The sequence below is a fragment of the Gallinula chloropus genome (assembly GCF_964237585.1).
Source record: "Gallinula chloropus genome assembly, chromosome: 1".
Classification (NCBI taxonomy): domain Eukaryota; kingdom Metazoa; phylum Chordata; class Aves; order Gruiformes; family Rallidae; genus Gallinula; species Gallinula chloropus.
In genome coordinates, this window is record NC_140085.1 from 184879777 (window position 1) to 184950312 (window position 70536).

At 43.8% G+C, this 70536-nt stretch overlaps 1 protein-coding gene across 1 annotated transcript; it reads right to left on the reverse strand.

Moving 5' to 3' along the window:
* Positions 1 to 27016: 27016 nt before the first annotated feature.
* Positions 27017 to 56766, reverse strand: ATP7B (ATPase copper transporting beta; the record flags this gene model as incomplete). The annotated part of the gene is made up of 21 exons (XM_084272592.1): positions 27017 to 27442; positions 28797 to 28899; positions 29664 to 29781; positions 29885 to 30088; positions 31602 to 31744; positions 33016 to 33162; positions 34485 to 34683; positions 36175 to 36357; positions 37983 to 38177; positions 38898 to 39032; positions 39243 to 39397; positions 40048 to 40175; positions 40314 to 40405; positions 40588 to 40821; positions 41369 to 41543; positions 41909 to 41985; positions 43323 to 43484; positions 44352 to 44515; positions 45710 to 45946; positions 47493 to 48720; positions 56518 to 56766. 21 exons carry the CDS (start codon positions 56764 to 56766, stop codon positions 27178 to 27180), a joined length of 4593 nt encoding a protein of 1530 aa, XP_084128718.1. The 3' UTR covers positions 27017 to 27177.
* Positions 56767 to 70536: the final 13770 nt, after the last annotated feature.

Here is a 70536-nt window from a genome sequence, read left to right on the forward strand (position 1 = left end):
TCCCAGCAGCAGAAGCTCATCAAGAAGCTGCAGACTGCAAAAGCCTTTTGGGAGGAGATTCTGAGTTTTCAGGAGGCAACAAAGAGTTTTTCTGAGAAGATCAACAGCTTTCACAAAAACATCAGAGATTTTAAGATGGCCATCCAAGCCTTCCAGGAGGAGGAAGCTGCCTTTTGTGAGGAAGAAAACGCTATTCAGGAGGAAGCAGAAGCCTTCTGGAGGATGTATCATGACTTCTGGAAGGACTATGATGCTTTCTGGAGGAAGGATAAAGATTTCTGGAAAGATCAGCTCCTCTGAGAAAAAGTCCTTCTGGCAGAAGAGGAAGCTTTATGGGCAGATGAAACATCTCTCCAGGAAGAGGAGAGAGCTCTCTAGTAAGATGAGGAGGCCTTCCGGGAAGGTGAAAATCCCTCAAGGAGTATGAAATGTTGATCTGTGAGGAGGCCTTTGTTTCTGAGAGAAACACTATCTCCAAGGATGCCACTGTCCGTAGGGAAAAAGCATAAATTCTTCTTCCCAGCTCAGAATCATGTGGAAAGGCATGTATACTGATAAGGATGCTTTATTTAAGCAGTGTTGTGCTTCAACTAGCATCTCTCATTATAGGAGTAAATCAGAGTAGTTTTTGTTGGGTTTTATTTAATGCAACTTGCTTCAAAGCCATTGTGCTTATGTCTTCAGAACATTATTATTTTGAGGTCCTGTAGCCTGACGTATGGGGTAAACCTCTGGTTTCCTGGCCTGTCACAAGGTTGAGGGATGTGGGTGGGTAAAGCCACAAGAATCTGAGGGCTCAATAGCTGAGATCATCTCCTGAAGCTCACAATGTCTCACTCGACTGAGTGTGATTTACATCAACTGAGTCAGTGCCAAAATAAGGCACTGATAAATGGTAACCCTCAGATCCCCCATATTTAAGAGTCACAGCTAACAGTGACACAGTACTCTGTCAAGAGTGTTAGTGAGACAACATGCCCTGTTCCACCAGGTTTAGCTTTGAATTCCCATTTAACTTCCCGCTGCTCTTGGGGGTGTAATGGGAACATTTACCTGCCTGGGTGATCACCGGGTGATCCACTGTCTGGCTGAAAGCATCTTTGGCATCAGCCTTACTGACACAGGCAGAGGATAGGGAGAGAGGTGGGAGGGATTACAGGAGTCCACAGCATGTGGGAAAAGAGGCAAGCTGGAGGGAAAACTGACAGCAGGTCCCTCAGCAAGGGGAGATAAGTTTAGCAGCACGAGTATGTATGTGTTTGTCTAAGAGCAGGAGAGGCTGCTCATGAAGACTGGGATTATTGTTTACCTCTGAGTTCCTGTTGCCAGCACAGGTACAGAAAATCCTCGATGACCACAGTGCAGCACGTGGTCTGTACTTTGCATTGTCTTTCTGTGATGTGTCTACAGAGCCAGCGGCTTCTGCTGGGCTGCGGCACAGGAATTGCAGGTTCTCCTTCCTCTTGAGGAACTGAACTCGGATGCTTCATGTTTTTGAAGGCTGAGCTGTAAAGGCTGGCCTGTAGACACCAAAAATGCTGGTTTGTAGATGCAAATCTACATTCGACCCTCTGTACATCCAAGGGTGTGTCAGACAAGAGCAACAGCAAAAAGTATCATCTGAGTCAAACCAGGCACTGAGTTTTTCTCTGGTATGGTAGCATTAGTAACTCATTCTCCTTCAATACAGGATTTTTAACACTGAAAAGGCTCAAGAACACAATGTAAGAAGCCTTTACAATTGCTGTTGAAGAATCTGATGACTTCTGCAATTGTCAGGTATACTTAGGCTGTCACTCAGTCTGTCACTCAAATTCAGTCCTTTGTGATCTGCTGTAGGATAAGGCTTCCTGCCCTGTCTAATTGTGCTCTAGACAAATTATGCACTATATCTTTCTTGAAAAAACCCATGAATATTTATTGCTTGGTGAATAACCAGCCCATAAAGAGAAAGCCAGCTGATTCAGCCAGGGTAGGAATGTTTTGCAACCATTGTTGTCATTATTCTATTATTACCATGTAAGCCAGAAAATGACCTATTAGACCATTCAGTGCAACTTCCTGCAAATTCAGGCCTCTTACGCATTAGGGCTTTATCACTAGATCCTTTAGAGAGAAAGAACCTTTCAGAAAATAACAGTATTTAAAAAGCACTTGTCACTTAATATATTTTAATGTCAAAAAGCCAAGAATTTATCTCAGCTATTCAAATCCACACGTCAAATTAACATCCATTTAAACTAAAATTAGGTACGTGTTCTCTTGCAAAGAGCTTGAAGCACGTGAAACGCTCTTACGACAGCTCCCAGTCACTTCATCTTTCACAAGAGAGCAGAAAAACGTTTCTTTGGTGAGAGGGCTGTCTGTATAATACAGCAGCTGTGAAATCACAGAATCATAGAATGACAGGGGTCAGAAGGGACCTCTGGAGATCATCTAGTCCAACCTCCCTGCCAGAGCAGGATCACCTAGAGCAGGATGCACAGGACAGCATCCAGGCAGGGTTTGAATGACTCCAGAGAAGGAGACCCCACAACCTTTCTAGGCAGATGTTCCAATTCTCTGCCACCCTCATGGGAAGGAGGTTTAGGTGGAACTTCCTATATTCAAGTTTATGCCCATTGCCTCTTCTCCTGTCACCGGGCACCAGTGATAAAAGACTGAGCACAGCCTTCCTGACATCCACCCCTCAAGTATTTATAAGCATTGATAAGATCTCCCTCAGTCTTTTCTAGGCTAAGAAGTCCCAAATCCCTCAGCCTCGCCTCATAAGAGAGATGTTCCAGTCCCCTCATCATCTTCGTAGCCTTAAATTTAAGGCATTACACAATGCACAGAAGAGCCAGAAGTTTGGCAGAGGAAAGCATGTATCCATATGGTTTTAGACTACTAGTATCTTCCCTGAAAATATTCCATCCACCTGGTAGCTTAGGAATGGCACTTGGGTGGCATTGATGGAGGGAGAAAGCATGTGCAAAAGGCTTACCAGGGCTGGGTATTTGAAGTGGGAAGTTAGAGGGAACCTGTTCTGTATCCTGCAGCTCTGAGGATGAATTTCAGTCCCAAAGCCGATTCCTGCTAACTCTCTGGGGAGGTAAAGTAACGAGTGGAATAAATAAAGTAACTACAATAAGGAAAAGCTTGGTTACGTTTATCACCTCTACAACATGTACATGGAGGCTTGCAAGACATGAAATTCAGAGCCAAAAAAAGTGCATAAATACGCCTCTCTTGGCAAAGCAAGTCTGCTCATCTGGCAGAGGTTGGCTGTGGGGATGAGGAAAGAATTGGGTGAGCTGAAGAACAGAAGACTTTTGAAGCATAGGCTCACCTAAATTCAAGTGGAAGGACCTAAAGAAGTTGCCAAGCTCATGTGTGCTCTAAAAGCAGCCAGACCTGTAATGCTCTGTGCAAACACTTCTCAAAGATGTTTGGCTTGTTCAACTTCCAGCACTAGCGTTGCACCACTTTCTCTAGGGCTTTACTTATATTAATTTTTTCGTGATGTCTGAGGTCAATCTCTCTAATTGCAGTTTTGACTTTTTTATCTGTAGTTCCATCCACAGTGGACACAGGGAACAGCCCTTCCATTTGCCTTCTGTTTATCTGTCTGAAGCCCACTGTTGTCTTCTCTACCCAAGTCTCCCTAGACTAACCCACTCCATCTTCTTCTGACTTCCTTCACTGACCAAGTGCTTTAGGTATCTGGAAGGCTTCTGTCCTCCCCTCTGGCACTCCCTCTGAAAGACTGAAAAATTAGAGATAATTTGCAGCATCCAGATACAATCCATTATGATGTCATAAGTCCCAGTCACAGTGTTTGTTTTGCAGAAGGGATTTTTCCCAGAGTGATGCATGTGAGCCCTTAGGACATCAAACATGGGTGCCAGTAGGGCCTTCTGCAGAGCAATGCCACCATGACAAGCCCTGTCCTGCACCCTGAGGTGTCTCAGAAGGTGTCTCGGCCCTGTGTGAATGGAGAGCAAACCTAGGACTGACTCAGTGGCACGGTGTCAGGCAGAACAGGCGCTGTCGTAACTCTAGGCCATAATCAGACTTCCTGTGGTTGCTGGTCAAATAAAGAGGCATTAAAGATAAAAGCAGAACAATCAGTGTAATTTCAGAATAAGCAGAGGGATAAAAGCCAAATACAGGGGAACACAATGAACCCGAACGAGCTTTATATGTTGGCAGTGCAATTAATTTAAAGCCAATGAGCCGTGTGCACTCAGGAAAGCTTTGAAGGCTTCACGAGGCCTGCACAGAGCGATCTGACAATGGGATGCGGAAATGTGACAGGCTGGCTGAGCTGCAGGCCCAGAGATCACCTGCTTTCTGGTGCAGGAGATGCACTTCTTGCTTTTCTTCCCTGGGCAGAAACACAGGGAAAACCGCAGAAAATACATGTTAGGGCAGAAGGGCTCCATTTAACTCACACTGAAAGGCATACTTGGACTCAGTCAGGAGCCAGCGATGATGCCAATAAACCTGAAATTTCTATTTCTAGTTGGTACTTCAGGGTTTTTTTCCTCTCAAAGTTTCTGCTCAAGTGATTCACAGCAGGTTGTTTTCTGCACAACATCACAACAGCAGTTGGAAGCTATGGACTGCAGTTTTGCACCCCTAAAAGTGCCAAACAACCCAAAGCCCAAAGTGTCTTTTCAGAGGGATGACGATGACTCTGGGGCAGGGAAATAAAGAGATTGAGTCATCAGTGCCAAATCAGCGTAAGTATTTGAATGGGAGAAAGAGAGATCTCCTGAGCTCACCTACACATTTTTAAAATGCAGCACTGTCACCAGAAAGCGTTCCTGACGCAGACATGGAGCTAAGTCATGGGAGAGGCGGGACATGGGAAAGGGTGAAGAGTCATTTAAGTCAACTGGCACGTCTATATGTGTCATGAACTGGAATGGTGGGGGTGACAGAAGATTACATTTATGTATGTGAGTATGTATGTGTGTGGATATATATAGAGCCATAATTTCCAACTCTGCATGTCATTCATTACATAGGAGGGATATAAAAAAAAGCTGGGAGGCAGGCCTGGGACTCATGAGAAATTGAATTTCAGGAGAGCATCCAGCCACAGATATAAATCCTGCTGCCGTTCCTCCAGGGAGTCCAGCTGAACTGTTGCAAAATCAGCACAGAGGGTGCCCTGGAAATTGAAGGAGGAGATAGAATGCTGTGGCTGAAAATATCAGATGGGGGGAAAAAATTCCACACTTTCACCCTGCAGAATTTAACATTGAATGTGGGTTAATGAAGAGAGGAACCACGAAGAAACTGTATTTTAAAGCAATTATATAATGCTGAAAATCTCCTGGTTTCTCCCTTTGTCTCATCCCCCCGTCTTTCTTTTTTAATCTTTTATTTATTGACTGAACCAGAAACACGATCTCTAGAGAGGGAAGGAATTCCAGGTTCTTGACATTTGGGGATCTTCAGGAAGGTTTTGGTCCTGATCCAGCAATTCACACAGTTTATGTGATCCCTCAGAGCAGGTGAAATGTTCCAAAGTCCCATTTGAATCAATGTTTAGAGTTAAAACTGGGATGCTGCTATTGCTGGCTCTCAGATGGTGGGGAAACAGGCAAGGAGAGTGCTTACAGGTGCTGGTGAGTTTGAGCACAAGCACACATGCTTAGGTGAGGTGGGATTTTATCACAATAAAAGAGAATTCAGGTCTGTACCTGAGACCTTCAGAAATGGTGGGGGCAGCTCTGGAGTTGATGCCATTGTTAGCACCCCGTGCCTTGCCATGTTGCTCAGGAATGATGAGTAAAAACAAATTAAGGATGGTATTTCTCTGGCCCAAATGGAAACACAACTGTCCACCCTCTGCATTTTTAATGTTATAATGTCATGGTTTTGTTATCCCACAGTGCAGCTTTCCGAGCACTTTGGCGTAGGAGCGTTTCAAGCAGAATTACTATTATTATTCCTACTATTCATGTGAAATGCCGCAGTACCAGAGCACTGCTTAGCCAGCCTGAGAACACTGAAATAGGAATTGGGTTGAAAAGCTGCTATTTGGCTACTCATCCTGCCAGAGAACTGCCAATTCACGTATGGGTTTTCTTCCCTGTTCGTCAAGATAGCCCGGCGCATCTGCATCCCAACTGCCATCCTGCAGGCGGGAGGAACGGGGTGTCAACCAAAATAAAGTCTTGCTGGGAGGGACACGGGTGCTTCTTTTGTGAACACGCTCTCTCCCTGCTGACTCATTGCAAAAAAAGGCAGCTTTCCCTGCAGACTACAGAACACATGAAGTCCCATCAAAGAGAAAGCTGTACATCACCTGGTTGCTTCGTGCCTGTCATCTATGCAATCAATTTTTAAAGTGACCAACAATGGCTTTACATCGTACCAAGATACAGGGTATTTTCTTCTTCTCTCTGGCACTCAGTTCTGCTCCTGTGTAATTAGTTTGAAAAGGCAGCCCAAAGCAGCCGCGTGATGGAAAGTCATTAATGCTGTGAGATAATTGAGAGATGAAAAAAGGCTTCTGTGACCTGGCCTTTTACACTGATCATCCAAGGAGTGGCACTTAGCCTTGAGAAGAGGAGGCTGAGGGGAGACCTTATCACTGCCTACAATTACCTGAAAGGAGGTTGTAGAGAGGTGGGCGATGGTCTCTTCACCCAGGTGATAGGAGATGGGACAAGGGGAAATGGCACAAAGCTGCACCAGGGCAGGTTCAGATTGGATATTAGAAAAAATTTTCACTGAAAGAGTTGTCAGGGCCTGGAACAGTCTGCCTGGGGAGGTGGTTGAGTCACCTTCCCTGGATGTGTTTAAAAAAAAGGGTAGATCAGGTAGATCCCTAAACTTAGGAGTACAGTTTAGCAGAGCACAGGAATGGTTGGACTTGATGATCTCAAAGGTCTTTTCCAACCTTGTGATTCTGTGATTCTGTGACTGCAGAACCACATGCAGGGGGGTACATATTCCCTTAGGCTTCTCTCTGCATCTCCTCTCTCACGTACACTTGTAATTCAGCTCCCTTCACAAGAACTTCTATGAGTGAACATCTGACATCCTACAGCAGTTTTATCCTACAGCCTTTCCACATGGTGAGGACACGTACATTGATATTACTGTGTCAGTGTAACAGGCTGGAACCACAGGCACAGAGTCTGTGCTGCCAGTATGCATGGCTTGGATGTGTCCTAATGCTGTACTGGAGCATCCTAATGCCATAGGGGAAGCCTGGGGCACACCAGTGTCCTTGTCCAGCACTCCGGTTTACACAGGAAGGAAACAGAGGCACATGTGAAAGATACAGATGGGTTGGGATGTCAGGGGTAGGACTGCAATCATCTAGACTGCAATCTAAGGTCTGGGTTAAGGTCTGGAGCTTTAAAGGTTGATATTCAGGAACCAAATGTGATTAATGTCACTGTGCATGAAAGTCCTGTGTGACCCCAAGGGTTTGGGCTGGGGTGGCCTGTCTAATGGCACTGTCTAATAACTGTTGGGGGGGGCGGGGGGGGTGAAGGGGAATTTCACATAGTGCACAGACCACAGCCACCTTCTCCTCTGCTTGGCTGCAGCCAGAGTGGAGGCCCCAGAAACAGCATTAAGAACAAGTTGTGCTGTACAAAACTCCTGAACGAGACAGGGTGATTTCCAGTCTCCCTTTTGACAAAGTGATGAGATGACCCTGACCTCCCATCCTTATCTATTTAACCATACACTTAACGCCTCTGTAGCTTTTTCACACGTTACATGCTCACAGTCCTACTGCCAGCAACTGGGCCAATGTCACTTGTGACAACTGTAACAAGAGGGATGCTAATTTTAACTCAATTACTGCTGATTGCATATCGCAGGTGTTATGGGAAACCTGTGGGCTAGATTTCCTGAAGAACAGCTCAGTCATCAGAGAGAGAGACGTGCTCCTGGTTGCAGGCAATGTCACCCTGTGGTGGGTCAGCACCAGGCAGTGGCTGAGCACCACACGCCGCCTGCTCTCCCCCACAGGAGAGACAGACAGAGCCTCCATGGGTTGGGATAAGGACAGTTTACTGATAAAAATCACCATGAATGTCGAACAGTAACGGCCAGTTACACTCACACCCAGTGCTAACACAGAGCACCTTACTGACCTGACGATTACAGAGTGCTGCCCGACAGCAAGGACGCACCAACCGACCAACCAACCCCATGCCCTGGCCACACTCAGACTGTCCTGGAGGCAACAAGCCCATACCCTTCCCCAGCTGCTTTTAGGAGGAAGTGGTGTCAGGTGATGTGGAAAACAGCCCAGGCTAACTCAGCTCACCAGGCTAACTTAACTCTGGCCAGGCCAGAACCAGGACACACCCTCACCTCTCTGAGATCCACCTTGGCAGCAGGAGCCAACAATTTCACCCTCCAGGACCCCCTGCTACACTTCATCTCCCACCTCTGCCCCAACTCCTGCTCGTTGCTGGAGGACCCCAGTCCAGCTCAACCCCAACCCTTCCTCCTCCATGCAGGATTTCTTGGTGCATGGTTGCCTTCCTTGAGGGAAGTGGCAGGTTATCGTATAACCTACAGCTAAAGGCTTTGAGAAACAGAGAAAAAACCCACCCCACAAAATAAAGTGGGCAGAAGAGCTGCCTGGAAAGAGGGGCTATAACCAGGAACACCCAAAACGGTGGCAGCTACAGCCGGCACGACCCTCCTCGTGATGCGCCTGTTTCCCACTGACCAGCCATCAGTGGCAAATACACGTGAAGTTCCATGGCTGGAATGCTTTGTGCTGCAGATAGAGATGCTGGGCTCCTCGGTGTAACGCTGGTGTGTGAAGTCACCGGTTCGCAGCCTCCGACCCGGAGACAATCGCTGGTGCAGCGCGCATTGTCAGTGCCGCCTATTTTTAGGCTGCCGTAGGCATTCGCAGCCATCTCGAAGTGCCTTGGTGACTTCTCACACATTTTTCCAGCAGGAATGAAGATTTCTTCCTGACCTGGGGTATAATGAATGGTGTGGAAAAGAAAAACTGACCAGGTCAGGACAGATTTTGGGAGACAAGAGCAATTCTGGGGCTGTTGGCCATTCTTTCTGCTTTCTGAAGGGCGTTGTGATGTTGGCCTGAAACATTTTACCATGGGACGTGCTCCTTGGGTGTTGGAGGAAGATTTCACTCACAGATGTCTCAGCAGGGGCTGATTTTCTCTCTTTTGTGCTCCCTGAAGGCAGCCTGTCCTTGGGACGACGCCAATTAAACCCAGATGCTTAATTTCATTATAAAAGAAAACTTGTGAAAATTTGACTTTAGTGGGTGGCAGGATCCCAGTTCCTACACGATCGGTGTGGGGTGGTTCAGGAAATAATGTTGCTTTTCTGCAGGACTCTGGCAGGGCTGAGCTGAGCCCTGCAGGGACCTGGGACCAAGGAGCAGTGGGAGAGCTGGAGGACAGCACTCAGCTCCTTGCAACTCACCCATTGCAAGGATGCTCACATCCAACAGCTTTCTTGGGACTGGGAGTAGGTTTATAAGATTATACTCAGACTATAGTTCATCTCTGATCAAATCAGGATGTTTCAGATTTGCATGGTAAGGTTTTGGTAGCGGTGGTGGGGCTACAGGGGTGGCTTCTGTGAGCAGTTGCTTAGATGCTTTCCCCATGTCCGACAGAGCCAATACCATATGGGTCCAAGATGGACCCGCCACTGGCCAAGGCTGAGCCCCTCAGCAACAATGGTAGAACCCCTGGGATAACATAGTTAAGAAGGGAAGGAAAACAAAAAAAGAGTAGCAGGTTCTCTCAACCAGAGGGAGGAGTGAGAAGATGTAAGAAACTCTGCAGACACCAAAGTCAGTGAAGGAGAGGGAGGAGGTATCTGCCATCCCTGGAGGTATTTAATAGATGTGTAAGTGTTGTGCTTGGGGACATGGCCTAGAGGTGGACTAGGCAGGGTGAGGCTGTGGTTGGACTCAGGCTGTGGTTGGACTCGGTGATCTTAAAGGCCTTTTCCAACCCAAGTGATTCTATGATTCTAAGAGGAGGATGAGGGCAGTAGGCAGTGAACACAGGGGTGACCAGGGCACAGAGAGGGATTGGGGTGGAAGGTGAGGCTGAGGAGGGGTAGGAAAGCCCCTGTCAAGGTAATGGAGGGGGATCGCAGGCGGGCAGAGCAGGAGTGCTCTTACCATCCAGATCCACGCATGGAAGCCCTTCCCCACACTGCACTACTGGAGAAAGATACTGGTCCTTCCTCCTTCTCCCCTGCCCTGGGGGTCTGCACTGACTTCTCTGGCCAGGAGTGTGACTGGTGGGCTGTGATACATGGAGCAATTCAAACATCAAAGTAGCAATCGAAGGGGACTGAAGGAGCAAAGCAAATGTTGGGAATTAACTGGGAAGAAACAGAACAGAACAGAAAATCTAACTGTGCCATGCTGGAAGTCAGTTGTGTGTCACCTTTTGAACAGTGTGTGCCTGAGTCTGGCATCTCCAGAAGGAGAAAGGATGCAGTGATGGGAATCTGGGAAGCAGGAAGTGTGGGGACAGGTCCTGTACTGCTCAGCTCAGGCAAGAGGTGAGTGGAGGCAGAATCATTTCTACAAAGTCCTGAGGAGCACAGGTGAAGCTCCTGGTCTCCACTACTACAAAATTCAGAAGGCATCAGAAGAGACCAGCTGTGCTGGCATGAGCAGTATTCCCTGTTTTAACTGCTCAACATTTTCTGGTTTCCAGAAATGTAGCTTTAATTGCTAGCTCTTTCGAAGTCTTCAGAGATTTGAAGGACATGACCCAAAACATAACGTACCAGAGAGAACCTTAATTCCTCTTTAACCAAGTTCTGCTGAATGCCAATCACCCAGATATTTCCAAGGAACTGTAAGTCTTTCAGCACCTGGAAATTCATCAGAGAGGTCCTGATGGACCATATTTATGTCACCATACTGTGAAAATCCTCCTACAATGAAGGAGGACCACAAAGACGGTTAAGGGCCTGGAGCATCTCCCCTGTGAGGAAAGGCTGGAAGAACTGGGGCTGTTCAGCCTTGAGAAAAGAAGACTGGGAGGGGATTTGATTAATGTTTATAAGTATCTTAAGCGTGTAATACAGGGGGACATGGCCAGCCTCTTTTCAACTGCCTGTGGGGCCAGGACAAGGGGCGATGGCCACAAGTTGGAGCACAGGAAGTTCTGCACCAACATGCGGAAGAACTTTTTCACGGTGAGGGTGACAGAGCCCTGGGACAGGCTGCCCAGGGAGGTGGTGGAGTCTCCTTCTCTGGAGATATTCAAGACCCATCTGGACACTTCCCTGTGCAATATGTCGTAGGGACCCTGCTTAGGCAGGGGGGGGTGGACTCGATGATCTCTGGAGGTCCCTTCCAACCCCTACAACTCTATGATTCTGTGATAAGGTCTGTAACCACGAGGGACATCAAACACCATGACCAGCTCTACTGCATGTCCACTGGAAGGAAAGCTACAACAAAGCAGGTGAAGAAGGGAGCATCCATGCAGCACCACACCGCTGCTGTGCAGTACCGTGTCCCTCTCGGAGCCCTCAGGAGCAGGGACATGGTACTGCACAGCAGCCACATCATTGCTAGAGCTGGCACTGGGCACAGCCATGCAGGGACAGAGAACACAAGAAACACAAGAAACTCCTTGGCAGCAGCAGCAGCTTGTGGGTATCTGTCCTGGGGGCTTGCTGGGCAGACCAGAAACACTCCCAGTCTCTCACCTCTGCACTGCTAGATAAGTTTTCATTAGTTTGGTAGGGGTTTAGGTAAACCCATTTCTTATTTTTATTACAGTTTCAGAAAAAGCATTCCTGGTCTCAGCAATATCAGGAAAGTTTTATGGGCTCATATGGAACAGACATACCCTGGCATCAGTAAATTCTCTTCATTTGGTTTATTATATGTCCTGAGGAACCTCTCTGGAGTCAGCGTTTCTTGGGTTAGATGTTGTCAGTAATTTCGTCCCCCTCATTCATCAATTAATGTCTGTAACAAAAATCTACCCAGTCAGCTTATCTCACCAAGTGACTCTGCTGTGTTTGTCATCACAGTACCTGCATGTCCAGTACTGAGATTGCAATCAAAGGGAGAGATCACCCATGGTATGATTGTTTTCTCTCTTTCCCCAGAGCTGACAGAAGAAAACAGAAATGAGAGACAAAATAACCCTCTTGCTGCTTTCAAACATCAGCCACATCCTCCAAAGAGCTGGAGAAATGGAGAAATGGACCCCTTATTAAACTGTAATTCCTGGTGCCATATGTAAAGGATTATGTTGGGTTGTTTACATTTCCCTACATCAGATCAGCATTAAATTGTTTGGGGTTTTTTAACCCATTTTGAGAAAAGAGCTGGATCCTGACTGCTCATGTCAGTTACACTCTTCAGGCATGAGAAGCATGCCCAACCAGTTGTACCCAACTGTCTTTCTGTGTTAAGGAAGAGCAGCAGAGGTCGGAATCCCTTCCCTACCCCAAAGCACTTGCAGGGAGCCAGGCTGGAAGCTGGTTATGTACTCTAGCAGATACCAGTAGCTTCTGCAGTTGTTAAAGAGCTCATGGATGTTTCTCATTATTATTTTCATTCTTAAAAAGGACTGTAAAAGGACATCAGGAGCAGTGAAGTGTTATCAACATGTGCACCTTCTGCCTGGGGAGGACACCCTGAAGGCCTCAGGTGTGCATCCCACAGGTCTGGCCATGCCATTTGGAGATGATGCTGCCCCAGAGTTGTGCCAATGGGAAAGACCAGGGCAGAGCTCATTCAAAAAGAGAATAGCTGTGTAAGCACTTTCTACAGCAGAGTGTGTGGTCACCTGTAAAAGCATGTCTTTGCTGTGCCAGTGAGAGTTAAAGACAACCTGCAGTGCTCATCATGGCAGTGTCACCTCATGCAAACCCCAAGTCCTTCTGTGCTGCAGCTGGACTCCAAAACATGACTGCAACCTGGTGATGTGGCAGAGAGTGAGCTGAACCACACCATTTAAAGGCAAAACAGCATATTCAGAGAGTTCTCAAATGAAGATATGCCTGGGAGTTCAAGAGAAGCCTAGGAGGCTTGTGGACCTCTTGGTGGGAGTAGCACAGCTAAACTCCAGGATCACCAAGTTTTCAGGAAGCAGGTGTCTCTGCTAGAAGGGGGAGATCTGCCAGTGTGTTGGAAAGAGCAGAGACGAGCAATCCCATATCACTGAACTGCCACTGCAAAGGGTTAATCTGGATGTTGGGGCAGAGCACACCCTCAGCAAGTTTGCTGAATACACTTAACTGGCAGGAGTGGCTGATACAGCAGAGGTCTGTGCTGCCATCCAGAGGGACCTTGACTGGCTGGAGAAATGGACTGACAGGAACTTCATTAAGTTCAATAAGAAGTGCAAAGTCCTGTACCTGGGGAGGAGCCATCCCAGGCACCAGTACAAGCTGGGGTCACCCAGTTTTGCAGAAAAGGACCTGGGGGGGGGTCTGGTGGTCACCAAGGTGACCATGAGCCAGCAATATGACGTTATGACAAAGAAGGTGAATGGTATCCTGAGCTGCATTAGACAAAGTATTGCCAGCAGGTTAATCCTTCCCTTCTGCTCAGCACTGGTGAGGCCACTCCTGGAGTGCTGTGTTCAGTCCTGGGCTTCCCAGTACAAGAGAGAGAGGGAAATACTGGAAAGAGTCCAACAAAGGGCCACAAAGTTGATGAAGGGACTGGAACATCTCTCTGTGAGGAAAGATTGATAGACCTGGGACTATTCAGCCTGGCCAAGAGAAGGCTTAAGGGGATCTCATCAGTGTATATGAAGAGGTGAAGGGAGGATGCAAAGAGAATGCAGCCAGGCTCTTCCCAGTGGTGCCCAGTGACAGGACCAGACCACTGGGTACAAACTGAAACACAGCAGCTTCCCTCTGAACATCACTTTTCCTCTGTAGGACTGATCAAGCAGTGGCCCAGGTTACCCAGGTTGCAGAGTCTCCATTGCTGGAGATATGGAAGCTGTCTAGACATGGTGCTAGCCAGCATGTTTTAAGTGACCCTGCTTGTGCAGGGGGTTGGACCAGATAACCTCCCAACATCAACCATTCTGTGAATCTAATTGGCCCCACAAGCATATGGTCTCAGCACATTATTCTTTCACATTAAACCATAGCACTGAAATGACATGGAGAAAAACTGGCAAAGGTTCACTGATGTTCATCACCTCTTTCCAGTCTTCACCTTGTAGAAGCAGGGACAAGCAGCACATTCCTGCACAGCAAGAGGAGTGCCTCTGGAAAATGTGTGCTCCCAACACGGTGCCATGTGACCCTCACTCTGCACAGGACCAGCATTGGTGGGGACAGCACATCTGATGTGGACAGCAAGAGGAGGTCCACATGGGCTTTTGTGGCTGAAACGCCTTCCCCAGCTTTCTGAGGCCATGGGAAATGCTGGTTGCTGGCTCTTCCTGTAGGCAAGCCAATCTTTTTGAGTAGGAAAGCTATCTCCCAGTCCCTTGGTAACTGCATCTGTGGTAAATACCACTGGGGCTGAATTACACTAATAAGGAAATATTTTCTGCTGTTAATTATTTTCCAAAGGAACTGGGCTTCAGCCAAACACTAATGAAGTCAGAGGGAAATGGGACCTGGGCCATTCATGAAGCAATGAAAAAGCTTTACCAGCAGTTCAAGAGCTGTGCTGTTTTCTGCACAAAGCCAGATGAACACATCTTTCCACAGCCTTGTGCAGTCACTTTCCACACTTGAGCTTTCTGTTCGCTCCACAAAGGGTATCACTTCAATCCTGCACTAGTGAGTCAAGAGAAACGAGTATAAGATGAAAGACTGGTGGAGACTGGTAGCCCGGGCCAGACCTTGACAATATGAATAGAGGGAATAAGAAGTAGCTCCTTTAGCCTGAAATAATTTGCCTGGAGCAGAAAATAGGATGGGGAGAAAGGTAAAATGGAAAGAAACCTGCACAAAATGACTGCCAGGTGTTTTTTAAGCAGCAGGGAGACAAAGGGATGCAGGGACGCAGGGGCTTGCAGGACTGTAAGCTGTGCTGTTATAACTGATCTTAGGATAAATAAGTGAGAAGGTCTGGTGGTTTTGACACTGTGCCCACCTGTGAGAGCAGGAGTGAGCCAAGGCTGTGAGAACTGCTTGCTCATGCAGAGCTTCCAGGGAATGGGTACCATGGGGAGCAGTAGACAAAATCCTTGTGCTGACACACTGCCAGTGACTGGGATGACTGGCAGTCTCTATGCTGAAAACCAGACCATGTGGATTGTTGACTCTTTTTTTTCCCAAAACCAAAAGGTTTTCAGCCCTGTTTTGGATTCACAGCCAAAGCATATGGCTCGTCCAGCACATGGGCATTTGCTACCTGGCAGGCCAGGTTGCTTTTGCGGTACAGAAATAAGACCACCTTGTCTTTATGATCCCAATGACTTTATGCACCTTCTGTTAGGCATGAGTAACATCTCCTCATTGAAATGCAAATAAATACCACAGTGGTCTTGCCAGTGTCTCCTCCGTATTTCAGCTCAGCCATCTTCCTCTTTTCAAAATCATCCGGCCTCTATTAGAAACACCTTTTGTTTTTAAATCAGTTGTGGGGAATTGCTGAGTTTCTGAATCCAGGAGAGGGTAAGTCAGACAAGCTTGCTGGGGACAAACAGATGAGAGCTGTAAAGACCAGGAAAGAGAAATGTATAATGACCCCAATAAAAACCATTCTTACAATTGCTACTAAGTTATTGAGGAAAAAAAATAGTCACCTTCATGCCTCTTGACAGTGGGCTGCTATTAGCCAGAATGATAAAATTACTCAAACTGGGCAGTTTGCAGGTCCTTCCATTTCCCCTGCTCCACAGCCACAGCTACCTCTCTTCTCAAAATTTCCATGTCCGGAATATGTTAGAAGATGCCGAGCAAATGTGCACAAGGTTTGACACAGTATGAATGTGGGGGACTTCCTGGACATATCAGATCATTTCACCTGCAGATGGACCATGGTCATTTGCCAAGGACACGCAGGTGTCTCATATCTGGCTCAGAATTACTTTGCCTATCCAGAGGTCCTGGGCAAATGCTCCATCTTCTGATGCCACCCAAAGTTTCCAGGCAGAAAAAAACACACCACATGTGGAAAATACCCAGACATTTGTCAGACTGTTATATGTTTGGCAATAATAAACCTGAGTCCTGTCCTTCTGACAAAGGTATAGTAGTCCACTTCAACCTTAGTGGGGTTGAGAAAGGCGAGATGGACCTGAAGTCAGTGCATGCAAGAGCCCAGGACAACAGGGTCAACATCACTCTAGTCTGTGCATCACATGGCATTGAAAAAATAAAGATGCCACTGGGAGCTGCTAAAAATGCACACCATCCTCTGGTGATGGTGGAAACCATCTTCAGAGCCAGCTAGGAGGCTTTTTCTCTCAGTAAAACAGGAAAGTTGGTATATGACCCTGGCAGCTCAGGCTTGGTTTTTCCAGACTCTGCCCTTGAGCTACTCTGCGTGTGGGGCCTCTGTGGTGTTTCTGCACACAATCCTGAAGCATGTTACTCGTGGTCACCAGGTAAACCTATTGGAGAAGGTGAGAAACAGAGAAGTAAAGTATTGTCACAAGTGTCAAATTTAACTGACTCTTGTGCATCTTCTTGCCTGGCCAGTGACTTAAGCTTGGGGTTGCCTTATTAAGTAAACAGGTAATTTTCTTTCTGAGGCAACAGGAGACCCTCAGCAGAGAAGAAACCTTGGTCATCAAAGTACCTAACTGTAAACAGGAACCTTGGGATCAATAGAGAGCCAAGAAGAAAAGGAAAAAACAAACCCAGAAGTGGACTGATGTCTCAAAATAGCAGAATAAAGTGGGACAGCAGCTGATGCAGGTGAAGCAGCCCTCGGGGAGATGCGCTAGCACTTTCTAGTTATTGCTTTGGTACTGCCTTGGATGCAGTGCCCCGCGTGCACATGGCGGTGTTAAGAGCTGGAACTGCTCCGAGTATCACTGCTGGCCCCACACCCCAGTCAGTCCCTGTCTGAACAACTCCCCAGAATGAAGAGAACATGCCATTTACTGCAGTTCACCATTTTTTTCTCTGCTATCTTTGGTTCTTGGGTGTTAAAAGAGGGGTTTGTTGCTGAAGCCCATCTATGCCCTGCAAAACTGCTGCAGCCACTTGCAGCACCAGGCAGGCACATACACCGCACAGTAAATTAAATGGGGAGGGTGTTAATACTGCTATAGGTGCAGCCATTTTCAATACAGCTGCTGCCATTGCTAAACATGTGCTTTAATTAATAAAGAAGTGGAAGAACAGCATCCAGAGGAAGCACTGTCCCTAGCACAGATGGGTAGACGTGATGCACAGATATTACACGCACCTCACCAGAGCTTGTAATCTGCTCATTTCATTACTATTCAGGTCTCTGATTACAAGCTTTTCCAAGACATCTCTTTCCTGACTTACTCATTCAAGACATTGAAAATTATAGAAGAGATGGTATGAGGGTAAAGAGAGGGAAGAAGTTGGGGAAACAATCATACATGTCTGAATCAGAGACTGATAACTTAAAATCAGAGAGTCACCTGGGTTGGAAAGACCCTTAAGATCATTAAAGCCAACCATAGCCTAACCCTGACTAGTCTACCACTAGATCATGTCCTTAAACACTTAAATACCTCCAAGGATGACGACTCCACCACCTCCCTGGGCAGCCTGTTCCAATGCCTGACAACCCTTTCAGTAAAGAAATTCTTCCTGATATCCAACCTAAATCTCCCTGGTGCAATTTTAAGCCATTCCCTTTCATCCTATTGCTTGTCAGCCGAGAGAAGAGACCAACCCCAACATTTCTGCAACCGCCTTGCAGGTAGATGTAGAGAGATATAAGGTCTCCCCTCAGCCTCCTTTTCTGAAGACTAAAAGCCCCCAGCTCCCTCAGCCGTTCCTCATAGGACTTGTGCTCCAAAACCTTCACCAGCTTCATCACCTTCCTCTATACACACTCCAACATCTCAACATCCTTCCTGTAGTGAGTTGTCTGTTGGTGAGTTATGCTCATTTGTCATTTTGGGGTTTTTTTTATAAACAATCCAAGCAATTGGGAGCACAAGGTGATAAGGTGCAATTGGAAGAGACCAGGTTGAAATGGAAAAACATCCTGGGCCCTGCTGGGGTCAGACACCACTCAATCACTTCACCTGTGCTTCAGTTTGGCCTCCTGTAAGATGCTACCAACATTTTCCTTGTGGAATCGGTGTGATGTTTTATTTCTGTAGAGCTTGGTGTCTTTATTTCCTTATGTCAGGGCTTACATTTAAGAAACAGGCAGGGAGTTAAATAATGGTAATGATAGTGTACCCAAATCAGTGGTGTGCTTTTCCATATAATTTAACACTTTTCAAAGGAAGAAAATAATAAGGGTGTTTTGGCTTTAGCCTTGTTTCCACTTCCCTTCCAAGCCCTCACCCTCAGCAGTGTCAGAGGTCCTGCACCCTCTGGGCCAAGATCCTGGGACAAAACTCTGTAAGCAAAGAGCTTTTATTGTTACTTAGAAGATATCTCAAGAGTAAACTTATGTTTCTTCTGCCTTATCTTTGTCCAACCTGCTTATTATTTAAGCAAGAGGATCTTTTCCTACAGCCTAATGTGTTCTGAAGGGAAAGCTCTCTGTCAGATTCCCATTTCCACTCTTCTCTTTAACACATGGAGCTGTTTCCATACCCATCTATAACTGGTTAATGGCTTCTGTGGGAAAAGGGACTGGACCTGTCACCTCCTTCACTACAAAGGGGCTGTGTGAAACCTGTCACGGACTTGCAGGTTTTGGGGTGTTCTTGGCTCCAGCCGTAGGCTGCAGTGGGTGCTGGTCAGACCCTTCTGAATGGCTGAGGCTTTCCACCCTTTGGGAGCCTTGCACTCCAGCAAAATGCCCCAGTGGCTTAAGCATCTGGGTGCCTCCTCCCTACAAAAGCAAGGCCCACATCCCAATTTCCCTCTCTGCTCATCACAGGTCACCGCCAGCAGCTCCTACCACCATAAGATACCTGTGTGCCTTGCAAATATTCCTCAACCTTGTAGTTTCCCTTTCCCACTTTAGCCAATAAGCTCCATATAAGCCCATCTTCTATGGTCCGTAGACCATGTAAGTCATACTTCCCTGGCTACACAGATGTTATCTGTCATGGTAGTCATGAGATAAATTCAGGCTCCTTGTGTCCAGAATAAACAGGAGTTACCTGGTGTCCCCAACCCTGTCAGCAAGGCCAGGAGGGGGTTATAGGAAACCTTCATACAGGAGGGAAATAAATTACGGCAGAGATGCTCTGGTCACAGCATCCTTCACCGAGCATTGCTGGTTGGTGGGGCAGGCCCAGCAGGAGCTTACACCCAGCAGCAACCACTGGGTTTCTCAGCCCACCCATCCCAGCAGTGGGCACCTGTGCCAGCAGAGGCAGGTGAGTGCAGGCATCTTCCACCAAAACTTCCCTGTCAGCGGCTTTTTATCTGCTACAGATATCAACTTCCTTACTGCAGCATGGACTTGGCCACAGTAAAGCTGGCAGTCACCCTTACAGCCAAAATCTACCTCCTCCATGGGTGTGAAGAAAGCAGCAGGGTCCCAAAAGCCTCACCTACCTCCTCTTCATCCCTAAGATGACGATGCGCTTAACGAAATCCATGGTCTGTAAAGAGAACAATCAAACAGCTTCTGAGTAAGTTACTTGTGGCACGAATATATTGGCAGGTGTATGTAGCTTTGTAATCCTCCTGCCATAGCAAGAGCATAAAATTCCCAACACAAACGGCAGCTCTGCAGCAAGTACCTGACATAATTACAGTCATTATATTGTCTCCGCACTCCCTAGTAAATCAGTGGCAGTATATATTTAATGAGCTCTTTCCTGTTCAGCAGGTTGCTCCCAGCTCTCAGATTTGCAACTGCAATGCAGATGTATCTTAAACCATTAACCCTTGGAAGCGATGGCCCTTTCTGCAGGGGAGCAGGTGACTGTCCCAGTGCAGGGCCTGGTGCTGCACGGCCTCCCCAGGGCCACTGGAAAGCACCGTCAGGCTCTGGTTTGCCCCAGAGAGTGACATTTTGCCAGTTCTGCCCAGTAGATGTGAGAACTTATGGGATGTAACTTGCTTGTAACCTGCACACAGGTGCCCAGCCCACAGTGGTTTATGTGGAATTGTCTGACACTGTGTCCTGCAGGAAAGCCAAGGTATTTCTTGTCTTCTCACAGCAATCAAGTATTTTTGCAGCTCCTGGGCTAGCAGAAAACAGTCCATAGGGTTTGCCTGTGCAGAGGCAGCTCTGGAGGCAGAGCAGGACACGTGTGGCAGCACCGATGCTATCTCTGCACACAGCAGGCATGTGGCCTGGGATGCCTGGCACATCCCATGCATCACAAAGGGGAGGTAACATGGGTCACACCAGGAATGCTCCTCTGCAGAGAAGCCTGCTAGGTTTCCACACCAGGGATAAAGCCAAAGCTCATCATGCTGCTCACTCACTCCCAGAGGAGAAACAGGCAGAGCCTCAGTGGGTTAGGATAAGGACAGTTTACTGACAAAAGCACTGTGAAAGGGGAGTGATAACAGCCCATGGCAAATTACACTCACAGCTGGTGATAACACAAAGTACCTTACTGACCTGGATAACAGAGTACTGCACCAACCAAGCAGACACCTCAGCCATACTGAGAGAGCCCTAGAGGCACCCAGGAGTGCCCTTCCCCAACCAGCCCCTTTTGTGGGGGAGTGATGTCAGGTGGTGTGGGAAACAGCCCAGGCTAACTCAGCTCAGCTGGGATAACTCAGCTCACCTGTGCTGGCTGCATAGGGAGGGTTACTCTGGCCTGTCCAGAACCAGGACAGTGATAAAGCAGTCCCTCCCTGCCTGGCAGTGCCAGCACATACCCTTGCACTGCACTAAAGCAGCTACTCCTGACTTTCAGTGTCAGCTGAGAAGTCCTCTATTCTTGATTCTGTCTAGAAGAGGGTGTCCCTGCCCATGGCAGGGGGTTGGAACAAGATCTGAGGTCCCTTCCAACCCAAATCAGTCTGTGATTCTGTGCTCTCCCCAGCCAAGACCCTTAGCTGTGTCCCCTGCTTCAGCCCCATAAACTGGCGCACTGACACACAAGGAATTTAAGACCCAGCCCTAAAATCTGAAAACAAGTGCTCACAAGAAGATCACAGTCAGTGGTGCCCCGTTCCCCAGCACAGTGGGGAGTCCCCCAGCCTTTCCTAGCAGTGGACTTGGTACCAGCTGCTGCTCAGACCTCCACAGCAGGACCACACTGGGTCTCCCAAGGGGCCTCATTAAACCCATGTGCATGTTGTTCATCTGGTCCATGTTTCTGGCATTGTGTGCTGCCCACAAGCTGCAGAGCTGCAGGACAGACAGGTAGCACAAGGTTTGCTGTGCAACCCCTCCTTGCCTGGCCAGAGTTGGCCATAATCCCTCCCATGGCTGGGGGACAGGGTGCTATTTCCAGCCCTTGCCCTGACTCATCACCCTTGTGCACAGGTAGGAGAAAGGTGAGAAAGGTGGAGAGCTCAGGGGACACCAATGCTCAGAGGGGTCTTCCCGAACAACAGAAATGTCTAACACTGAATACATAGAAGTGGAGAGATAAATCCCAATTTTAATGCAATTTGCTTTAAGCAAAACTGCCACAAACCATCCCCTACCTGTTGTGTATCTCCAACAGTACCGTTGGCATTGCCTGGGAACTGCTGCTCTTCTTTTTCAGCAGCCGGTGTCACCTGGGAGCTCCTCACACTGCTGGGGGCTGAAGGCACAGCAGGGCTGCAGAGATTTAAACAGTAATACAGAGCTACAACTCTTCCTGGGAGCAGCACTGCTGCTTTTCACAGCAGTGATGTGCCATCAGCACACAGTCCTGCACCGTGTCCATCTTACACTGAGGTGACACTCGAGGAAAAACAGTTTGGTGAACTTCTTTCAAACCCAGCCTATTTATTTATTTAAAGGAAGTAATTAGAATTTTGGATAGCACTCTAAGTGTGTGAAGACCTCAAGTATTCAGTATTCAGATTTATGCCTTTATATATATATATATATATATACACACATATCTATTGTGAGACACATGGAGTTGTAGTTCTGAGGAACATTAAGCCTTCATTGGCTACAAAAGGATTTACATTTGTGCTTTGGTGCTCTCCTGAATAGAAACATTCCTGGACCCTACGGTGGCTCTACATGGTGACTTCCCCCATGGAACAAGTCTGCTTAAAACAAACCCCAGCCAAACAAGCAGCCTTGCGCCCTCAGCAGCCTGGAGAGGTTAAACTCACACCACAACGTGTGCAGGTTTGTTCTGGGGGTGCAGGCATCATGCTTTGCCTTCCCAAAGCCCTGCTTTTCTTCTTCAGTCTCAGCGTGTCAAAGGTCAGACAGGAGAGGCTCACAGTAATTTCAGCAGACATCGTATGCAGAGCTCAGGAATTACTTAAGTGCCAAATAACACAAACAAGGTAAGAATTCAGAGCTCAGTGCAAATAAACAACTGCCTGAAGTCTGTCTCTGGGCTATATAATGCCAAGCCCGCCTGGATATTTTGGCATAGTGTGTTATTTGACTTAAACTGCCCCCTTTGCATGTTTGTCCTTCGCTGCTAACCAGCACTGAGTGTACTGGAATGATTCTCAGACGCTTTGCAGATTGAGAGGATTCTCTGTCTTGGGCTGGACCTGCAGTGACATCTCGTGGTCCCCCATGAGGTGAGGTGCTGGCTGCCAGACAGCACAGCCCCCTGGAACCCAAACATCTCACTGTTGCCTGTGGACCACAGCACTGACCAGCACAGATCTGCCAGGGGACTCACCTCCACCTGGGGCGGCCGAATGCCCAAGTAGGGACACAAACACACACCTCCTCCAGCGACACCCCTCCCCTCCTCCTACAGCACTGGGATTGGGGGGGGGGGGGGAAACTTCAAAAATCATCCTTTGATGCATGAAGATAAACAAATGGTGAAAATCAGATCACTGCACAGAGAGCCTGTGGGTGAGCCGTGCCTGCCTGCAAAGCCTGGGTGCTTTTAACCTGAGACAAGGAGAGGAATTAATCTGCCTCCTACCGCGTCTGTGTCTGTCTGAGACTCACGTGTGAGCAGGATGCTTTGCCCTTCACCACTGTTGTTGTGACTCTCACATGATTCCCCCACTGCCAAACAACCCTCCTGCTTTTGGAGCCACAGCAGAGGGGATTAAATCCGACATTTCGGTGTTGCCTGATTTCCCATCCCTGTACACCAGTGTGTAATTTCACCACCTACTCACTTGTTTTCTTCACACACAGGCACATTTAGAGAAAATACGATCCTTGGAAGAGTATTTAGTCAGAGAAAGGATGTAATCAGCTTGGATAGAAATCAGACAGTTAATTTGCTTGAGAAAGGGGGAAAGAAGGAGGAAATGAAATTGGATTTCTTTCCTGTGAACTTAGGGCACCAAAATATTTTATGGCACAACTATAGCATGAGAAGGGAATATAGTTGAAAAACTTCACAGAAAACAGTGCAACAGTGCTCCTGAGCTATTGCACTAAAAATAACATGAAAGCCGAAGTAAAAGATCTGATTCATTACATGTCTTCTGTGTTCATTGAACACAGAACTTAGAGGAAAAGACTCACAAACTTTTCCCAGGGGAAAATAGCTGGATGTCCCACGTAAATCATCAGATATATCAACATTTTGGGTCAGCTCAGCAGTAACTGAGGCATGCCAGGAGAACGTGCAGAAAACAGACACTTAAAACCAAAACTGGGATTTGAAAATCTCATCCACCAGTGACTAATCCATCAAAATACTCAGTCTTGGGAAAGAGGAGAAGCATGGTGAACAGCTGGGGCACTGAGTTTAGGGATTGCCCCAAAAACCTGTCCTCTCGGGCATCTTCCTCCAGCCTTTTTATGGTACTGAGATCAACACAGAGGAGCACTTTGCTGGCAGCTCTGCAAATGAATAGTCCTGTTGAAGGCAAGGAAAGCTCATTATTAGGTTATGCAGAAATGCAGATGCTATCATCCATCTCATACACTCCTCCAGTGAGTTAGCTCAGGTTTAACAAGAGCACATGCTCACAAGTCTCAGGACTAGCACTTGTATTTCTTTTTCTTGACTCTGTGTAGCTATTCTAACATCCTCACAGGCAGTTACGTGAGTTTCACAGCAGTTTCCAGTCCAAAACATTATACAAACATAGTTAGGAAACCCTAATATATTTTCCAGTTCATTTCAAGTTATTAAATAAAGCCAAAGCCAATCTTACTCCCAGTCCTTTGGCATCTCTTGAGAGTAGGACAGTGTGATCAGTCCCCTACTCCAAATAATTTCCCAGTTCATATTACATTCACAGAAATAAGAGAAAGGCCAACTGGAAAGAAGGTCAGGAGATGGTCCAGGGCAGTCGCCTGCCCCAAATCAGGATTCACCTCTAGCTAATGCATTCTCATCAGATATGTGCCTGATTGCCACGCACATCTGAAGAGCCCCCCCAGGGCGATCTCTTCCAGTGCTCCATAATCTTTCCTGTTACATGGTCCCTCCCTAGTGACTAATCTAAACCCTCTTTGATTCAATAAGCCTATTATTTCTTGTTCTAGCCTCCACGAACATAAAAGATGCTGAAAAGATGAAAGGAATAAATTGTTCCCTTTGTGTTTAGAGACTTGTATTTCCTTAGAGTATTCTGCAGGCAAACCTACTCAAACTCCTTCCTTCTTCTATTTCTCATGAACTTATGTTCTCACATTTTCTAGATTTCTGCTAAACCTCATTGCTCTTCCCTGAACTGTTTGATTTTTCCTAACAAGTATGACATACAGAACTAGACCTGATACTTCAGCTGATGCCACTCCAGAGCTGAACAACAGGAGATATTTTATGTCGTGTGGATGGTGCAGTCTTTATATATCTCAGTGTTACTGTTCATTTTGCAGCATTGCTATGTTGTTAGAATGGGTCACGAAACAAACGCCAGCCAACTTCTTGACCTTCTCCTGCCAATTTGACCTTAAATTCCTCTCTTTCCTGTTTGCAAAGTTTGTCAGTTCTGTCCATTCTCAAGATGACCTTGAATCCTAATTCCACCCTTCAACCTGCCTGCAACCTCACCTGCCTCAACGTACAATACAAAGCTGTCTCCTTTTTCCCTCCTTTATATCCTGCCTGAAATAGATCACAATACGGTCACAAAATCTCTTGTGTATTATGCATCCTGCAATCCAACAATCACTGCTATTGGTTTTGAGAAGAAAAATAACATAAAAACAATGACACAAAGTTAATGGGTTTTTTAAAAAAACACAGTATTTTTACTGTAAGCACTGGTTAGAAACCATAAAACAGTGAAACAGAAGACCGTCTTCCCCACAAGGACATGTATAGGGACCTATGGCATGTTTGAAAAGTGTGTGTGCTGAGAGAGCAATCTCTACTCATAAGAAGAAATTTTACAGTTTTTTGTAATTATATTTAAGAGTGTGCTGTTGATGTTCGCTGAGGAAAGCTCAGATATAAGAGGACAAGAGCACAGGAAGACTTGCCTAATGCTTTAAGCAGTTCTTTTCCTCTCTGACTTGTTTCTCATTTTTACATTATCAGGACCAGGATTTGAAACTGTGTTGGAAACAGTTCTGTACTTAAGTGGGTGAACTTCAGCAGTCATTTCACATTGTTTGCCACAGTAATTCCTGTTCTTTGACTTTTTTTTTATTAGACTTAAAAAAACTGGTCAGTTTGCTTCAGAGTCCTGCAGTTGAGCAACGCAGCACCCTGGGACCGGCTTCAGTGCAGCAAAACCACCGATTCCTACTGTCCAGGCTAAAAAGCATTAAGGGATGAATTTGAGATTCACAGTGAAAAAGTTATGTCAAGCCTTGGTAAAGACCGTTAAAGTGGAAAAAGGGTTGTTCAGCACCTTGATTTCTCACTAAACTAGAGCAGAGGGAAATTAAAACCAATTCAAAACAGGAATATAAATGTACATTAATATTCAAGCTACTATAGATCATCTTAGTTCAAGTCCTTCTGTCATCAGAAAAGGTTATTTATATGATAGTAAATTGTAGTCCCACATTTTAAGGCCATTTTTCTGCCTTTACCATTTAAACCTTTGGCTCCATTTTAAGCAACCAGCGAACTGGGGTTAATTTATGCAATAATCTCACTCCATTCAGCCACGCTGGAGTCACACCAGTGACTCCTGATTCCACTCTCAGTCACACCATGGTAAACACTACTTTCACTCACACTGGCACAAATTCCTCACTCCGTCAGAGACAGACAGCTGCCCAATTGTCAGGAGCTTCTCAGGGTCCTGCAAGGTATCCACAGAAGAATGATATGCCAACTTGGACCAGGAATTGCTCTGCCTTTGTGGACTTCAAAAGTTCCTGGTTACTTAGAGGTGTTTGTCCCAAACAGGAGTATCTGTAAACATAATACTAACTCATAGAAGATACCTTGTGCAAAGAAGAGCTCATATGGAGCAAAAAAGAAAATCTAGGAGAACAGTGGGAATGACAGAACTAGTTTAGCAATGGAAATGTTCATCAAAAGGGTGTGATACCTGAAAACAAGTGAAAAAATGTTTGAAAGAGACCTTTTGGAGAGTTACAGTTGGTGAAGTACTGAAGCACTTCTGTCCAAGGAGACACACGTGCATTCTCAATACAAAGTGCTCTCACAGTGATGTGGCTAGTTAGGACCCTGTGTAGAAATGCAATTTCTGACTGCAGAGCTCCCATGCTGTGGCTATTTTCACTTGGACACAGATACTAATATTTGGCAGCTCTGAGAATACTTTTGCTTCACCTGCTCTTGAAAGAATAAAATTAGGGGGAAAAGTATGAAATTTGGTGCTCAGCAAACAGCCTAGAAGAGAGAAACTTTTCAGACCCTGAAAATGACAATTTTACATTATTTCACTAATTGCTGTATGCCAAGGAGCTTTTTCATGGTACAGCCACAGATTCTGTCTGTGACTAGAAATAATTGGTGACCTGAAAAAAAATCCACAGTCCACACAACTCAACATCAAGCTGAGTTGCAATTGTTTTGTGAGCTGAAGTAATGACTGTGCTTACAGCCTCGAAGCTCTTGATGACGTAAGTCTGTCCCTCTGGTCACTGGTGAGGAGGAACGTTTCCTCCTCTACTAAGAATACAGCGCTTCAGATATACTGTTCTTCATCTCCTCCATTCATCAGCAATGACCACTTGTCCCCTTCCTCTGCAACAAAACCATTACGTCTCGGCAGCCTGTCTGAAGAAAAGGAGGAGAGAGACACTTGGCTAATCTGATCCCAAGGAGCCGGTCTGGAAGAATCCCTCCTCCTGTCATCCATTCCAATATGAACACTGATTTGGGAAGGAGTAAGTGGCTTCATGCGGCCTTGAGCTTGTGCTTCATAAGTTTCCATGTCTGGCTTCTTATAACTAAGAAGAAAAAGAGAAAAGATGTTTACTACCAAGAGGTCAACGTGTAGAATTGACTTTGGCATTAGAACAAATCAGAAACTTCTGATAACCTAAATGTAACCTGTCCTTCAGATGCAATGCTAATGGCTAAGAGCACTGGTCACACAGGACTAAAACATTTCAATAGTAAAAGAGAAGGACTCTCAAAGTGGGATACTTCAAGAAAAATGATGAGTCTGCTGAATTATGAAAGGGTTCATAGTACACAAGCACAGGGGAATGGACTTGATGACCCAAAAATCACTTTTGGATTCAGTGTGTTCTAGGTCACAAGAAGACCAGCAATGGTAAGCACGTACGTTTTTCTTCACATACATTTATGATTGTCTTTGGAATGTGAAGTTCTGTTCAGCTAACATGAATCTTCAAGAAAAATAATGATTCTACAGAGTATACTGTAACACAGCTTCCATAAGTCTGAAGCCAAATATTCAGATGGGCTTCTCAATATCTAACCACAATGCTGTCCAATGCTTAATGTAATCAGCACAAGAATTGGAGAGTAAAGGAATCACTTTATAGAAATTTCTCATCCTTTGGATAACTACATGCAGAAAGTTTTTAGGATTAAAGTCATGTAGTTAGTTTACACTATATTGTACTATGCACTTGTGGTGGGTTGACCTCAGAAGACCTGAGCTACAAGAGAAATATTTGAAGGTTTGGACTAATTGTAGACACCATGAAAGGTTTTATTTTTGAAAGATGTTTGCTCTCAATGCTGTTAACAACCAGTCCACTCTAACTGCACCCAAAAAGGTCACTCAAAACTGTAACATAAAAGAATTAATAGAATTTGAAAGATCTTGTTATAGTTCAGAAATTGGTTCACTTCCAAAAAAACAGACCAAGATACTTTATCTGTATCAAGGTACAAAAGAATAAATATGCTGGTTCTCTGTTTCTCTTTGGCTAAATTAAATAGACCAAAAAATAAACACAGGTACATATTTTCAAAAAACATTTACCTCTAGATTATGGAGAACTGTCTTTTGAATGATTTTTCCATTTGATATTCACAGCAAAACCAGTGCTGATCATTACCTTGCTTGTTACAGAACTAGATTCCCAACCCAGGTGGCATCCAGTCACCCCTTTAGCTGCTAGTTCAAATATGCTCAGTACAGTCCTAGTCCAGGCGTGTTCACAATGGTGACAGCTGTTTCTTTTGGAGCCAAGGATTAGACCAAACTCCACCAAGCTAAATGACTGTCAGGCACTCCTAGGTGCACAAAGCCAAAAGGAGTGTCTCACAAGTCCCAGCAGCAGTGCTGCCTACAGATCCCCATTTGCTTAGATTAAGATAACTTGCCATTTCAGCTGCAGGGAAGACAGCACGACGGACACAGAAGAAGCTGCCATTGCAGCTGATCCCATCCAAGGCTGAAGCACGAGGCCAACAGGCATGAACACACCTAGCAAAAAAGCAGGTGGACATCAGCCAGAGTATCCTGTCCCCGTGCAGACGTTTTTGTCCTTGTATTCCATAGGTCAGAAGTTCTACAACATGACTTGTTGAGACCTCCATAAACACAACTACATCCATATATATTTACTCACTTATTCTTAAACATGTCCCTTCCGTTGCAAGGGATGACCTCTGCACCAACTCGGCTACAGACTGCGGCCACCAAGGTAAGACTATTTGTCCCTTCCAGCTATTCTGCACGTACGAAACAAAGCAAAAGCAGCAGAAAGACGAGGCAATAGTCCAGGCAAAGGAGGGAGAGGTTACTCAGAATGAAGAAGAGGAATGCTTGGAGTAAGTTTAGAGCATGAGAAAATGTCTGACAGAAGCAAAAAGAATCTAAGTAGTGAGAGAAAATGTGCGACACTGGGGTGAGATTAAAATAGGGAGCACCTAGAAGTTGGATTGTGTCTCTGATTACAGCTGGGTTTGAATGTACAGAAACTAATCCCATGTACTGCTAAGTGAAATAAAGAGCACAGCTTTTATTTCATCATATAATAATTTATTTCTAAGAGTTTTAGATTTGGGGAACAAAGATTTTTTTCCACAACATTAAAAAAAAAGAAAAAAAGAAGGTATTTATTTTGTCCTCCTGACAAGTTTTAAATACTCTAGGAACCTCTTAATGGTTCCCTGAGCAGGAAACCCCATTAGAGATACCACAGAGGCACTAAACTGTGCTGCTGTCTTCAACAAAAAGTTACGTACCTGCTGCTATAGGTATTCCAAGCAGATTATAAATCAAGGCAAGAATCAGATTTATTCGTATTCTTCGAACTGTTCTCTTTGATAAGTGAATACTGGCAACTACATCCAGCAAGTCATTCTGCAAGACAGAAGAGCATTACAAGTTTTCCACATGCAGAATATGAATGCAAGAAGAGGAGTATCAGCGATAAAAGAGGATGGGTCAAAACTGTAGTGCTCACTCGGATAAGAACAACATCTGCTGCTTCAATGGCAACATCAGTGCCCGTTCCAATTGCAATTCCAACGTCGGCCCTGGCTAATGCAGGGGAATCATTGACTCCGTCACCAACCATCGCAACCTTCCTCCTCCCATTTTGGAGTTCCTGGACCTTTGCAACCTTGTGAGAAGGAAGAACCTCAGCAAAGACTTTTTTGATCCCAACCTATGTACAGACAGACAGACACTCCAGTTAGTGATATGCTTCATGCTGAAAAGAAGAGCCATTTGCTGCTCTAGGGAAAAGGAAACGAGGGAAGATCAAGCAAGTTGATTCTGGTGGAGGCAATGCTTGCAGACTATACAGAAGGCTGAAGAGCAACATGCCTCTGGCATAAGAAAGGGACTGATTACAGCTCCCTCTGTCTTTACTGCAGAGATGCTGGCAAACAATGCTCTGCCCTCGGTGTCATGCCCCACAGGGCTTCTTAATCTCTACTGCCCTGGCAATAGCGGTTTGATGGTTGAAAGAGCCAGTTTTCAGCTGAGCATGCACCAAAAACGTTTTCAGTGAAATGCACCACAGGAACCATGCATGGTCAGCAGCTACACTAGGGGAAAACAGAAACACCATGTGCAAGACTATAAAAAACAGAGTGGGTGGCTGGCTAAATGTTTCCACTCATCCACATCTCAACTAATACAGAGTTGCTACCACCAGCAGAAACAGTTGAGCTGGGATTAAGGCCCCAGGTTTGGCTGCTCCACCAGGCAGAGACCTGCTTTCTGCTACACAAGATAGAAGCTCTCTTTTAACTCTTCATTTTAACATTTTAAACAGTTTTCAGTGCTGATTTACCATTTTTGCATTGGAAAAGATGTGCCAAAAATTCAATGAAAATACAGGCTGGCACAGACTAAGCTTGTTTGAGTTTCACCTGAGTGCCCGAAACCACAAATCAAAGCTTGTTTCTGAAAGACTTCTCTTAACCAAGGAAATTGGGTGGGAGCACTTTACAACAACTGAACTCAAAAGTGAAAGTGGTAAAAAAACTGGAAGAAGGATTAAAACATCATGCTGAGGAACAAAACAGACCTCACAAGTCCTGAGACCATGCTATCACAGAGCTGGTTGAGTTAGCTGTGTGGTGGGATACCTGAGGAAAACAAAGTGGCACACAGTAGACTGATGGGAAGGGAAAGAGGGAAATGAAGGTGGTGGAAATGTGGCGGGCAGAGAAAGAATTTGGCTTTGCCTTTGGAGCAACATTTATAGTTTGAGATCAAGGAAGCTTCATATAAACCCAACTTCTTTTAGATTGCTATGCTGCTTAATAATTTTTAGTGTTGTTATTTTGTTATCCTTAAAGATAAGGACAAATCCTCACTTCCCTTACTTGGAACAGGACTGAAACTTAATGGAACTTTCCTTCATCAGTGGCTGAATATGACTGCTCTTCAAAGAAGAGGAGAGGAGCTTCAGTTCAGTAACAGGCTAATTATTGTAAGAAACTCTGTACCTCTGGAGAAGAATTGACTGTCTTCAGTGGGGTCTTAATGCAGCCACTGGCCTTTACTATGCCATTGTACCTGACCTGATTTTCAGTCCAATTCAAGAAAAGTTAGCTTTTATTTAAAGTATCCAGGGAAAGTCGGAGTTCCCTGCTCCAAATTCACTGGGCTAAACAGAATTTTAGAACTTCACCACATGTGTTATTGAAGCCCAAAGCAGCAGATACCTGAGTGGCAATGGCTTTTGCAGTTTTTCTGTTGTCCCCCGTTATCAGCACCACATCTATTCCCATGTTTTTCAGCGTGTGCACGGCCAGGGCTGCCTCCTGCTTGACAGTGTCTGCTATTGCGATCATTCCACACAGCACGCCTGCACAAAGAAACATCCGCTGTTAGAGAGCGCTGTGGGGGGGCAACAGTGGCAGCAAGAGAGCAGGACGTCCCCTCCAAAGCACCGTGGTGGCTTGTGAAATAACACCTTCTGGGCAACACTGACACTCATAGGTCGGATTGATTGTCTACAGTTTTCTAAGCAATGGTCCCTTTCTTATGCACACAAAGACTTTTCTTGTTGATCTGTTTCTGACTGAACAGCAAGCATGTGGGCAGGAGGAAGGGGAGAAAAGGAGGTTAGCTTTTAAACGTGCCTGACTCCAAGTTTTTATGGTATGGACAAATATGATAATGGATCAGAGAAAGTCTTGGTATTTGTGGCTGGGTCAGATATTGAAGCCACTGCCAGGAAGAAGCATATAGACTATCTGGTTTTATGATCCCTAATCTTTCTGGGTTGGATCACTGATATAATTAATCACTTTCATACAGAAGTGTAGCACCTGTCTTCCAACACACTGACTCAAAGGTGTGGCCAAGTTTCCTTCAAGTGACTTACAAAAATCTCGTGTTGGTTTATCATTGCACATTACCTTGCAAAAGTAATGGCTTAAATAAGTTTTGCATCCCTGTGTCCCTATTTGCTATCACTAGCAGTGCTAAGAATGCCAGCTGTACATCAGAGCCCTTATTTCCATGTTGACAGCACTTGATTTTGCTGGACTGCTGATGGAGCCCAGGCTGAGACATGCATAGGCCTTTCAAAATTGCTCTGGAGGAACACCAGGAATATTTATTCAGTAATTGAATCAGAGGCCTCATTTCAAGATCACATATGCACTGGCAATCTATCACCATTATAGCAGCTTCTCATATTAAACTATTGTCTGGGATCTCTTTCTGCATTGCACAGACTGGAACCCCTCTGGCAAAGCTAATTTAGTCTAATCTATTACACCTTAATGATCTAATGAATCATCATGTTCATTCGTGAGATGTTTTGAAATCAGCGATGCAATAGGTTGATGTGTGATCAGTGAAGTCAGGATGGGACAAGGCTCTGCACTGCCACTACCTCTTTGAACAACTGTCCTAGACAGCAGAAGGTTCAGAAGTTAATACTTAAATTAAAAACTACCCAACAAAATCTTATAAACATTATTCTGAGGTGAAAGCTTCTTTTAAGAACAGCTTGATACTTTGCAGATCACGTGTAGATCTGCACTAAAAGATTAGTAGCTTCATGACACTAAGTCACTGATGAAAGGATCAATTCATATCGTTTTCGCTCCTAAGAACAGCAGTTACCATCTATAGCCACTAGTATGGCAGTCTGTCCTTTCATTTCATGGTCTGTCATGGCATCATTTACGTCGTTGGCAATATTCAAGGCGTTGCGCCGCATCCACTCACGATTTCCAATCAACACCGAATATGTGTGGGAAGCTGGTGGACCTTTGTGCACAGACAAAAAGGAAAATGAGCAACTCAAAAAACAGTGAACACAAGCCAGAGATGTTCAGGGTGACAATGTCAGGCTGCATTAGCTTTAGAAAGATATTCTGAAGAGGAGGTTTTCCTAATTTGTGTGTGTGTGTGTTTTGGACCAGCAATGGTCACACCCAAGACACAAACAGAAATAGTAGTCTTCCTGAAATGTGGCTATCATGGCCATAGGGACTACCTGAAGACAGGCTCATTAAAACTTTTCTCCTTCAAGACTCAATCTGTGCCTCTTTATACACAGAACTGTATTGTGACCTTAATGGAAGTATTTGCTTTTGCCTGTTGGCATTGTTTCTCTGGATAAGTGCAGTATGCACATTTCATAAATGCCACGCTGCTTTGTTCTCACAACTAATGACTTCTTTCAAATATAAAGGCTATTTCTGGCAGGAAAAGAGTAGTTTTGTTCTAACAAACAATGAAACAGTATGTAGGCACCTCATTGTGAATTCAATCCAACTTTACAAGAGCCATACGAAGCAGGTGAGAAAATATTACATTAACACCATTCGTAAATGGCACAGTTCTGATAATTATAGTTCTTATTTTATTTAATTCTTCTAATAGCTTTCACAAAAAGGTCAGGAGAGCTGCAGTCTTCTGAAGAGAACTGAAGAGCTTCTTAAGGAAGGCTTTAAATGCTTTTTCTTTCTCTCTGACACTAACAAAAGAGCAAAGTGGCTTCCACAGAGCCTGAAACAAAAACAAATGTATTGGCCTAATCAAAAACATCAGGCACCGAAACCCAGTTTGCAGATATAACACGCTTTATTGTGCATCTGCTGAATAGATTTTTTTTAAAAGCAAGTGCCTTGAGAGATATAGGAACAGTAAACAAAAGGCCTGAGTTAATATGGGGTAGGACATAAAAAGTAGCAGTAAGACAACATAGGTTAAAGGTAACCTCTTTAAATGGGAAGATAATGCTAATTAGCAAACTTTGCTCTCTGCTGTACCATTCTTCAATCCAGAAGGGACATTACTGAGAACACCTTACTGCCTATGAATTATATGGACCTTGTGAGTACCCATTGGTGTAGCATCTAAATTCTTATGTAGGTTTCTGAATTGCAGAGTCATCAAGAGTAGGGGAGAGAGAGACCTTCAAATTCTGTTAAGGTACATTTTTGTCCCTCATGTTCTTTGCTTCCTTCTGCCATAAATCCACCTTTCTGTTGTTCCTAGTCCTCTACAATTGTTTTACAGTGGCCAGCACTCCTACTCATTAGTCCTCTTGTTGTGACTGGCAGTAACTTTTGGGGCAGACATACCATGTGATTCGGAGAGCATGATCAGTGCATTATCTGCCAGAGGAGTATTGCTGTCCCTGCTCCTGTTAGCATCCAGGTTATCAAGATCCTCCTCAGCCGTGCCCAGGATGGCCTCAACACCTCTGACTTTGCAGCTGATGCCACAACCCGGGACTGCCTGGAAGTCAGTGCAGTATCCCAGGCTCTCAGTGCCAAGCTCCTGCAGACATAACCAGAGTTCATCATCAGCTTGTGCTGCCCATGTGAGCATAAATATTAGGTAACTCCCTCTGAAAAGATGCCTTATTCCTCCTCTTGACAATGACCAACTGACAAAAAAGGCATCAAGCAGTATCAGTAGCACAGAATTAAAAATAAGGATGTTCTGGACATGCTGTGGTTTAGACTTCTATTAAGGGGCAGCCATACAGATCACATCCAGGTCACAGCCCTAGCAGCAGCGAACCATAAAGGACCTCGTTCAAGGTTCCTGGCAGTTCAAGGATGAAGCAGCTACATTGCTGGTTAACAACCTCAGCCAAGACTAGGAACTAAAGAGAAATACTGTAACAACAAGCTTCTGAAAAGATCCAACTTCCAACCTTACAGACAACTGGCTTCTACATACATAACTACAGTGAAAAACTAATTCCTGGAGAGATCTATTTGGCTGGATGATAAGGAACCTGGGTCTTTCTGTTGAGTTAGAGGAGCCAGTGAGTACCTTCTAAATGAGAAAAGGGATTACCAATACCCTATGAGTTCCAAATGGCATTTATGAACAAGTTGTCTCTGGAAGCTGGAATTACATACACCTCCCAGTGACCTTACAACACATGGATGATAAGGCAGGTGGTAAGAATATTAGCAAACAGTATAGGATTGCAATTCATATAAGCCATGGTCCAGTAACACCTGGTGTATGGCATGACTACACAAGTGTCAGGGAACTAAAATAAATTTAAAAACAGAAAAATAAGAGAGGCAGCTGAATCATTAGACATACTCTCTTTTTTCTTCTAAATTTGTATGTTAACTTGCAAATTTTACCATTGAAAGATCTATCACTAATAAGTTTGATGTATTCTTGCCAATGAATTTTTCCATAAATCACTTAATGACTCACCTTAGCAGAAAGCAATTATTTGTTTTAACAAGGCTTCAAATTTTCATTACTATTTGTGCTTTTATACTTCCTGAAGCATTTTAGGAACACATACCATGTATACATGACCTTGGACAATTTGCAGAATTTGCAGAGACTTAAGTAATCTATTAATTTGTGAAATGCACAAATATCACAGTTTAATATTCAGGTTTTAAAGCTTTTGTGCAGAATCTATTCAGATAAGCAAGTGACTAATAGAAGTGACTACAGTCAGGTACCTTACAAAATGTCACCACATAATTTGCTTTAGAATGCTATTTTAAGCATTCCTCCTGCACATATTCCACAATCCTTATTTTCCTACTGGTTCATGAAAAAGTTTGTAAGATCTTGTTTGAGAACTCCATAGCATTACTGGAACAACAAAGTTTAGAATATGCCTTTTGCTGCTGTCCAGACTAAGATCCACAATCATAAAACCGACCAGCTTTCCAGCCTGTCACTTTTCAGGCAGGCCTGTCCCTGCGGGACTTGCTCATTTTATACAACATTCCATCTGCTGAGATCCCTTCAGGTCTTAGATGAAATAGGAAAGCTAAGTACCTCTTTGCAATATTTAGTGACTGCCACTCCTAAAGGATGCTCACTGCTGGCTTCTGCAGTGCCAACCACTGCCAGCACCTTCTTCAGAGAGAGCACAGCCGTGTCTCCCAGCAACAGCACCCTCATGACTTTAGGAACTCCACAGGTGATGGTCCCAGTTTTATCAAACATCACAGTCTTGATCTGCAAGAAATAAATGGCACCTTAATCACTTTTACCACAAGGTACATGATGCAAAGAGATATTTTTTTTTTTACAAATGCTGTTCTAAACAACTAACAGTAGCACTGAGGAAAGAGGGCTTAAGAAGTTATTTGGTGATAAGAGTGAAAGAAGCTGCAACAAGTTCCAGGAACACAAAGTAACCAAACCAACCTAATGCTATTCACCAAATCCAGCAATCACGCATTAGCCAGACCAGTGGTCCTGCGGAATCGGGAATGAACCAAAAAACACAGCCCCACATGCACTCAAACCCAAACTCAATTATAATTCTGAAGATAAACATGGCACAGAGAATCACAGAAACCAAAAAACCTCAATGAAGAAGGTACTATTTCCATTGCCAGCTATTCCAACCTACCAACTTTGCAGAATCCAACAAGTCATCTCATTTTTCAAGCCCTGAACCTAACCTGAGATTCAAACCATTAAAAGTCCCGATGCTAATTAGCAATAATTTTGTGTTGGGTTGTTTTTTTTTTTCCCAGAGCTTTGTGTCCTTGTTTCATGCCAGGGTTAATTTTTCACAAGCAGCTGGGAACAGACACCGCCAGGACAGCTACCCAAACTAGACAAAAGGGTGTTCCATACCATGACATCACACTTCAGATATAAGGGGGGGTGCAACTGGCCAGGAAGGAGGTCACTGCTTGGGGACAAGCTGACCACTAGGCTCCAGGGGTGAGCAAACTGCGCTGTGTATCACCTGCTTTGTATTTTCTAAGTAACTGTTGTTCTCCTCTCCCCTTGCTGTCCCAGTAAGCTGTCCTTGTCCCAACCCACTAGATTCACCTTGTCTTCCCATTCTCCTCCACATCCCACTTGCAGGGAAGGGGTGAGCAAGTGTCCTTATGGGACTTAGCTGCCAGCTGGGGTGACAACATAGCACTTTGGAAAAACTTTTGGTCTGTGTTTTATAATGTCCAATAAGAACAAGAATTATCAGTCTGATTAACTTGTTCTTACCATCCTTTTCACTAAAAATGTTTTGGCTGTGTCTAATTCAATATGTCATCACACAGTTTAACTTCATATTCTTTTCAATGGTTCATATTCTTTTCACCTCTTCCTTTGATCTCCTCCTCTTTTCATCAGTCTTCTGTCTTTGAAGGGTTTTTTCTGCCTCCCCTCCATCTTTTTCTATACCCTAAAATAACTTCAAATCTTTGTGTTTTCTCTCCTACATTTTAAACTACTGATCATGAACGTTTCACAACAGCTCTCTGAGGAAAGAAGGGAAATGCTGGATTATTGGGCTCTTTTGCAGAACAGGTAAAGAGACTGCAAAAGTCAGAAACCTCTGAGGTCATGCAGAAGATTAGAAGCCACAACAGCATAAGACTGCAGGAGCTTTTGGCTCTCAACACTTTGCTGCAACTACTTTGAAGAAAGAAGGTCAGATCTCTTCTCTTTACCTTAATTAGAGCAGCAACCAATAGAAAAGGAAAAGAAAAAAAAATAAACCACAAAAACTACCGCCCTCAAACCAAACAATATTCTGCAGTCTTTCTCTGCACCGGCAGCATTTCATGGTAAATTATATTTCATGCAGCAACAGCTGTAAAGGTACAGAATGAACTATTAACCTTATGTGCCATTTCCAGGGGTTTTCCGCCTTTGATGAGAATACCATTCTGTGCAGCAACTCCCGTGCCCACCATCACAGCTGTGGGGGTAGCCAAGCCTAAAGAACAGGGGCATGCAATGCTCAGCACAGTGATTGAGGTTTGAAATGCAAACCTCAGTATTAGTTCAGCTTTTGAAACGTGTTTGTTCTGATTCTGCAATAAGAGAGAAGAAAGGGAAAAAAGAAAATAAAAAGAAAGGTGTATGATTACTGAAAGAAAATAACATAGATGTACAATCAATCACCACTATTTCAAAAAACACATTTACCTGGACACCTCCAGTATAGGGAAGTGATCTATTCTAGTTATTGTAATGGCAGAGAAAGGTGAGTGTTATGAAGTGTTTATGGCAGTATTTTCTGGCCTTTTGTCTGCTCAAGCACACATATGCTTGATTCTGCTCTCAGTCTCCCCAATGACAATATAACTTGCTGGCATTTCCTTGATAGTTTAGCAAAAAACAACCCTATTTCCAGGTACACGGATCCCTGCAGTTGCTGAGTAGAGCAAACATACATCCTGAAGATAACAGAAGTTCATCTTCTTTCTAAAGCCACACTGTCTGCCATCAGGAACAGGGATGTCCAAAAAGATTTCAGGAAGTACAGGAATGGCTCAGCTCCATGTAACGCTGCTAGAGATCATGTTTAGTCCAGAAAGACTACAAATAACTTCAGTTTGTAGGAACCCCACTCGGAGCTAAGGGGTAAACGCAAAGGTATATTTATACCTGCAGATAGATTTCAATTAGTGTAATTATCTGCCCTGCGTAGAAAACACCATGTTGTACAAAAGCATTTGCCAGGATGCAACATCAAACTCTACACACAAAAGGTGTGTTAATTACACCAAAATCTTAATGAAATTACTTACAGGAAAATATTTTTGAATAACATCAAAATTTATAAACCCAATTGTGATCCATACTATCAATGTCACTGTTGAAATGATGATGATAAATGGAACAAAATATCCACTAAACTTATCTGCCAGTTGCTGGATGGGTGCCTATAAAAAAGAAAAACATATATTTGCATATTTATGATCAAAACACACAAATACGTAGAGTTTATAAAAGTATCTATTACTCTTCATCTGATTCCTTTTAGAAGTCTGAAAAACCCACAGTTTGTTGAACCAGTCAATATATAAAAATAGAGAATAATTTTCTTATTTTATAAGAATCTGTGCACAAATTTTTCTTTTCAATTTTTTTACCTTTGACATTTGAGCTTCTTCCACCAATCTCACAATCTGTGCCAGGGTGGTATCATTCCCAACATGAGTTGCATTAACAAGAACTGAGCCATGTGCATTTATAGAACCAGCAATCACTGTGCTCCCAGGCTTCTTAGTGACTGGCATAGCTTCCCCTAGAAAGAAAGAGCAAGAATAAATGAGGGAATACCCCTAATAATAGTGAAAGTAGTTCATTAGCACACAGCTTGTTGTATACTCAGCATGCTAAGCAATAATGACAAGAAATAACATGCTACATATGTGTCCTCTCTTTGGTGACCAGTGATAGAACCAGAGGGAATGGAATGAAGCTCCAACAGGGGAGGTTTAGGTTAGAAGAGGTTCTTTACTGAGAGGGTGGTCAGGCACTGGCACAGGCTCCCCAGGGAAGTGGTCACAGCCCCGAGCTTGAGTGAGTTCAAGAAGCATCTGGATGATGCCCTCAGTCCCATGCTCTGACCTGGCTGGCTCTGCATGGAGCCAGGAGTTGGACTTGATGATCCTTACCAGTCCCTTCCAACTCGGTGTGTTCTATGTTCTATGAATAATGACAATAGTATTTAGACTCTACCCATCCCACCAGTATAAAAGTGATGAAACTGAGTGGAAATTCTTCAGCTTTTTAGCCTATGTGCAGACATAGGATTTGGATTCAAGCTCACAGAGGCGAGGCACAGCATCCATTAAGGTGGTAGGTTATTCAGACAGCAGCTCTTGGGATGGGTCTGCTCTCTTTTTTTGTTAGAAAGATTTTACTTCTCTGTGGAAGTGTAAGGGAAATTACCAGTAATGAGAGACTCATCTGCCATAGAACTGCCTTCAATGACCTTTCCATCCACTGGGAACTTTCCACCAGGAACAACCTTTATGATATCGCCCCTTTGAACCAGTTCAACAGCTACCTGCTCCTCCCTGCAAACGACACCAGTAGAACAGACAGATTATTTATGCCATCAGCTTCAAAATAATAACAATGATTTCACATTAACTGCATACAGCCTAGTCACCCAGGCAGGCTGAAGGGGGTTTGTTTCTTAAACAAATACATACCTGACAATAGAGTGGTCAGGTCCAAGAGTCACCACAGTGGCTTCTGTGGCTTGAAGAGATATAAGTTTAGCCAGAGCTTCTGAAGTCTTACTCTAAAAAACAGAGATAAATGTTTAAGATGTGTTGAAATACATAAATGCTGATGCCTACTTAGCACAATGAACTCAAAATGACTTTGTATAATATAGGCTACATCAGAAACTCAAAATTCCTCTGAATTGTTTTATTCTGCTCTCATGATAAATGCACAATATTTAGTGTGAAGGTGGGTTACCTTTGCTATGTGTTCCAGCCATCTCCCAAGGGCAATGAACACAAACAGCATCGGAGGAGTGTCAAAGAACGTGACAGGGCTTTTCTCTGCCTTTTCAATTATTGCTACCATCAGGATCACACATGAATAAACATAAGCAATTGTCGTGGCTAGTACGATGAGCACATCCATATTGGCAGTCTTGTGCTTCAGTGATTTGTAAGCTTGTACATAAAAATACCATCCACCAAGAAACTGTTGGTATAAACATGAGCAGATGTGTTAAGATCACAGTAGTGAAAGCAGAGACTACATAATACTGCCTTTAGCAGAATTATAACCACATTAGCAGATAAGGAAAGGCACTGCTGTCCCATGCAAATTTTTTATTGATGCAACTTCAGCTGGGAGGCTGACTCCACTGTCACCCTCTCACTTGCCTTTCCTTGTTTGCAAAACAACTCTGCCAGCTATTTATCATCCTCCTCAGCACTGCAAAGTAAGTTGAAGGTATTTACCTACAGATGCCCAATTAGTTTGCAGCTGATCAGGTATTTCTTAATTTTAACACTGCCTTCCCTACTTGGAAAGCTATGTGACACAAGTCTGGCAGGATTAAGTGCTGCGAGCAGTTATAGAATGGATAGTTTGCAGAAGAGTGACACTTCATTCTGCATCAGGCAGTACAAAAAAGAGGGCAGGTCTAATCCACTAAACCTTTCCAGTCATCTGTCTATCACATCAGATTACATAAACAGGAGATGAATAGAAAGCAAACCACTAGGAAGTACTATGGACATACCTGAACAAAAGTGCACAGGACAAAGAAGAGAAGATTTAAAATAGATAATCCAGGAATGAGATTCTGTTCCAGCACCATAGTCCCACGGTGCTCACTGACAGGTATTAGCATATAAATCATGAGGATTAGGACAGGGATACCAAACAGCAGGCTGCACATGAAAGATTTCCTCCACCTGAAAAGCAGAAGCTGTAAATCCCTGGTTGTTTTACACCCGCAGTACGCAGGCCCTCAAACAGTGTGCTTGCGGTGCAGAGCTTGGGGTGTTAGTACTAACACACAGCTTTGGGATAGTTGGGAGAGGTTCAACACTTCAGGACAGCTTCTGTGCCTCCTACATGTTTAACTGTACAGACTAACATCAGTTAAAAAATGAAACTAATGAAAGTAATAAAAACACTGGAATCAAATGGCAAATCATAAAATTAAATACGCTTTACACAAGGATAAGCTAAATTAACTGGGAAGAGGGGGGAGATGTGGAGTTACAAGAAATCATCTAGGCACATTCATTAGTAAGAGAGAAAGAGAAACACTTACTGCTGTATTTCCTTTTTATGATCCAGGTTATGTGCATTTGGAACTCTTCTAGCCACAGAAGCATGAAAGCCAATTTCCTTTTTATTGAAAGGGGAGGGAAGATGAGTTGGTTTTGATTAAACTAATGATATTATATTTAAATGACACTACTTTTAGAACAAAAAAGGAAGTGTCAGGAAAGGACAGTGTTTCATATTTAATAAATGTCAACTTCTTATTTATTCTTAGATCCTGCCAACTTGAGTGGGTGTATCACAGACAGTACTCAAAACATGGACTGCAAAGGATACCTATGCATGGACACAGTGTGTAGATGCAGTACATATCCTGGGTGTCTTAGGCATGGGAATCTCCCACTGATGACTCGAGTTTTGCTGCTCAAGGGAAATTTATTCCCATTCATCTCCACTGGATTAAGTATGAGGGATGGGAAATACCATGAGGGAAGGAAAAAATGTCCAAGCCACTGGGTAGTCAGCCTTGCGAGCATCTGCTTGACACTAGAGTTGATTAGATACACTTGAATTTGGAAATCAAAGTGACTAGAATCTGTCCAAATCTGCAAAAAGCAAACTGCAAGGCAAAGCACCCTAGAAACAAATACATGCAAATAGCCAGTTGTGACTGACACTTCAGTGACTTACAGCAGGAGAACCACCACTCATAACCATCCCCTGGCCCACAAAAGCCCCAAAGCACACTTGCAAGCACAATACATTTAAACTTCGTAGCTGCATCATGAGATGCTCCTGTGGCATGAGGCACTTAATCCAACTACCCTGCCAACCTGAAGAGTCCACTAGTTTACATGTTAATCACCACTGTTCCATCAATTCTGAGGTCTAGGAGCCTTTCTCTGAGTCAATACTCCAGAAACACAAAAAGCAAAGTCTCTGCTGTCCTCCTGAGTGAGTGCATCTCATACAGTAAGCTCTCTTCCCTTCAGGTTTAAAAAGTCATTCTCTGCATTGATGTGGGGATAAATGCCCATGTATACAGAGATGTGTGATATTTATGGTATGAGCTGCTGCAAAACTTACTTTACAGCTTCTTTTACTAGCCAGAGAAAGTAGTGATTTTTTTCTGAAGTATAAACACTTCACTGAAATGACTGGAAATTGCAGACACATGATTCTACACACAAAACTACAAAGAATGAGTATACAACACTGTCACTGGATACGGATAAAAAAGGTTTCTTTTAATGGCTTTTAGTGTGTGTTTTTGGAGTAACAACCAGGGATACTATGCACAACCTGTGGAGCACAGCAGCTTTACTGCAAAAGCATAAAAAGATCTGGCAATAACTATGTCATCTGCAAAAGTCTGTGAAATCTCTCAAATATCACCTGTTTTATTTCCTTTTAATGTCACATAATAATTGTTCATGGATAAAAATATTTCAACAGCCTACCTCAATTATTTTTATAATATCTCGAGGTCCAGTAATTTCAGGATCAAACTGGATGTGAGCTTTGCAAGTAGCGAGTGCAACTGAGGCATACAATATGCCGTTTGTTCTCATGAGTTTGGATTCAATATTGTGAACACAAGAAGCACAAGTCATCCCTGTAATCTGAAGAAAAGACAAATTTAGGTAGTTAGCAGTCCCCCATATTCACCCAGCTTTCATGGATGAATTTCAGACAAGGCCCCCCCAAATCACAAAGATACTAATGACCATTCAAGCTCTGCTGGCACTGACCCAAGGCCTCAGCATGAAGATTTTATAGAGCTGCCTGAAATGAAAGAAAGCTGAGAGCCACTTTCATTATAAAATTCTGCAACCAGGGGTTACAGTCACAGCTACGTATCTGCCCAGCAAATTGCATTCTTGTACACTGCATTAGCAGTACTAGCAAAGCTAACACAGCTCAAGCAGCAGCTATATTAACATTGCCAAAGTCAAACTCTGCATGTGTAACTGCATCTCGCTTACTGAAGTTTTCCTGTGGCTTCAATAAGGGATGTTGCCACTTCCTGGCCTATTAGCACAACTGCAGACTGTTGTTACCTGTCTTGCAGTAGGTATATGTCAGAGAATAAAAACAGAATGCTGAAGGATTTGTCCTTCATATAAACAATTTGCTAAATCTACCCAAAGATCTTGGGCCTCTATACAAAGCCCCAGGCATTATGTGTATGTGGTCACACACTCAGTTGTTCAGAGCCTGCATTCATGGGAAAGTTCTGCCTCATTTCTCTTTGCTAAGAAAAGTCTGTTCTGTACACACAACTACGACTTTTTATTTCAGTGCCTTTGGACAGGTTCTTCTAATGCAGATTGCTTTTATCTTTTCAGCAATTAAGATAAAAATCTGTCACCAGCCAGAATTGACATCCGAAGCCACAACTCCTTAAACAAAACCATTTGTGTGAAGATGATTCTTCCGGACCTGAGCTTGCCAAACCCAACACAGAATTTCAAATATACACGACTTACAAGAAGCTCCACATTTCCTTCTGTTTCTGCATGATCTTCTATGACGGTAGCTTCAAAACCCAAATTCTGGATCAGCTGTGCTATTTCAAGAGGCTGTATGAATTCTGGCTTGTATTTTATCTCTGCTTTACCTGCCATCAGTGATACCAACACTGAAACAATTCCTGCAGTGGCAATAATAAAAATTATTAGACAATATAGCTCCTTCGAAGGGAAGAAAAATAAAATATTACAAGTGATCGTCAATGAGGGCTGTAACAACTTTGTGATGCTATAAGCATAATGATTTCTCTCTGCCTCCTTCTAGTGTTGTTCTTCAGTCACAAATGCAAAATTTGTATTGAGATTCAGCCACACTCTGGTTCCCTTTAGCAATGAAAGGAACCTCATGAGTTACGCAGGGAAGGAGGTGAGTTTTACTGTGATCTAATAAGACACAATGGATGGTCAGAAGTATTCATTGCTGCAATCTCTATCCCGGATTCTCTAAGTTTGGAAAGCCCCAAACAAACCCCACAGCACAATACTAGGCCTTTCTCTTTTCTCGTTTTTCTGTTTTGTTTTCAGGGTGGTGTGGTGTTTGGTTTGGGGGAAGGGGGTGGGGGTTTTTTGGGTTTGTTGGGGTTTTTTTAGATATATAAACCCACAGAAATCTACATTTGGAATTGAAAAGAAAAAATAAAAATCACAGGCAAAAAAATGTTCTGAATTGCTAATGGTTTCTTGAATTTTTAAATCACGGCAGTGAGATCATCACTGGGAGACTCAGGGCACAGGAATCAATAAGCAAAACCCTCCAAAGGCATGCCTACACAAATTAAAGCAGACAGTGCTGAGGCCCATCTGTTCATCTTCTATATGGCCAGAGGAAAGGCAGCTCCAGTCTGCAGACTTCTAACCTAATAAGCTTTGCTGTGCCTAAGCTAATGTAATTACTCAGGCACTGGAGCCACGCATTTATTTGTACCTGCTTGTGCAAATGTGCCCTGAAGGGTAAGTTTCACATCACAAATGTGTCAGACCTCTCAACAGCTCTGGAAGAGATGGATTGCTCTGTGAAGCAATAAGGCCCTGAAAACTAAATGAGAACAATTTCTCTGTTCTTGTCTTGAACCTTATTTGAAATTTTTATCACATTACAACAACTTACTGTTACAATACATGTGTGTCTATAGGGTTTGTCCACTAGTGCAGTGGGATAATTAAACAGTGATATAGTTACATTAGCACTAAGAAAGAGCACTAATTCCAACAGAATTCCAGATGTTGTACTACAGCCTCTTCCATTAATCGCATCGAATACCTTTTCCATCCCGTAGTCCCTTACAGATTCATTATAGGAATCTTAAATTTATTACCATCTTCTTTCTGCAAATTTCTTTCAATGGTAGACACACATGATGCACAGGTCATGCCTGTGATTTGTAAAAAACACTTTTCAGCTGTCGTTCTGCCGGACTGGTTTGTCCCATCAAGGCAAGGACTGTCTGGAGGAGCATCTGAGGCACAGCGTTGGTGAGGAGGCTCTGGAGCTTGAGGCTTCACGGCAGCATTGCTGGCATCAGGCTGCTGTTGACATCCTCCAGCAGCAGTATCTTGAATAAATGCACAATAAACCAAACAAACACTATTTACAGATTATGTGAAACTACGAGCAAGTCACATTTATTGATCATGAAGAGTCTCCTAGTTGTTTGGAAGGTGACATAGCAATCTTGGTCTCTTTATGGAAATAATATGGATTGTTACTATGTGTCTAACAATATACACTCACCAGTAGCACCCACATGACCATTTAACTCCACAGAACACTTTTTCCACTGTCAGATGGCAAATGATTCCCTTCAATTTCAATGCCTAGGCCTGTCAGCTACCTCCCCTCAATAAAGGTATATCGGTACCGAGAGGGTCCTTATCCAGCACACAGAACGCAGTCCAGTCATATCCATTCTGTCCTTGTCATCTAGGCAGGACTCATAGCACCTCATCTCAAACAAGGGAAAGGAAGACTATATCAATAGGTTTCTCGTTATGGGCCAATATTTACACTGCAAGTACTGCAAAGTAAGTAGGAGGATTTGCAACACCCAGAAGACCTCCGCACCTACAGGCCTGTTGCAATCATTTCTGTTGTTTACAAGATACTGACCAGATGCCTGATCAGCTCTGGCTGTGTTCACAAACTGCCCCCCTTGGGCAGAGGTTTGTGTAAAGGAGCAAGAGCTGCTCCTGAATGCGTTAAATGCAGGGGCTCTCCTCCTCTTCCACAGATGGATTGTGAGGTCTCCACCCAACAAGTTGTAAATCAAATAAATCATAATTAAACAGAACATCACATTTGGCCTCCTCCTCATCTGTAGCAGTTCCACAGACACAGAGGGATTGGACCCATGAGAAAATCTAATAGGATGTGGTCTGCTGTAATCAAACAAATTAATTCCATGTAAACTACATCAGTATCTCAAAGAAAATCTGTTGAGTGGAAGTAGTTAAATATTGTTGCATTTGCAATTTGCTAGAGAGGAGACTGTGCACCATAGCAACTTCTCCAGCACTGAGCACAAGTACAAAATGTACGAACTGTGCTGCAGCTGACATGTAAAAGCAGCTACTCCCACCAAACAGCACCTGCATCTTGCCATTCACCTCGCATAAAATAAGGCTTAGTGAAGTAAGGACAATAAAAGTACTCAAGAAATAAGGGCCAAAGGATTAGGACACTAAAAAGATACTTTAGCTATGTAAAAAGTGGGTTTAAATGAAAGAGATTTCATTAGGTTTGTGGGGTTTAGTATTTTGGAACAAAAATGAAAATATTTGGTTTGATCTACTTACAGCAGCCTGCAGACATAGGAGGAACCTACTTCAGCAGGAAAGGGGATCAGCTATTTGAAAGACCTTGTACCAATTTCCAAACCTTTTGGCTTCATAATGTAACAACTTTTCCACCCACCAGTACAGCTATTAAGGGCTGAAATAAGGGGTTTTGCAGCTGAAATCTCTCTCCCCTGCTACGTGAGGTCAGATCAGGCCAGTCCCTCAGAAAAAACAATGCCGATGTTGAGTTTCTCTCCAGAAGAGTCTCAACACAAGTGTTGCGTGGCCCAGCTTGGCACACCACCCACAGAAATAGAAAGTTACCTGTCAGCACAGAAGCATCAAACCCCATGTCTTCTATGGCAGCTCTTAACTCTTCTCCAGTAGTTACAGCTGGATCATAATGTATAGTCCCAGTTCTGCCAGCTAGAGAAACTGCTATATGTTGTACTCCTTGTCTCTGTGATATGGTCCCTTCTATGGACTGTACACAAGAATTGCAGGTCATGCCATCAATCCTAATAACAGCTGTGCATGTCGTGTCTGGCAGCGGCTCTCTGAAGACATTGCATAGCAAAGCAGGTGATGGAGATGCTCCTTTATTTGCTTCTGAACCATTAAGGAGGCGTACTTTAAAGTTTCCAGGTGGAAGGGATTCAATAGTTCGCTGTAAAGCTGACAGAGTAATTAAATTTGGGCTATACTGTACCACAGCACACTTATGTTCCAAAGACACTTTAATACTTTTTATGCCAGGAAGATCTGACACGTTTCCTTCAATATTCCTGACACAGGATTTGCAGTGCATGCCTTCTATCTGCACAGCCACCGTAGCTGTGCTACTCGTCTCAGCGACCAGAGGATCCACCCCATCTCTCTCAAGACTTGCTGGTGTCTCCTTGGGGTTTGCATTCTGCAAGCGCTCGAGATCGAGGACACCCAGCTTCAAAGGGGCTGATTTACTTTTAATGGTGCAGTCATACCCCAGGTCACTGATGTGGCTCTTGAGTTCATCAGGCTGAATGATGTAGGGATAGTAAGCAATAATTGCTTCGTGGTTGCCAAGTGACACCTTGATTTTTGCCACACCATGCAGTTTCCTAATCTTTCCTTCAATGTTGGTGACACAAGACTGGCATGTCATACCTTCTACCCGAAGCTTAACTACAGCTTCTCTCAAGCATGACAAATTTACAGTTGCTGTCGTCAACCTCTCTTCTGCTACGTTGGCATCAAATCCCATGTCCTGAACTTCCTGGCAAATTTGTTCAGGACTTATTTCTGACTTCAGATACTTTATGACAGCGTTGTTCTGCTCAAGGGAGACTTGAATACTCACAACGCCCTTCACCTTAGAAATTCGACCTTCTATCGACTGCACACATGATTGGCAAGTCATTCCCACAATGTTGACTGCCACGGTGTACTCCTGGGGAGATGGAGAGGACACAGTTTCAGAGTTCTCCTCGTAGCCCATGTTGTCAAAAGCAAAACTGTGTTTCATTGTAGGCTTCAGCTCAGAGCCAGGAGGAGAATCAGTGTTGGACAAAGCCTAAGGAGCAAGAGGAAAAATAAAAAGAAAATGCATATATCTTTAGCTCTGTAAAAGCAGCAATATTCTGCATGTGCTCTCAAGCACATATAAGAAGTGCTATCAAGTCAGTCTATACCACCAAAACGCTTCATAAAGTTAACTTAGATTTTGAACATATCACCAGTGAGCTATGCCCACAATGATAAATCAGGCCTCTGACACTTCTCTTTAGCAGCAATTTAAAAAACATTCACCAGAGAAAATTGTCTCAATATTGCGACCCCAATTCAATCATTTAAACCTGAAGCACTGTGCAGCCACAGGGCACTTTCATCACACAGACCGAGCCCTGCTCTTCAGAGCACACTGTCACCTGCACAAAGGGTCACAGCATAACGTGCTGAATGCCTCTCCAAATGCCAGAAGTTTGTCCAACCTGCTACTGCTCAACAGGAGTTCAAACCAAACTAAAATACCCACAGAAAACAGAATTTCCCAGGAGCCTGAAACAAGCTGGCACAGGGATGACCAGTTGCATGATACCTGAAGAGCTGTATGCACGCACAAAAAGGTCTAGGCTGTCTGTACAGATCTTTAAGTTAAAATTTATAACATAGAATCACAGACTGGCTTGGGTTGGAAGGGATCTTAAAGATTACCAAGTTCCAACCCCTCTGCCACGGGCAGGGACACCTCTCACTAGACCAGGCTGCTCAAGGCCCCATTCAACCTGGCTTTGAACACTTTCAGGGAGAGGGCAGTCACCACCTCACTGGGCAGCCCGTGACAGTGTCTCACCACCCTCACACTGAAGAATTTCTTCCTAATACCCAATCTAAATCTACCCCCTTAGAATTTAAAACCATCCCCCCTTGTCCTATCACTACATGCCCTTGCAAAAAGTCCCTTCTCAGCTTCCCTGTAGGTCCCTTCAGGTACTGGAAGGCTGCTATAAGGTGTCCCTGGAGCCTTCTCCAGGCTGAACAACCCCAACTCTCAGCCTGTCTTCATAGGAGATGTGGTCCAGCCCTCCAATCATCTTCAGGACACTCTTCTGGACCTGTTCCAACAGTTCCATGTCCTTCTTATGTTGGGAACTCCAGAACTGGTCACAATATTCCCGGTGGGGTCTCACAAAAGTGGAGTAGTAGGGCAGAATCACCAACCTTGACCTGCTGGCTTTTGATATCAGACAAGGATTTTAGAAGCCACAGACCTGTATGTGGATACTTCAACTATACTGAGCTGCAAAAACTCACTGACTTGATGCAACACTGACATTCACAATGTATTGGAGTAGATCTGCCAGAAGTGGACAGTCCATCAGCCAGATCACAGGTTCCACGTTATCAGGAGTTCAGTACACTCAATTTAATTGAAAATTAAACACTATCAAAAAACCAAAAAAAAGTGATAAAGGCAATGCTTCTTGCAGACCAGGTAATGGGAGCACAGACTCTGTCATCAAAGGAAAATGCTAATGCCAAGTGATGAGGAAGACTGAGAAGGTGAGGCCTAAGTCCCAGATTGTCAGGTTTTATGGAAAGAACATCAAAATTCTGGGGTGCATTAAAAGGACTGTGGCCAGCAAGTCAAAGTAGGTGATCCTCCCCCTCTACTCTGCCCTGGTCAGGCCCCACCTGGAGTATTGTGCACAGTTCTGAGCTCCCTGGTATAAAAAAGACAGGGATCTCCTGGAGAGAGTCCAGCAGAGAGCTACGAAGATGATTAAGGCCTGGAGCATCACCATTATGAGGAAAGGCTGAGTGAACTGGGGCTGTTCAGCCTTGAGAAAAGAAGACTGAGAGGGAATCTGATCAATGTTTATAAATATCTGAAGTGTGGAAGACAGGGGAAGATAGCCAGCCTCTTTTCAGTGGTCTGTGTGGACAGGACAATGGGCAATGGCTGCAAGTTGGAGCACAGGAAGTTTTGCACCAATATGTGGAAGAACTTTTTCACAGTGAGGGTGACAGAGCCCTGGGACAGACTGCCCAGGGGCGTTGTGGAGTCTCCTTCTCTGGAGATATTCAAGACCCATCTGGACACCTACCTGTGTGACCTGTCCCCCTGGCAGGGGTTTGGACCCAATGATCTCTGGAGGTCCCTTCCAACCTCTACAATTTTGTGATTCTGTGATTCATGTCTGTGATTTAAAGGACTTTTAAAGATCTAGGTGGAAGCTACTATGACAAATCTATTCTCTCACCTGTGAAGCCATGGGTTCTCCACCATTCAGTAAAAACCCTAATGCTGGGTACTACAGCAGGGAGGGGGTCACCATGTCAGGCTCAATACTGCAAATCTTGTTCCTACCACCAAGAAGAAAACTCCCTCCTTTGCACCACAGTGCAGATGAGAAGCATTTAGGCCACTTATTAACACTACACTGCTTCCAGTTCATTTGATGTAGTATTCAAAATTCATTAACTTGATTTTGTTTCACGCTTAGACAGCTTGGGAATAATGAGGACTGGGGTCATGACCAAAACAGCAAAAAATTAACACAAGAAATTTGCTTTCAGCCTTCTCCAGCCTGTATTTATTAGAACAGGAGGAGGAAAGAGCAACTTCAACTAGTCAGCATTATAGTCCAGCTCCTTGTTATCCCAGCCATAAGCTCTCCTCCCCGCAGTTTCCCCCCCTCTCCACTTGGCCTCAACACTATACTCCGGAGATGCTGAGGAAAAAGTGTCACAGGAATATTTCAGACCCAGCATCACTTTTTACCTCTCCCTCCCACAGGCCTGGCAGCACTCGGGGCATGTATCCCTCTCCTAGCACTTTCCTTCCCAGAAGTGACTGAAATCCCCTGCACACACAGAAATGCACAGCCAGCCCCTCCTTTCAAATCAATGTAAATAGTTAAACAGACCTCCCTGCAAAGGTGGTTCCCTGCTTAAACACACACAAAAATGACCACTTCTTTAGTTCCTCCTGTTTGTGCCTTCCCACAGTTTAAAATATAATTTGGCCCTGTATATGGAAAAGAAGCCCACCTGAACACAAAAACAGTCTCTTTTTAAATGCTGCTTAATCTCAATCTTGCATTTATTGTAATGCCTACCTCAAGCAATGCTATTTGAATATTGCCCCTCATCACTCTTCCCCATTTTGCGTCCCCAGCCCCCCAAGGACCCTTTGCTCACAGCGTCCAGCTCCTCTTATCACAAACACCCTGTAAAGTGAAAATCCACGTGCAAGTTACAGGAGCTCACCCTGCACGTTTATTTTGGCTCCTAAAACCAGGTCATTTGCCTTCTGCATCCTTTGGTGAAACAGAGCGTGAGAGACGGGTGAGACGAACATCTTCCGCTCTCCTGCTCCCCTTCACCGCCTTTCTGGCAGCCACTTGCAGATGAAAACCAGGAACCACCACAGACCTTATGTCCTCCACTGCATTCTCTCCACCCCCATGCTCACCAACTGTCTCAGTATTCCCAGGTACCCAGTAATATAAAAGTAATTCAAATTAAATGTATACAAAGATTAAAGGGTATTTCTCATCATCTAGCCTTTTGAAAAACATAAAAGCAAGGATTGATTCTACTGTTTTAATGCATTGTAAGCCAGAGAAACATCAAAACTTGGCCGCCACTTTATATTTTGGATAAAAAGCTATCCTGATGTTGAGAAGAATTGGCAAAAACATTTTGTTTGTTTCTTGACAAAACCAGATGTTTACACTCTGGAAGAGAAAAATCCCTCCACATAATTTTTTAGATTAGAAGGAAAAAATTAGACAGGGGTCCTAGATATTAAAAAGAAAAGAAAAAGAAAAAGGTTTGTTCCCCTTTAAAACAAAGAAACCCCCACAAATGCCAAATCGCCTCCCTCAAAAAAAAAACCACCCCCAAACCAGAAATAGGCACAAATTCAAATACAGTATTTACAAAACCTTCAGTATTCCTTAACAGCTTCAAAGAAAAAAAAAAGAGAAGGGGCACAAATACATCTATGCGTGTCTTAGTGTGAAGAGGTGTTTCTAGACTAGATCAGCAGAAAACAGCAGGTTCACGTTAAGGACACAAAGATGGGGCGTGCAGAGATGTGCCCCGAGATTTCCTCACACACATGCTAGGTCTCAAAAGAGGATTTCCTGATCCCTGCTAACACCCACACATAAAATGGCATCTATGAGGCTGTATAATAATTCAGATATACAAACTGCAAGAAGATCAGAGAAACAATCACCTCCAAAAATGCACCGTAAAAGGTGCCTGGGATACCCAGATGTTGCCTGTCCTGCTTGCTTCTGCCTAGAGAGAAATCCTAATACCCAACATCCGTCTGACTCCACATCCCCACAGGAGTGTGAAAGGATCGGCTGCAGTCACCCACTGTTTTGTCTCTCACACTAAGGGAGGCCTGCTTACCTTTAAGGGGACGTGTACACCAAGTCTGTTTGCTTTACCAGTCTCACACATATTTTTACAGTGACTGTGTCAAAAATATGTAAATAATGAAAACATGAAATCATGCAACTCTTCCCTTCCCCTGTTCCACACATGAAAGTTGCTACTCAAAACGTACAGCAGAGTGATGCCGTAGTCTGAAAGCAAAGAATCCCTACAGAAAGCAGTTACAAAGCTCATTTAAACAATATGGGGGTGTGGGGAGAGGAAGGAAATTAGAAAGGGACTTATTGACAGAGAAGCAGCAGTAGCTGGAGACAGCTTTAAAAGGAAGCGCCAGAGCCAGAGCTGAATGGAAACCATTCCCATCTGACAGCTCTAAACCCTAAACGAGTAGCACCAGAAACGGTGACATGCATGACAGTGCCATCTGAAGGGCAGATCCCGATATGAGGATTTCAGAGCAAAGCCACTGGCATGAAGAGCAAGCCTTGCTGCCCCAGACAAGGGTTGGAGCACTCATGCCTGCCCTGGGGCAAAGCAGGGCCTGCGGGCAGCAGGAAGAGGCTTCCGCTCCCCTTTGTGATGCCTTCTGCCAGCAGGGAAATCATCCAACAGGAATATGCCTCAGGGGTGGACTAACTTTTTTTGAAAGCATGGAGTGGAGTAAGGCAGGGAGACACTGCTGGATTTCGAGCACCGAGACTCAAGCCCTAGCTTGACAAGCAGCTCTTGGTGTTAATGGCATTCGGAGCTCAGCAGCTGGTCCCAGAGGAAAGGTGGTCACTGTCCATGGCTTGTGTGACTGGGGGGGTAAAACCACTCCATCAAGGGCTGCCCTCAGAGGCCTGGCATCAGGTTGCCCCACTGTCCCCTAAAATGGGCTATTTCTTTTGGATGCTCTCATTTGGAACTGCAAAGGCCATGGGTTTAACACAGCAGTGATATAAAATAAACATAGGATATAAAATAGAAAGGGATATAAAATAAATGTAAGAAAATCAATTGAACTGGGAAAAAACAACTGAAAGAACCAGAAACCACAGCCCTAGGTGAGACCCTCCCATATATGCACATCCTGACAGTGGATGCAACCCCATGACTGTAAATTCAACAAGGTTTGTGCCCTCCTCAGCTTTGTGCCCTCTCTGCTAGCTGCCCCTGGGCAGGTCGTCATGGTCCCAGGGTGGCTTGTCACCAGGAAAGCCATCCCTCTCCCCCACCTCACCTTCCCAAGAGCTGCAGCCACCTCTGAAACACCACTGTAAAGCTCTCAGCCTCTGTAATACAATGCTGAGGCCAAGACGGGTTCACCCCACAGCCACCCAAGCATCACCCACACCTGATCCTGCACGACTGCTGCTCCTCTCGGGTTCTCCAGCAAGGTTCTTCCCCTGGGGCTGGCACTGCCCTACTGCCCTCCTTCTCCAGGCTTGCAAGGATTTCAATTATCAGATCCTGAAATTCAAGCATCAGACTCCTAACCACAATGCCAGGCAGTCAGCAGGCAAGGAGACGCGACCCATCCCATTCAGTGTCTTCCATCTGCCTCTCCTTACCTGCTCATCCACCAATGCCAGACCTCACTGTAGCTCTCACCTGGTGTCTCCAAAGGTTTTTGGGCTGCCTTGTACTTCCACAGGCTGAAACCAGCTGTCACCCTCTCACCTTCAAGCACACAACCATGGAAGAATTATCTTATCTGTGTCGCTGTTTTACCTTTCCTGCTTTGTTCTTTCACAACCCGCTGATTCATGGCTTTGGATTCAGGCAGGCAGTAACACACAACTGAAAAGCCACATACTACTAATTAAATACTTCAGATGTTTTACCAGTTCGTTATAGGCAGCCAGAGAACAACACAATGAGGACAGAACAGCCTCAGGAACATCAAAGGTCCCGAGTCTTCAACTTCGTGCCTAAAACAGCAGCATTTCTGAGTGGGTGGAAATTCAACCCTCATCCCCCTTAACAAATTTCAGTGCAACTTGTCCATCCATCTTGTTAGCATGTATTGTTTTAATGTATTACAAAGTAAATGGCTGTCCTTCCTTCCCTTCCGCCCACCCCCCAAGTTTGGCGAAGATTAGTATGCGTTTGTAGCTACTACTTCCAGTAACTGCTTGTAACACAACATGTTATTTTTCAAACAGTTCCTGCGCCTTAAACAGAGGAAAAAAACACCTTCTCTTGATATCTGGATATCAAGATTCAATAAAAACACTACTTTAAAGCAGCCTTTATGGTGCTTTTGTTTTCAAAGTCCTGTTAGTTGCCCTAATGCTTCTGCCAAGGGAACCTTTTCCCTATCTGGGAACAGCTTTCTCCAACAGTACAGACAATGTAGAAAGATTTAGGCAGTTGCAGCCAGTCCTACTGAAATGATAACTACAGTGTATGTAGGTATCAACCTTACAGACCTTAACAGATACTTTTAAATTAAAGGGAGCTATGTAAACCACTCACTTTAGTGAGAGAGAGGAAAGCCTTGCTGTAAATGGATTCTTTCTCATTTAGAATGAAAGCAAAACACTTTGATTTTCTTCATGGCTCCAGTACAAACAACGCACATATCCCAGTGAACCAAACACAGAAAAGAGATCCTTCAGTAAGACAAAGTCATTCAGGTCATGATGTTTTCCAGTAAACATTTATAATGTAAGAAGTAACTCGAGGCAGAAAAAGCCCGGTCTGCCCCGGCTGCTGTTTCATTCCAGTCTGACACTAATGATTTAAGCCATTCTAAGAACACACAATTTCAAAGGACAAATTTTTTTCTGAGAGTTCCTTTTCCTTAAATATTCACTGATCCAAACTACCGCCCTGTAATTTACATACCTTTTAAACAGCAAAAAATACTTTAAAAATAATAAAACTCAGTGTGATTTTACCAGAGTTGATCTTTCTAAGCCTCTTCTCCACAACAGTTAATCTCCAAAAGGACCACAGTTACATACAGCAATGAATTAAAAAAAAGTAAATAATGCTGCCACGGATGTATTATCAAGAACTTTTGCTAGTACACACTTAGTAGTTTTAAATAAACTACTTACCTACAATTAGGACCTCTTAATGTTTCTGCAATTTCTATTATTCCAGAGAATAACCTGGTGTGAGCTGCTGTCAAACTACTCAAGCAATTGCAGTATAGGAGGAGAAATACTAATATGTTTCCTTACTAAGAATCACCACTCTGTATCATTAGAGGTGGAGCTGACAAAATGCTTATTAGTTACTAGAGCATAACTCATCAACAACATCTTCTTTCCAAGATTACTTTCAGAAGACTTTGCATTTGTGTGCTACTTGTTATGGGGCAGGCACACATGCTGGGGACCGAGACAATACAGATAAAGGTTTAACCTCCTTTAATGTACAACCCACATCCAACGTGCTTTGTTTTAAATTCTCCAGCTCAGAAACACCTCTTCCCTCCCACCACACACACCAGCTCACTGACCTGTCTTTCAACTGTATTGACTTCTGGCATTCCCATGGAGTAACTCTGCAAAATTGTCTCTTCTTTCTGCAAGTTACTGCTTCCTTTTATCGGAGATCCTGTCTTGGACTTTTCACCAATGATCAGTAGTTCAGGCACATCGTGAGCTGCCTGCCGCTTACGAATAGACACCAGGGTTATGTTTTTGCTGTTTAAAGTAGCTAAGCAGGACAGTTCCCTTTTCATTTTACTGTCTAATTTCCTCTCCATTATTTTTGTGGGCTTTAAATATCACAACACCAAAGGAACGCTGTAGGAGAATGGTTATTCAGTGTCTCGTCAGCTGCACCTCTTTCAGCTACATTTACAACGGCTTGAAGAGTCCTGTCCGTCTAATCAACGTGCTCGTTCGTTAGGCACCCATCAGGAAATCCCAGATGTAACCTGTGATCCCTGCCACACCGCTCGCTGCGCTCGGCTACCTGCTCTTCCTGCCAGTTCAAAGGCTTCCCACCAACTGGCATCCCTTGTGCTCGCCGCCGATCTTTGCACACGGCGTTGCAGCAAGCTCGGCCAAGGTTGCCTTTCCCAGGCAAGCCAAACACGACCTGTGTGCAGCAAGGCAAGTGCATCATTAACTCAGCCGGGCAGGCACTAGCTCCTTGCGGCCATGTGCGTAATCCCAGCTCCCACAAAGGGCAGCGCGATTCCTTTTCCTTCTCCTGTGAAACTACCAGGGATTTCTCAGATAAAATGTTGTCCTTTCTAACACTGGAAACCTGCCTATGATTATATGATGAGATAAGGTTCCTAGACCAAAGGTCTTTCACTCATTTAGGGCACAAGAACACGCATTCTTTGGGGGTGGGTGTGGGGGGGGGTGTGGAGAGAGCACAGTATTTACATTTTTTTAAATGTGCCTCTTCACCCTCAGCAAGCTTTACTGAAAAACAAACAAGCAAAATTAAAGTAGCAATTAGTGCCAGAAAGTAAAGAGCAAATAAAAGGGAAGATAATCCTTTTGGCAAACTGACTTCCCCCCTAAATCCTCTGGGCAACTCTGTGAACATCGAATTTAGACAGCCATACGCATCACAGGGTGACAGGTACCACCACTAGAAGAGCCTTGAGCAAAGCCTGAGTATGTTTCTCTGGCACTGCCCACAGAAAATTCACAGCACTGTGCTAACTTGGTGAGTGGGATCTCTGGTTCTCTGAGCTCACATTAGTGCTGTCCACTTCTGAAGATGCCACTGAACAAAGACACCTGAAGAATGCCCATGCATGGAATGTATATAGTACAGCTGATGTGTCATCAATTCACACCCTCCCTGGCTATGCAGTGACCTCACTGCGCAGGGAAGCCTTAAAATACTTCTTTTATGTTTAATCAGAATCTCTTGGACTCAGTGGGGAAAACTCACCCACTTTACTCCTATGAAGGGGTCAGCACACAGTGTCAAAATCTTACCACATCTATGTCACATCACAAAAACCTGATGGAATAGATGACACCCCACCTGCTTGACAGGACAAATTCAGAATCATCTTACTTCCAAAAGTAGAGGTACATCCCTCACACCCTTGCCACTAAGACAGTGGTCCAGAAAGATGCCATGCAGGACATTATCACCCTGGCTTTTCTTCCTGTCACAACTTCTCCACAAAGATGAATCCTCCACTCTGCTCACACCATCCAGTTCTTGCCTCCACTTCAGAGCTAAGAACAATCTTAAGCCCTTGGAAAAACAAGGGCTTCTGCCAGTGAAGCAAAATTCAAAGTACTGTTGTAGCATTATTTTGTCTTAATAATAAGATCAGTGATTATATTACATTTTTTTAAAAGGGTTATGTTGAAAACATTTGTGAGAAATGGCCTTTCTAAAGGGTATTACTACAAAAAGTAAAGCATCTGTGTTTTGTTCTGTATTTATCAATGAAACCAATTAAAAACACACCTGACTTCAGCTAGAACACTGTTCGGAAAAAGTGTTAAACGTGAAATATTTTCAGGAATTACTGATTTTGAAACATGCAATTGAAAATCATACAATTTGACTCATGTGAAAACATTCCAGTACAGCATCTTTAAACACTGAAGATACATCTGCATACTAAATATATATATATGTAAAATTAAAAACAATTTTTCATCTTTCTAAAATAATTCTCTGATCCCAATTCAAATATATTCAGAAATTCAGCTCTGTGTCTTATTTCCAAATAATGGAATTTCAAATTCTAGATTGTCTTAGGGAACAGAATATCCAATTTCTGACCAGCTCTAATTTGATCAACACATCTCTAACAGTATATTTACTATCCCAAAGCCTACCTAGCACGTTTCTAGTAACTAATACTATGAAATACTATTATTTACTAATATTTCTAACTAACTACTATTCATTAAATTATCATGTGATATAACACATTGTAAAAACAAGGTGACTTGTCTTAATTCTTCATTTCAGGATCACCAGCAAAGCTCAACTGAAGTCAACAGAATAAAGAGATGTTTAGTAAGTATCTTCTGTATGATTCACCTGAATTACTCTTTTTTTCCACAGCTTCTGAGCAACTCCAAGGTAAAAATCTGTTTGTTTCTAAAAGCAGTGGTGACAAGTTCTTACTTAACGCCCCTACAGTACTTTGCCTTCCTTCAGCAGAGTCCAGAATGCTGATTTGGAGCAGGAGAAGAAACACACAGGGTTGTGCTTTGAACGTGTTCTGTTTACAAGATATGTACCCACATGAAAAGGAATTATTTGGCTGGGGAAAAAATAAGAAAAAAAAAAAAAAAAGCTTGCTGTAGTTCGTCAGATGAAGGGGACATAAGATATATTTCAACCCATCTAGCTGATTTCAAACATGTAGCTAGCTGCAGGCTTAAGCAGAACTGTACAGCAACGGCAAGTGAAACCTGTGCAGCTGACTGTGCACCAACAGCTCCTGGAGGAGAGGTACCATTCACAAAGCAGAAGCCGCTGAGCACCTTGCAAACCCAAACCATTTCCATTGACCTTAACACACCAGACTGAAAGCACAGAGGTCCTGCCCCATCCCAGCCACTCTACAAGTCTTTTATGGTACAGGAGGGATCCGAGGTCGGCACCCCAAGGGTGGCGATGTCTGCCGGGGAAGCGAGGCGGCGGCTCGGCGCTAACTGCTGCGGTTGCCTGCTGGGGAACTCTGACAGGCTCCAACTTCTCTGGCTTGTCATCTGGTAACAGCAACGTGCCCTAGTTCAGGGCTACATTTTGCACAGTTTAGGAGTTTCACTGGGAAGAATCTACTCAGGTTTGGTAGCTTGAGGTTTAGATGGCAAACAGAAAATATGCCTGTTGCCTTTGCAGCTCTCTGCTAGTGTCAGTGCTAGTTCCTGACAGAAAATGTGGAACATCCCAAGAAAATTATATGGTTTCGACTTAAAGCCCCAAGAGCTGACAAAATATAAGCTTTGCCCTTTACATTACCTGCTACTGTCAGAAAATACAACACTCAAGAACTGTATGTGTTCAGGTAAATTATGCTTCATGGGTTCATTCATCCTTGGCTTTATAGGATGATCTGGCCGGCCTCTAATCCCTCTGTCTGCTTGCCCAAAGAAAGCATCTTAAAATAGTCTTAACAATACCTTGAAAGATGAGAAGCTTGGGTTTGAGGAAAAAAATGGGAGCCTGGAGGTAAGGGGGTCATATTGCCTTAATCTCACAGAGAGGAAAAACTTGTTCACATCACATCAGTACATTACTCTAGAAATCCAGTCTGCTTTTGAATGTTGACCATCACTCTCCTCAGACATCATTTTAAACTACTGAAATACAATCCATCCTGAGGCATATAAACAATGGTATCAGGCTAAAAACCCAACCAATTCCACACCTGACAGTATTTTGAGTTCTTCTTAATATGACTTGGGGATGCAGTCAGCTAAAATTTTAATGTTTTCCCTATCATAAGAGAGTTAGAGTGACACAATGAGACTGCAGGAGCTGGAGCTTTAAGAAAAGAAAATCAAAGTGGGGTGGGAGAGCAATGTATTGTAAAGCTCCTGGTAACATCACAAAGTGCTGGTAACTCCTGGGTATCAACAAATTAACATTGTTTGGTGTGGGGGGAAGCTCATGAAACACCCAAGTTCTTCCCTTGAGTGGAAGAACTATATCTCCTCTGTCTGTGACCTCTTTAAGCCAAAAGAGAAGTAGCAGATGCATGCACATTTTCTTCAAGCAAATCTCTGCGCTTGCTCAGCAGTTGTTTTTCAGTCCCACTAAGCCACACAAGCCTCACATTTCCCCCATGCAGTCATTTTCAGTTGCAGCTGAAAGTTCAGTGAAAGCTTGGTCAGATTCATCGTACGTAACTACGTCCTTCACTTCTCCAAATTAACCGACACACTTATTACAGAAAATAAAAAAATACCTTTTTCATACTGAAGAGGAAAAAAACCCTTCCTCTTCACCTAAATTCACTCCTAGTTTTGAGACAAGAAATTGGAAAGCTAACTCTTTGGCTACAGTCCTAAGGAAACAAGTGTTTCTACAGCACGAATGGTACATCTATTTATTCCAATAAATGAAGCAGCATGATTGTAAGTAATATTATTTCTTACACTATAAACACAAAGGAAACCATACATAACTCTGAAATACAAGGAATCGAATTCCTACCTGCCATGAATAACATTGCTTAAGAGTTGATGGCCTCATTTCAAATCAAATCAGCTCAGACTTTGGCTTCAGTTTTTCAGGAAGCAGACTCAATCTTCTCTAAATATTTAAAAAAGGTTTGTTTGCGCTAAACCAGCAAAACTCAGTGGAGTATCTCTTTTGTAACAGGTCCCCAGAGCGCATACTGGCTTTTTTCATTCCACCGTTTCTAATATGATTGCAAACTGTGCGGACTTGGTACTTTGTCTGCTTTTAAGGGTGTTGATTTCATTATGATAATCTCTGTTATCTGTCTATTTATACTGCAGGAATTTGTTTTCAAATGACTTCAAACTACCAGGCTGATCATATTACCACAGGAAAAGGCACACCTCTTGGGTCAGGGTTTAAGTGCAAAGAACAATTGCAATCTGCATGAATTGAGTCCCGATTTCCAGTAACATTCGTTTCACTAGCAGGTGAAGGCAGCTGGCAGAACTCCTTGGGCAGTGCCACCATGGAAACAGTGATTTCACTTCTGTGTTTCCACCTTCATTTTTTGATGTTGTCTGTGCTTTGTTCTTGCTCACAGCTGGGTTTGACTCGTAAAGTTTGAGCAAAAGGTTTTTTGAATTGCGTGCAGAGAAAAAGGACCTAACTTTTATCCACCTTGACTGCAACATTTCAAATAGTAAATTGGGAGTAATATTACAAAAGTGACTATTTTTAAAGGCTAATTTAAGAAGAAAGACCAATATATGTGAACTGTACTCGTCATTGCTAAAGGTTATAGCTTTTGTCACCTACATTTGCTATCCACATTTAGAAATAAGATTTAAGTTCTTATTTACAGCTCTGTTTTGTAATGGGTTTGTTACAAAACTTGTTGCAGGTTTTTAAAAATCTCTCTCCCACTTGTTTTGAATAAATAAAGTGGCAAGTCTCTGAACTGTGGTTTAAGTAAATGAGAAGGCTGTTTGTTTTTTTCCCCAAAGTAAGCTGCTGCTACCCTGTAGAAGGCAAACTGATAGCAAATCCTAAGATCCCTTGCCAAATCTGCAATTATTTTTCCTTATACAGATCAGAAAGGTAAGACTGTGTATTAAGTGACTTTTATATATAATACATATCCTCTAAACTGTCCCTGACACTACTCATTCCTTGCCAGCACTTTTTTCAAATGATGTCATGTGTAACAGCCAGAGAGGTATTTCACTTTGATGAGGCACCTTACACTATGTTAATAACATAAAGCACATCATATTTGTCAAGCATGTAAAAAAAAAAAAGAAAAATGACCAAAAAAAAAGGAATGTAACTCTTATTTAAGCCTGTAGTTCTGGTTCTGCGCCCAGTGTTTAATCCCAAGTCAAACTGCTCAGACTCTGAATACAAGGTTATTTCATTCCTTTTCATTTATATACACATCAATCACCTTCATTGCAAGGGAAAAAAAAGAAGAAAAAAAAAAAGACAGAAGGGCATCTTGTGTTTGCATTACAGATGCCATGTCTAAAATACAAAAGTAGTACCTTTGTTAGGACAGGCTAGATATGTAAAGGCAAGCCCAAATCCAGTTTCTCCTAACAGCTGTTTTTGGTCATCTTATCAAGGTAGAAACTACTGCTACACAGAAAGAGAGGAGTTTCCAGGAATTCCCAAATCCCTAAGAAAGTGTGATAGTAGCACACCTCATTACAGGACCCAGGTTCCTCCAACACAGAGTCCTGAGCAAAGTCCTATCTGCTTCCTTGGTGTTCCAGGCAAAACTCTGCCTGGGAAGTAGGTTTTTTCTTTCTGCATCATCTGGTTGGTTCTTTTACCCTTTTTTTTTCCTTTCCTCTCTTCCTATGGACAGTTTTAATTACAAGGTAGAAAAAGGGCTCTCTCTGACCTCAGCAGGTAGACTCTCAGGTGACCCTATGGACACAGGGGCTCAACCACAGCTGGGTTGGCATGAAGCCCCTTCTCTATCCTCTGACTACTTGCCCTTTTGGGCTCTGCCACGTGCTGCCAAGACAAGGCCACTGCTCTCCCATGAGCAAACAGACAGGGGCACTGGTCACACACCACTGACCTCAGCATCACCATGCTCATGGTGGGACTGAGGGAACAGGAGAGCCCAGTTATTCAGTGTCAGGGGCCTCCCTAACAACAGCGCTGCTCTTAGGTGGGTTTTTCTTCCCCATTTGGAGAGAGATGAAGACCTGACAGTTCTCTGTCTGACTCTGCCACAGCAAGCAAGAAGGCAGAAGGAAAACCCTGATGAGAACATTACAGGCTCATGGGGTAGGACATTTGTTGCTCCCAGGTGTCAGAGGTCCAAGATGTACTGCATGTAAACTGCTGTTTAGTTGACTTATTTCTCTACTAAAATCCTGTTAATTGCTTGTTCTTCAGGGCTAGGAACTATTACACCATTGCCCTGCCTAGGCCTAATATCTCACATGAACTTACAATCAGCTCTCAGACAAGAGCCACGGGCAGGGAGATGCCAGTTTCTTTCAGTGGAAAAAACACTTCCAAGTGCCCATGAAAACACATGGAGCTTGCCTGGATAGAGCCATGCTGATGCACTGCAGAGGCTTATAGAAACTGAGGGGAGAAATAGAAAATAAATATTAAAACATATTTGCTGCTACTTTTTTCTGCTGGAATACCTGATGATAATTCCCTATTTCATCAAATAACACCCTCAGCCTACAGGAAGTAGGGGGGAAGAATGCAAGTGGAAATGTCAGAACTAAAGTGACAATCAGGGATGAAAGTATCATCACAGGAAACTCCTGTGGTGGTTTTATTTTACACAATCTCTTTCATACGAACAGATGCCTTGAAAAACATCTATGAGAAATGGCAATAGAGAGTAAACCTCTTTCTGTTTACAAGTGTTTTTTATCTGAAACATTGAGCACCTGGATTGAAATATGCAGTTAAAATCCTGCTTTCAAATGCAGATGGTTCTTCTCAAGTTGTTTTCTGTAGCATGCACACTGGCTCATCATGACTCAAACTCACAGTACAAATAGTGTTTGTTTATTGCATGAGCATACAGAGGAACCTGGACACATTTAACTCCTAAAGAAAGAGTCTTCAGGACCCTGCTGTTGTGAGAAAAGGGAAATACAAAAAAAAAAAAAAAGACTTTTTTTACAGCTCTCTGCAATCTTGTCATTTCTAGAGTTTGCCTCAGTCTGTTCTCCAGAGAATATTTCTTCCAAGGTCATATTTAGTCAAAATCAATTCATTCGGCGGCTCAATAGAATCATGGAATCACAAAAAAAAAAAGGTAACTATCCTGAGAGCTGCTGAGCAGCCTTCTGAGATTTACTAACTGCCCTCAATTCCTGGGAAGCAGAGATGCTAATTCATGGAAATTCAGGCTCAGTTCATTTATCTTTCCCTCCTGGTACTTCTGCTTGTTGAAAGGTGGTGTGACAGGGAACTACTTTTAAGCAGTTTACAACACACACACACACACCCCACCAAAGAATCTTTGATTGACTCTACCCCATGGGAAAATCAGCGACCTTTCAGGCTGCCTTCATCCCCAGAATAGAAATAAGCCAGAGGAGGTGACGAGGCACAGTGCCTGCGTCTCTCATGCCTGGACTAGCCAAACAGTCTCCTCCAATAATTGTAACTCCCTTCTGTCCTGCTCTGCAGCCGGTTTCTGGCTCCTTTCTCTTCCTTGATCAGTGCCAAGGAGCCAGACGTGAGCACAGAATGCAAATCCTGCCTCGTCCTGCCTTCATGTGAAACAATTTGGATTTTCATCCAAATAGCAGTCTCCCAGGCTTCCTGGAACAGGCAAAGACAAACACACACAAACCCATGCACACAAATGCACCCTGAACAAGTTAGTGCAATGTGCTTCTCTTTAATATGTGAACCCTTTAAGGTCTGATGATGGAGGTGCCTATCTCAGTAAAAATTTCACACTGTGAAGTTTTGCAGCTTCATGGTTGATTTAAACAGATGTTAAGATGCTGCTGTGCAAGAGGTGGTCCTTCGTGATCCCCTTCGTGTTCTGGCTAGGCGCAGATGGCCATAGAGACATTAGTATCTGCATAAGGAAGAAGGAAAAGCAAGGAGGGTTTGGTTCCACTATCACAGACACTCAAAAATAGTCCCCAGCCCCTCAAGAATCCTGAACTTACAGCTGAAAAACCTTGGATTTAATGTAAGTCTACATGGGTTTTTTTTGCAAGCTCAGTGTTGTTATCAGCAGGGCTACAACATTTGCCATCCCATTTCTGCCCGTGCTCTGAGTTGCTTGAATGTAGTTCCCTCACCCACCCTAAAAAAGGCAGACATCTTGCTTTTTCCTGCTGGTAACTCTTTTGGAGAGCTGACAGAAGAGTCCAAGGGAGGCTAAAACACAATCTGCATGATTAAACTCCAACAGTGGAACTGATTTGTTTTCCTATATGGTCCTTGCCCATACCAGGACAACTTGTGTGAAAATAATGTTCTCCTAATCAAAACCTAAGGGTTCAAGCTGCTGAAATTGCCTAGTGATGCAAATAAACATGGTTTATAGGAGCTCTTGCAAAAAAATCTGCATAGATCCACGCTGCTTAATTCTTCATTGCTTCAGCCAAAAAAAAAAAAAGGAAAGGGCCCCCTTTGCCCATAGATACGTGGAGCAAGGACCTATGCCCTAGAACATCTAGCTCAAAAGTAAAGATGATAGTTAAAAAAAAATTAGTAGAATTACTTGTATTTAGCAACTTCAATATTACCATGTATCAGCAAAAACATCTCCATAGTGTTTTGCTCTAGATACATTAGTGCCACAATTTATTTCCAAGACTTGTTTTTTTTGCTTGGTAAATATTTAGTATCCAACTGGTGCAACTTTATTTCTGCCTCCTGTTACCATGAAGAACATTAATGAAGAACAAATACACTGTAACATTTAACAGCCTATCACAAGACACGTGCAAAAAGGAAAAACTTACTGTGTATATGAATGATCTAAGATTCCTTCTGCTAAAAAAAGTCCCAGGCATTTTGGTAGCTGTATGAGAGACTCAGTAGTACACAGTATGTGTTTCTGAAAGAAACCAACTGTACAAGAAAGTATAAAAGACCACATGACTGTCATATGAATATTCTTACACAATATTAACCCAGTTTCTTTGTGTTATTATTTGCCAGTGGTTTTATTTTACCAAGTTACTCGTATGTGGAGTACTCAGCAAGAATTAGAGTTATAAAAATACACTTTAAAACTGTCTCAAGTTCCTTGCAGGCTTGTGGAGAACACACTGTGAGTGTGTTCTGCTATTCATTCTGAATACCACTCACTTCAGCAGGCCTGTTTGCGTGGATTTTCCTTCAGAGCAAGTACTTTAATCAGGAAAGCAATTAAAACAGGACAAAAACACTTACAGAGGCAGCAAAAGATTAAAAAAAAATTGGTACATCTCTGGGAAGGTGAAAACAAAGCCAGCTTTATGACAAAGCTAGTTTAATTTCATTGGCACGTAGGCCACATGGAATTTCTTCAGACAAGGTTTTTAACAGCATTCTCACTGCTGGAGAGGGAACACCACAGAGAGCTCAGCACTGCTTGTGCTGCAGTTACTGCCAATGCCCTGAATGCATGCTGTACCTTCGGCTACATGTGCATGGGGCGGGGGGGGGGGGGGGGGGGGGGGAGGTGGAGTTGTGAAGTGGTGACAACTCAATTAGTCTTTGCTGGACATTCACACATTAAAGGTTTCCCTTGCAGCCTGTAAGGCTGACAGCAGCACAGTTTTCATATTGCTCACGCCAGAAGCTGAACAGACTGTGATTAAAGAAAAGTTAACAAAAGAACTTTGAAAGTAGTAATATGACTTTTCTTTAATTAGCACTAGATAGACTACAGAGAAAGTGAAACTACTAATATGACTAGAGCACCTTTCCTATGAGGAAAGGCTGAGAGAGCTGGAATTGTTCAGCCTTGGAGAAATCTCAGAGAGGATCTCGTCAATGTATACGAATACCTGAACTTAGCCAGGCTTTTCCCAGTGGTGCCCAGTGGCAGGACCAGGCACAACGGGCACAAACTGAAACACAAGAGGACCCCTCTGAACATCAGGGAACACTTTCTCACTGTGATGGTGACTGAGCACTGGCACAGGTTGCCCAGGGAAGCTGTGGAGTCTCCGTTGCTGGAGATACTCAAAAGTTGTCTGGATATGATCCTGGGCAACCAGCTGTAGGTCACCCTGCTTGGACCAGATGACCTCCAGAGATCCCAACCAACCTCAACCATTCTGTGATTCTGTGACCTATACATTGTTACAACTGAAAAAACTATTTGATACTCTCACTATCACACAGGCTACATCACCGTACAGGCTCACCATTACACCCAAGCACCACTGCACCCTACAACAAGCAAGTGAACACTGCTTTCAAAATGAAAATAGCCTTCCATGAAAAGAAGACCAACTGATAAAAACATATTGGAAGAACTGCAGGAGAAAGAGGCACCATCAAATGAAACATCTTCTGACTGAAAAGTCAGGTCTGAGGAATTTGTGCCAGTCCTGGCAGAGATTTCAAAATTACCATTTGAACTTGTGTGACAGTTTGGGTCTGAAGGGTTTGTTTTGGGTTTTTTTTTGGGGGGGGGGGGGGGGCGGGGGGGGCTGGGGAGACAAAAAAGATGATGCATCTAAAGTAAGCAGAGTGTACAAGCAGAGATGCATTGCAGCTTTTCTTCATACCTTTTTCTATCGAGTCTGATTGTCTTGTGAAGAACTCTTCTTTTCCCCTGTTCAGCATTGGTAAAGATCTGAAAAGGTTACCCAGATCCAGAATATCCATTCATGTATGCAGATGCCTTACTATAATGTGCCTGAGCTAGAACTTATAAGCCACACAGAGCCTGCAAGAATATCATGTTTCCTGGCATGCTCCACCTGAAAGTATCCATCAAGAGATCAGGGCACGTGGCAAGAAAAGGTACCATGAAGTTTAAAGAGAGAAAAGAAATATAAATCAGAGAGGGCTTCTCCCACCAAAACAAATCCTCTGGCCTAACTGTTGTTTGCCCTGGGAGCGAAAGCAAGACAAGAACAGCATCTATGAGTGATTATCCCAATAACAACTCCCTCAGTTCGCTGTCCCTCATAAAATTACATGGCTACATACGCTGCGCAGCACTAAGCGCTGGGCAGTCAATCTGCATTCCTGCCCAAAACGTCAGTATTTCAGAGAGGTGCCAGCCCCACGCCCCAGCGTGGCTTTGCTGCGCAGGCAGAGTGCGCCGAGCAGTACAGCTGGCTGAATAAAGCCCGAGGCTCACCCTGCCGGGAAGCTCAGGCACTGCAAATACAGCGTGTGGCCAGGGGGCGGCTGTTTCCATTGCGGCTCTGCTGACATGCCTTTTTCATCCAGCCAAATGCACAGACGCACAGGCGTTTGTTAACAGGAGATTTGGGGAAATGACAAGAAACTGATTAGGTGGTTCCAGGAAAATCGAGATACTTTGCTGGTCTCAAGCTAAACATACCTATGACACTTAGGACTGAGCCCTGAAGAAAGCCTAGGACTTGGGTTGGAAGCTTCATGGGTTAAATTTGGATTTCAGTACCATTAACCTTGCAATGAGCCTCTGTTGGAAATAGTTGTACTCCTATGGCCACGTGAAGCCAAAGGCTTTTCAGAGTACTTTTGCTATATGATTTACCAAACAGAGAGGCGAATTTAAACCCAAAACACCGCATCTGCTATTTACAGCCCAGGCAACTCAAAAGCCAGGTATGTAGGTGTCTCCCTCATTAATTATTCTCCCTGCTTCCTAGAGCTCTTCATCATAACTTAAATCTCATCTTAATTAAGCTATGGCTAACCTGTGATCCTTCAGCTTCATAAAGACACTCAATCTAAGATTGATTCCTTCCAAGGGAGTGGCCATAAGCTCATTTTCAAGTCACTGGGGAGCCACACAAATTTCGCCATCTAAAAGGGACTGGACTTCTTGTTCCCTAAAACTGTGCCTCTTCTCTGAACCCAGGCAATTAGCTTCAAATGTTGACGTTATAAGAGAATTGTGTTGAGTTGAGAGATGCAGATCCAGCAAAGGTCTCTTCTGCAAACATCCCACAGGCTACTCAGGCAACTGCTCTGCCAGGGAAGTGGGAAAAGATTAAGGGAGACAAACCAGTGCTTGTGGCATCCTACTTATGTGAGCTGTTAGTTGAGAAATGAAACATCATGTCATGCTTGCTGGACCTCCCAACAGAACTCTTCAAATTTACCTGCTGATGTAAAGGCAGAGGTGCCTTGGTAAAACAGAGTCAGTGGTATTTAGGACAGTGAAGAGACTTAAATAAAAACACCAGTAAAACAAGCAACAAAATTATAACTTTGGGGGCCTGACACATTTCCAGTTCCATTCCCACATGATGAGTCCACATAAGTGGAATACTCAATCCAGGCAGGTCAGAATCAAATAATCATTACTTAAGATGAACCCTTCTCATTCCCACTGCAGCAGACTTTTCCTCTCAGCGTCATGATACAGCAACTGTTAAATAAATGATGATTCAGCATTTTTCAACCAGCACTCTTCTGATGAAGAGGCCACATGGTGACTTTCATAAACATCCTGAACGCCTTCAAGACCTCAATGCACAGGCAGCTACAACATGAAAGAGATCACGCTGACCTCAAAGAGGCTGAAAGATCACAGGTCCTGGGGAGTTCCTATTCAAAGAAAGCATCCTTGAAATGCCCTCAAATTTTGGACAACTTCAGTTCTGCAAGAGAGCAGAGGCTGTGTCATCTGGATCAAATTTGGTACATAAAGCTTTTTTTTTTTTTTAATGGAGGATGTGGTGGCAAAAAAAATGCACCTGGCAGTGTGACAGGAAATCAGAAATGTCATGACCTGTCCTGCCTAAGCACCTGCCCGAGCACCTACCTGTCCTGCCTAAGCAGTCTGGCACTTTCACTCAACACTTCCCAGCACCTGCCAGAGCAGGATGAGTTCTTTACATTTTTCCAAGGGAAATCATTTGAGATATTCAAAGTCTTGCTGCCTAATGACACACTGTTAGTAGCATATATATATATATATTTAATAAGAAGCACTGTTCAGTCTTACCTCTACACTAATCCTCTGGCCTGCGCATATACTCACTCCCCAATTAAGACAAAATAGGAGACAAAGCCAGAGACACCCTCCAGCAGAAACTGTGTCTGTTGAGCACGTCACAGGCACCCTTTTAGCCACAGCACCAGGTGCAGGGTGTTCGGGACCTCTGCCCTCAGCCTCACTGCGCTACCTTGCACCGGTTGCAGGGGGCAGACAGATACTCCTCTACAAACAGGGGTTCACTTACAAGCAGGAGATTAAAGCAGGGCTGGAAGACAGGTCGTCGAGTAC